The sequence below is a fragment of the Marmota marmota genome, unplaced genomic scaffold (assembly GCF_001458135.2).
Source record: "Marmota marmota marmota unplaced genomic scaffold, marMar, whole genome shotgun sequence".
Classification (NCBI taxonomy): Eukaryota; Metazoa; Chordata; class Mammalia; order Rodentia; family Sciuridae; genus Marmota; species Marmota marmota.
The window spans coordinates 32687547-32757945 of NW_026000108.1; the positions used below are offsets into that span (position 1 = coordinate 32687547).

A 70399-nucleotide genomic window follows, 5' to 3' on the forward strand; every position below is an offset into this window, starting at 1 on the left:
ACCGAGAAGCAGTTTCCGCGGGCTCCTAGCCCCGGTCCAGGGAAGTTCCGGGAGCCGGAACTCGGCCGCTCCGTGCTCGGTGTAAGCTCCTATAAGTGTAAGCTCCAAGAAGCAGTCCCCGCGGGCTCAGTTCCGGGAGCCGGAATTCGGCTGCTTAGTGCTTGTTGTATGCTCTGATAGGAGCAGGGTCCAAGAAGCAGCCTCCGCAGGCTCCGCAGGACGGTTCCGGGAGCCGGAACTCGGCCGCCCCGCGCTCGGTGTTCGCTCCGATAAGCTCAGGTTCTAAGAAGCACCCAGGCGCTGAACCCTAGCAATCTGTCTGCAAGCCGCAGGCGAATTGCAGCCTGAAATTACCTGATCTATGGCTGAATCAGGCTTTATTTTCTTTTCCTGGAAGGCACTTGCAAATGAAGTTGTTGCTTTTTGGGTGAGAATGTTACTCTACATTTAACTTACATAACAAATTTATCCTAGGAGAGGAATCACACTCTGGCATATACTGAAAAAAAAAAAAAGTGCCTTAATCTTATTTTTCCTTTCAGTTTATACTCAAAGTGTTGGAGCACAGGTTGTTTGACCAGTCTCCTTTATCATCATCATAATGCTATCAACTTTAGGTGAGTTCCCCACTGTCAATCGTACCCAGAGACTCTCTCTTTATATACCTATGTATCTAGGGCACTTTGTCCAGTGAAGGTCATATTGACCATACAGAGATTGTTAGGGACCTCTCTCTGCAGAAATCAGCAAAGCCAAGACACAAGCACTTGCATTCATGGAGACTTGGGGAGGCCCTTCTATTTTAGCTCTTGGGCAACCGGCAGGGCTGCACCCAGAAGGGTCCTTTGGCTAAATAGGGCATCTTATCAGATCTTCAAAAGGGGAGACCATTTTGTTCCCAGGTTATTATTTAATAGTGCTGGAGCCTATTGCCACATTCCTTGTGACTGGCAGCTTTCATTTTCCACCGCCATTAAGATGGCTAGTTAATCATCAGACAATGAGTATAATGGACACCAGATAGGTTTTTTGAATGTAAAGGCAACCTGTGAGGTTATGCATTTCAGCCCACTTCTTTGTCCTAGAGTGGTGAGAAAAATGGAAATGGGAGTGGACCCAACCAGAGGTTGCAAAAAATTCAGACTTAAGGACTAAAAGCCAAATATGAAGTCATGGGCCAAGCCAACAGCCTTGGTACCTTCCCAACATCTGTACAGCATAGATTCCAACAATTAGCCCAATGCTTTTAATGTCTGTGCAGCCTGGACTCTGACCCTGTCTTTACCCAGAAGCCGAAGTCCCCAGACTAGTATACTCTCAAAAAGTTTTCCGCCAGTTTCCCCCCCTCACATCATGGGGAGTTCCATCTTTTTTTCTCATTCAAAACTAATTTTATTTCTTTTATTTTTGTCCTCTGCCACCATCCATGGATTTCATTTTTTTGAACCCAGAAAGAAAATCAGTGAGGCCTACAGCCTACATAGATTTCATTTGTCTGCAGAAGCAACAAATGGAAAACTTATTCTCAAACTCTAATTTTATTGCCATGGGCAAAGAGTGGCTGGAAAGCAGAGTAGAGGCCCGGCCCTCCTTGCCCATTTCTCTATAGACCAGGTAGCTTTCCTGAGTTTTTCTTTTTTCTTTTTCTTCATTCCAGGACTGGAGTGCCTGACTCACTGCAGGATGATTTGCAGCTGCCTGGGGCTAAACTGCAAAGCAGTGCTGGTGACGTGGGGGTGGGGGGGGCTTTAATAATTACTTGGAGGTGGATTGTCTTTGAATGCAAGCATATATATTTGGTTACACCAAGCATCAGATACAGTTAACTCAATTCACATTAATTAATTAAACACAGCAAATACATCATACAATCCCAGGACACCATGAGCCCCAAAGTACCTCTGATGCCACGTGACTTCTCTTATAAGTGGACATTGATGTTGTCTGATGGTTTACTCCAGTAGATGGGTGGATGTCAGAGAATGGTGGAGAGGATCCAGGGATGGACAGCAAGGAAGTCAGTCTCATTGATGTCTTCAGAGTGAAGATCTCTGATGTGGCAGGACAAGCAGTTTAAATATAGTTCCAAGTTTATGCTCATTGGCATCACCCTCAAGCATTGCTCTGTCTTTAGATGATGGTCCTTATCAATTGCGACCAGACATTGCTAAGCATTCCTGTGGCTGATGTTCTTACAGGTGCTCAGACTGTCAGCACTGGGTTAAAGGGATTAAAAAAAATTAAATCCTCTTTTGGTGTCCTGCTATACTCGCACATTAGAGGCAGCAGCTCTTTGTATTCAACTTAGTTTTTGACTGTTTAGACTCCTTATTATGTACTCACAGAATCTTTCACTTATTCTGCCTCTGACAGGCCAACTCACAACCACAAAATTGTACAATAATTCAGAAAACCATTCCAAAGTCCAGATTGTTACAAGTAAAACATCATCTTTTTTATAGACAGGTTTATATCTTTAGGTGGCCCATTTGGCCAAGATCTTTCCCAAGAAACAATCTATAGGATCAACCCAGTATTGCCCAAATCTTAAAGGGTCAGAAACAGATACAAACAAAAAACAGAGACATACAAACAGAGAGGATTCCCAAACCATGGCTGACAGAAACCTTTAAAATAGAACAGATAGGGGGAAATCCCCCCAAGTTCCCAACTCCTACTGAACCATGACTTTTACATCAGCAATGCTACAGACAGATGTTCCTATGAAGAGGGACCAGATGTTCCCTCAAAGGGGAACCAGACATGTGGAATCATGGGTCTCCTTGCGCACACCAGGGGAGCTTACCAGATGGCCAATGTGTCGCAACTTCACTGGGCTCAGTCTCCTTTTTCTCAAAGTAGACCAAGATGGAGCAATTTGTAAAGTTCAGGGAAGGAAAGTGGGAGTTCCCCCAAAGCAAAAAGGGCAGCTGCTGGGAGTTTCTAAGTCCCTCCCTTTACTCCCAGGGATATAGCTCTTCTAGTTCCACCTGAGGCACACTCGCCCATCTCCTGACTTTCCAGCAGTGAGCTCTCAAAAAGTTCACTGTTCATCCTCAGCATAGAAGTGCAGTTGCTTGGAGTGCCAGGTCTGCCCAAGAAAGCGAGAGCAAGGACTGTTCTCTGGTCCCACTTGGGGTGCCAAATTTAAAATCAAAATCTCAGTCCTTGTCCCCAATGCCAGTTCATGTCAATTTAATAATGAGGACATGGTTTAGAGAAAAAGGAAAAAGAAGTTTTATTTCTTTGCTAGCAAAGGAGAAATACAGGGGACTCCTGTCCCTGAGGCTGTGATTCTGCCCATCAGTAGGAACAGGGGGCTTTTAAAGAAACTCTACCAGGTGTGCTCTGGTAGGGGGACCCAGGGTACCTTGATGGTGTGTTAGGATTCACTTGTTAATTTGGGAGATACTTACTTCCTAGATTCTTTGGCAGACATCTCCTTCCTGTGGAGCACAGATAACACAAGGTAATCTTGTTCCCTGCTCTAAGTTAGGGAAGAGGACAGGGAGAAGAGGAAAAGAAAAACATGTCTCTTTTAAAATAAGCAGCAAGGGCTATATTTAAAAGGTAAAGTGGACCATTGTTACATTACTACATCTTATTATCTATGTTCTTGAGATTATTTGTGCCCATGATAGCTGTATGATGGAAATATGTATTGGTGTATTATGCCCATACCTTCCTACTTCCAACATTCAGAAACATTATGTTGGTAGTTTGAAGAAGATCTTGGTAGTATTTATACCAAGAAAATATCAGCCAACACTACAAATCAGAGCTTGATTAGTTGTTTTGTTGGTTGTCTACACTTTAAATAAAAAGTGATGCAGAAAATGTTAATAGTATGGATTAAATTTATAAGTGTGTTATGTCGGTAGCTGTTACATTGTGAGTAGCACAAAAAATGAGTTAATGTTCATCTGATATTAAAAAGTTAAGAGTTCAATCTAGCAAATATGTTAATCACATTATTATCAAAGGAATAAAGTTTTAATAAATGTGTTAGTTGTTTCACTTTCATCTTATTCGTTAAAAATATCAAGCAACATTCATGGAATTATACTCATTCATTATAATCTTTTATTGCTATCTATGCAAAAGCTCAGCAAAAATTTTAAAAGGATTCTATGACAATCTCCTTGCTATATGGAATTTATAATAAGGAACATTTAATATGTTAATATTTTAATAATAGGATTTTAAAAATCAGTAACAGTCACTCTGGCAGGAGACAATTATAAGTAGTATTAGGAAGTAACAAGTACTATAAAACATGTAATATTTATCTGGGGAGTACAGAGGAAGTAACATTTTAGCTCAGCGGGAGGACAGGTAATCCAGGCTGCAGATCCTAAGGGCTGAACTTGGGCAATGGCCTTAGAAAAAGAGAAGTTTACTTGATTTTGAGAGACACCATTTGATTTCTGGGTTGCAACTGAGTAGCACCAGGACTGCCCCATGGGTCCTGAGGATAAGTATACATCTGAGGGAGCAGGAGCATGACAGGTCCAGGGGCAGGAATATATCACCTGTCCTATAGTCTCTGGTCAGTTCCTTCTCTTCACTCCTTTAATGCTTGATTCTCAATCCACTGCTCATCTACTGCATTCTTCCCTACACTTCTTCTCTAGATCTTAGCAGATGACCTTCCCTCTCCCGCACACCTATACCCAGTCAGTCACCAAGTCTTGGAAGCAGCCTCCAAGTCATCTTTCCTCTTCTCTTCCCCCACTACAGTGCCTCAATCTAGAATCTCATCTCTTCTTCCCTATGTGTAATGGGCCTCCCAACTAATCTCCTAGCTTCCCCTTATTGTCCTTCACACTACTGCCAGAGTGATGGCTTAACCCCAGAGCTGTAAAGGCCCCAGTATAATATATTCCAATCCCTCCAAAAAGAACTTGGAGGACTCAGCAGAGAATGTTTGGCCATTTTACTATTCAGGTAAACCTTGGTGCCACAGTTTGGAATAAACTGGGGGCTACACCATGCCTACAGGCAAAGGGGAACAAGACACAGGACAGATTGCACATCAACTACACATAAAGGTTTCTTCAAATGTTTGATGAGCACATGACTTTACTTCACAACTGAGTTTGTTCTGCTTTGATACCTACACAAATACTGGAGATAAGGGAAGTGGATAGTTTCCTTCTTCCTTATGTTCCCTAGCACATTTTTTGGAGTCCTTTTTAGTTCACCTTCAAAAATAACAAGACTTCTAAGCACTGACTTGTTTACCCCAGCAATGATCTTTCTAAATCTTAAGCTGTCACACTTCTGCTTAAAATAATACCATGGGTCTCTGGTTTTCAGGATCAAGTTTAGATCCTCTCATGAGCACATCCCTGCCTGCCTCTCTAGCCCAAATGTTTCACAATCCCCTTCATTCTGCTCAGTTTGAACTTGTCCTCTGACTCTCCTGTAATTTCATGCACTTTCTGTTCCTCTGTTTGTAATCTCCTTTGACCCAACTTCTTCTTCTTCTCCTGGCCCCCTTCAAGATTTAGGATCAGAATTACCATTTGCAGGAAACCTCCCAGTCCCCTTCTGATTTAGGCACCCTTCTCCGTGCTCTTTGAGATTAACTCAGTTTCTGCCCATATTATACAAGTTTATGCCGTGATTTCGACTTATTTGTCTGGGTCTCCTGTAGACCGTGGCATAATCATCTGTTTATCATTCAAGCCAAGCATGGAACCTGTCATACAGCAGGCCTCTTTGAGAATTACTAAAATAATTTTAGAAGTTGAACCATAGAGTGAGCTCCTTGAGGGAGAGATCAAAGATGTATCTAACATCTCTATATTAAGGAGGAGAGAGATACTGTGGTTTGGACATGATCAGAGCAGGGAGAATGAGGCAAAATTTGATACCTCTGTCTCGCCCTACTTGAGTGAAAGATAGGTGGAGTCGAAGAGAAAAAACTACACTTCCCGTCATGCTCCGGGCCACCTCCGGGGAGCTTTCGTCTTCACGCCTCGACCTTGCGGAAATGAAAAGAGTACTTCCGGGTCCGGAGTTAACCGGGCGCCGGCAGCGTTGGTTCGGCCCTTTAGGGCCTTGCTCCGAAGCTCCGCCTTCGTTTCGGTCTTTCTGGAAAACCCGCTTTGATCTCGGCGGTGCGGGACAGGTATTTCCCCGTGGCTGTGGGTGCTTCTGGGACCGTCTACAGCAACCGGGCGGGCAAGGCTCTTTTCCTCGGGAGGCTGGAAAGCTTGGAGCGGAGCAGGGCACGGCGGGCCTCTGGAGGGAAGCAGGTTACCTGGGTCGTGGTCCCGACATTGACATTTTGTTTCTTGTTTCTTCTCTCCGCGATTGCAGCGTCCCGGGTGCCTGTGTGTCTCCCATGGCTGATACGACCCCAAACGGCCCCCAAGGGGCGGGCGCTGTGGTAAGTGAGCCGGCAGGGTCGCGTTGGTTGATTTGCCAGAGGTAGGAAGGAGCAGGAAGTACTGCGAGGACCCGGAGCGTTCCAGAAGCGCAGAGATTTCTGGACTAGGATGAGTGAGTGGGTGGGGGTGCGGAGAGGGGAGAACCGAAGGGAAGCTACAGAGGGAGCTACAAGTTTGCTTCTGAAACCACAACTGGCTGTCTTGGAGCAGGTGGCCGTCACCTGCGTGTCCTGGAAATTGGTCCTTCTTGCCTTTCCCCACACCTCAGTCTCTAATTGTCCTAGGCCCCAAGGTTGAAGATGCAGTGTAAGGGTATGCCGTGACACTAGCCTCATGGCGCACTTGCGTGGGGACTGGAAACCTATGTGTCAACTTTATGCCATTGTATAGAAATGACGCACAGAACCATCTGTTGTTTTCCTTCTTCACATTGTTCTTACTTCTTTACAAAGCGAAGTACCAAGCTTTTGTAATTTTTTTTTTTAAGATGCCAGTCAGCAACTTCCTAGTTACTTGCATCCGAAGCATTATTATCCTCTAATTTTTCCACCCTAAGTGTGTGAATTGGGCGAATTACTTTTTGAAAACATTTTGCAAGTATTTCTACATAAACTCTTTAAAATTTTGCTGGCTCATTTAAAAGTCTTTGTTAACCCACAAATATTTCGGTATTCTTTCACATGACCACGTTAAGTTATCACATGTGGGAAATTTAACATTGATAGGTGGTATAAACTGATATGCCATTCATGTTCAAGTTTCCTTAATTGTCTTTTAAAGCTGCTTCCTTTTCCTCAGGGGTTCTGCCAGAAAGCATGCATTATGTTTACTGGTCATATATCTGCTTCCCTCCCGTTTTTGTCTTTCAAGATTGGTAATTTTTTTTTTTTTTTGTGGCCAGGGAGATTGAACCTAGGGGCCTTGTGCTTTGTGCATGCTAGGCAAGTACTCTACCAACCGAACTACATCCCCAGCCCTAAGATTGTTAATTTTCTAGAGCCCAGACCTGTTCTGTAGAATGCTTCTCAAACTGGAATCACATGAATGATTATTTTGTTCTTCTCTGTGCATTATAAAAAAGCATTTCTTTTATTAATTAATGATGGACCTTTATTTACTTATTTGCTTATATGTGGTGCTAAGAATCCAACCTAGTGCCTCACACATGCTAGGCAAGTGCTCTACCACGGAGCCACAACCCCAACCCCATATCAGGAAGCATTTCATGTTCATTTATTATAAAGATTATAATATACATTATAAAGATGCCTTTTTTCCCTTTAATTAAGAAGAAGTTTTTGAGGCTCTGTATCTTGTTCCTCAGTCGGTTTTTTACCTGAAGATTCATTAATATTTTTTGTCTGTACTATTTACTGCTAGTTGGTGGTTGGCCAGGTCACTCTTTTTTGTTTTGTTTTGAAATGTGGTCTCACTTGTTGCCTAGGCTGGTCTTGAACTCTTGATGGGCCCAAGTGATCCTTCCTGCCTCAGTCTCCCAAGCAGCTAAGACTATAGATGTGTGCTACCAATGCTAGTCACTCTCAAAAATCTAAACCAAAATATGCCCTTTTGACTTTTCTTTTATTGTATGATAAAATGAAATGCATAGCTCAGCAATTTATGGTAAAATGAACACCCTGCACAAATGGATTTTAAAGAAAATATCCCTAAATTAAATTTCAGATTGTGATGTAGAGCTTGGACATTTGTAGAGGAACTGAGCACAGAAAGCTAGATTTAGCCTTCTGTTTGACCATTCCTGATCATTTAAATTTAGGGGAGAAATAGTATGGTAGGTAGGATATAATCAACAAGAGGCATATTTCATATTTCTGACAGTACCTACATATTGATTTAAGAAGGAATGCAGTAGAATGTATTTGAATTTTTAAATGTTCGTGCATTTTTACTTAAAAAGTTTTTTTTTTTTTTTTTACACTTTTCCCCCCAAAGATAATGAAGTTAAATTGCTTAAAAACATTGTTCTGAAACTTCAAATACACCCATTAGTGAGTTTCAAAATTAGCTCTGTGGAAGCCTTTTTTTTTTTTTTTTAAATACATTAAGAATAAGTATTATTTGTGAAACTTTGTTATCCTTCATATACCCATGTATGTTTGTATTAGATCTCAGTGTTAACAGTATTTGTGGTACTGTAGTTGAAAAATGTAAAATTCTCTTTAGAATATGAATATAAAATACATCTTAATGATAAAGCATATTTTTACGTTTTTTAGTGCTAATGAACACGTACTGGAGAAAGAAAAGTAGCAAAGGAAAAGAATAAGAAAAAATGAAGAAATATGCATGTAGAAGTTTAATATAGTGTCACTGAAACTTACAGGAACAAATAAAGCACAAATCCCATCTTAAAACTTGTAGGGGAGCCTAAAGGGGATGCAGAAAGTCATAATCAGAGAAGCAGGCGATATTTAATAGTTGATAGTTGTATGTTGAGCACCTCCACTGTGTTAGGCAGATCATCCACTGAGTAATGAGTTCAACTGTAACTGACTGATGACTGTGGTTTTTACTTTGTCCTTTCAAAAGTTTATTTAATTCAAACTGGGTTTGTGTGTTGCCTTTTTATTCAGTTCTGAGACCTGCCTATTTGGGTTTGAGATTTTGCTAAGAATAGGCATTTGGTTCTCTTGAGAGCAATTAGTTCTTATTTAATGTTCTTTTTAAATAGATGAAGCCAATATTACAAGTGTTGAAAGAACACAGACAATTGTAGTTAAATTTCTGTCCAGGTTCCTGTGCTTTCCAAATCAACACTATAGAATTTTTTAACTTGTCATTGAGCATTTATGTGAAACAGTTAATTGCCTTGAGAGTTTTCACTTAATGATTTAAAAACAAATGTTATAAGGTTGTTGAAATATTTTGAATATGAATAAAACTATATATTCTTAACATAATTTGCAGGCTTAATTTACTACCATATTTTTCTTTTTAAATACAGCAATTCATGATGACCAATAAACTGGACACGGCAATGTGGCTTTCTCGATTGTTCACAGTGTACTGCTCTGCTTTGTTTGTTCTGCCTCTTCTTGGGTATGTACTATACATAATTCTGGCTTTGATAATTGTTCTGTTTTTTTATGAAATACTTTTTTAGGTGTAAGAATTGTTAAATTGTAAAAGGTTCAGGGACAGATAAAAATACAAGTCCTTAGTAATATAATCAGTTGGAAGGATTTATGATTTGTGAAACTAAGCATGGTGAAAATCTGAGCGAAAATGTAGGTGCAGGGTTAAGACAAGTTCATGATTTTTGCATTTTTGACCTTTTTATCTTGATGCGAAGAATCACTGCTTTATAAAATTTAGTTGGACATATGTATATGAAATGATGCTTCTAAGAAGGTAGAACAAGTTCAAGTAATTTTTTTCTATTGATAGTTAAATGAGTTAGGTGTTGTGCAATTATGATGCAATTCACAAGGGAGGAAGAGACATGGTAGTTGTTTGTCTCATGATAACTTCTTCTCTGGTAATTTACAGGTTGCATGAAGCAGCAAGCTTTTACCAACGTGCTTTGCTGGCAAATGCTCTTACCAGTGCTCTGAGGCTACATCAAAGATTGCCGCACTTTCAATTAAGCAGAGCATTTCTGGCCCAAGCTTTATTAGAGGACAGCTGCCACTACCTGTTGTATTCACTCATCTTTGTCAATTCCTACCCTGTTACAAGTATCCTTTTCTACTTTTTTGATAGTGAAATGACCAACTAAATATGTAGGGGATCTGTTGATTATTTTTTGCTATAGGAAAGATTAGTAACAAGGGCATTCAATAAAAGTTGAAGTTTTTGCTTTTTGGCACTTCATTTATATGAAAAAGGTATGCTTATTTTAAAAATTTCAGACACTAAAGCTTGAAATGTAAACTTTGAAGAGCTGATTTGGGATTTTTAAACTTTGTCTATTAATGTTCTTCTCTTTTATAAATTTCTTGATTAACAATGGGTATTTTAAAGTTCAGATTCAAAGCATAAGCTTATATAGGATTTGTGAATACTTAAAATTTTCTTTCATTTAACTGGGCATATGTGGTGGTACAGTCCTTTAATCCAAATAACGCAAGAGGCTGAGGCAGGAAGATCCCAAATTCGAGGTCAGTCTTACAAACTTAGAGAGGCCCTGAGTAACTTAGTGAGACACTGTCTCTGAGTAAATTAATATATAAATAAATAGGGCTGGAGATGTAGCTCAGGTGTAAAGAAGCCCTGAGATCAAGCCCTCATACCTCCCCCCCAAATATTTTTCTTTCATTTAATTTATAGCTTCTTTGAGAAAGTATCTAGATGTCTTCCTTTTAAAAAGGTAGATCATCACCTATTTCCTTTTTTTTTTTTTTTTTTTGTAGTTGTAGTTGGACACAATAACTTTATTTATTTATTTTATGTGGTGCTGAGGATTGAACCCAGGGCCTTGCACACATGTGAGGTGAGTGCTCTATACCACTGAGCCACAATCCCAGCCCACCTATTTCCTTTTTTAACTTTCAGTGACCTAGGAACAAATGAAAATTTATCAAGAAATGATTAGTAAATTTAAAATAATATTTACTGTATGTAATGTAGAAACATGGATAACATATATGGAAACAACATATAGATACATATGGATAATCCATGTAGCTATTGAGAATTAATAACTCATTTGGAATATGTATGCTTTCACAATTTCAAAAGTATTGCCGGATGATAATGGGTATTATTCCAAAAAGGAGAGAAGTTCTACAATTCATTGTGTTTGGGAAGCACCAAGTTAAAGATTTTGAAATAGGATTCTTTGTTATAGGACCTTTGTGCATTGTGAGATTAATGTTTCTTAGTTTTTTTTGTATAGATCACCCATTAGGAAGTTACTTAGTGTTTTAAGAAGTGCTGATGTAAGAGTTTGAGGGTTTTTGTTTCTTTGTTTTGTTTTTTGGTGCCAGGGATTGAACCCAGGTGTGTGTAGCCACTGAGCCACATTACCAGCCCTTTTTTATATTTTGAGATAGGGTCTCACTAAATTGCTTAGGGCCTGGCTGAGTTGTTGAAGCTGAATTTGAATTTGTAATCCTCCTGCCTCAGCCTCCCAAGCTGCTGGGATTACATGTGTGCACCACTAATCCAGCTTAAGGGCTTTTGAATATTTCTGATACAACTATATATAGTGGAAAACATAAAAAAAATATTTCTCTAAGACTAAATGTCCACTTAGATGATACCTATATTGTGAATTATCATTTTTAAATAGTTTTTGTTTTTGTCATTCTGGGGATTGAACCCAGGACCTTGTATATGCCAGGCACACACTCTACCTATAGGTCATGACCTTTGTGATGTTTACTCAGTTTCCCCAAGCTAGGGGGATGAGTCAGATTAGAAATATTAAAAGTATGAGAAATTTAAGAAATAATACACAAAAATAAGTGAAAACCAGGATCCGATGGAGACCAGCTCTGATGGAGATTGGGTCTATCTCTCCTAAATGGAGTCCCCAGGCTTTATTTAAATGAGTAGGAACACCAGTGGGATTCAGTGTAAAGAACTTCCTGAGGAAACAGGAAGAAGGTGGCAGAAACAACTTGGTTGAAGCTTAGCAGGTCGTACCCACCTTCGTCTGCATTTGTACCTAGGTCTTTGAGCTAAGGCAGGATGTCAGCATAATCTGGGCATTATTGAAGTTCTCAGAAAAGTAACCTCCCTTCCTTGTGATGGCTCATACAAACCCATAATCATACGTGGCCTACACAGCCTCCAACACGTAAATACTGGCAAAATAAATTTCCATTTCCTCACTATTTATAAAGGGATGGAAGTGAAGTATAGCTCAGTGTCTGGCACAGATCAGGTGCTTACTTAACTTTTGTTGAGTGAGTCATGAGGTCATGCCAAATGAGACCCATGACTGGGAAGACAACCCGTCTTGTATATGCAGTTGGTTATTCACTAACCCATTTCTCATGGGAATGTTGAAGTTTAGGATTTCTTCTTCCTTAAATTTCTATGGGAGGGGAAAGGGAGCAGTGAGAATAACATAAACTAGTAATTGTCAAGGAATACTAATCTAATTCCTAAGGAAGTTAGGCATTATGGTAATAAAGGTGGCCAAAATATTATCATAAACATTCTGATCTTTTTTTTTTTTTAATATCTTTATTTGTGTTTATTTTATTTTATTTTTTTATGTGGTGCTGAGGACTGAACCCAGGGCCTCACACATGAAGGGCAAGCACTCTACCACTGAGCCACAGCTCCAGCCCCGATCTTTGTTCTTACAAAGGTGATACATTGCCCTTGCTCTATCAATGACAAGTACTTAAGAGTTAAAATTGTAAACTTTTCACCCCTTATCTTTTCTAAATAATTTAAAAGTGACATTGAGAGCTAAGATTATGAATATGTTATTAACAGTTTGTTCCCAAGCTTTGTGCTACATGTCTATTATCCCAGCTAGTTGGGAGGATAAGACAGAGAATTAAAAGTTAGAGGTCAGCCTGGGCAATTTAGTGAGACCCTGTCTATAAGTAAAAAGTTAAGGTAGTGTACACCTCGGTTCAATCCCCAGTACTAGGAAAAAATGATTTATGAACTCTAGAATATTAGCGATAAAAGAATCATTAGAAATCTCTGGCTTTGATTTCTTGTTGTTTGACAGAGGATAAGGAAAATGAGGTTTGTGATAGAGCCAGGACTGGAAGGCTGGTGTCTTGATCCCAATTCAGGGTTCTGTTTTCATTATCTGATACTACTACTTATTGAATCGATCTTCAAGTCTGGATACATGTCAGAGTTTAAATTGTATTATTTAAGCCAAAACAGTTTCACAGAGGGCCTTAAAGAAGAGAGGATTATACCTTTCATCAGTTTCAGAGGATTTATGATTCATTAAAAAGTTTAAAATTGTGTGTGCATGTGTGTGTGTGTGTGTGTGTGTGTGTGTTTGTGAGTGAGAGAGAGAGATCTCTGGGTAATTGACATTTTAATTCTTGTGAGTGGCAAGAAAGAATTGGTCAGGGTATTAATTTGGAGAACTACTGTATTAACACGATTTGGTTCTTTTAATACTATATGAAGGTGCTTACCAATTGGAAATTGGAACCTTTGGGTCCTAACAGAGAATGTAATAAATTTGAGTCTTAGATTGTTAGAGCATTACCACTTCCCATTCATGTCAGGCCTTCAGCAAGTATAGAAAAGCAATGATTCATTTCTTAGAAACTGCTTATATTTTTAGGGCCAGTATTTTTACCAGTCACGATTGACTAATAGTCTCTATCATTTCATGGAAATTACAATTTTTTTTTTGTTTGTTTGTTTTTATTATAAGGCTGGCAAAAATTTGGGGTGGAGAATGGAATTTTCTGAGAAATTTCTGTTTTACAAAATGTTGCATGAAAATTGTATATTTACCCTGGGGCATTAAGCCAAATCAATGATTTTAAATACAGAGATTTTCTGTTTATGTCTGAAATTAAACTGATGAGACTTTCAGTAGATTATATACCACCCCAGATATATACTATCTTTTTTATTTTTACTAATTGAGAGGATAATTATATCAGCTTTATAGGTATGTTATCTTAAAATATAATGGGATCTTTGTAGGAAAGAAATAATAAAACATCTTCAACTGAGAAAAATTTGGGAATTATTCCTTAAACCATTGCCTCAAATTCTTTTCATTCTCTTAATGAGACCCTGTCTATAAGTAAAAAGTTAAATGTGCTGGGGTTGTAGTTCCGTGGTAGTTTATACCTGGGGTGAGATCTGTGAAAGCACTGTAAAAGACTCTCTCTGTGTTTGAAGATTAACTTAAGTGGCCAGGATGGCCATTGTGGGGTTAAAAACCGCATGCATAGAAAAAAACTAAGTAGCCTAGATTTTAATTTAATTTAGCAAATATTTGCAATGTTTTATTACCTCAAAAACTTTGAGGTAGCCTAGATTTTAATATAATTTAGCAAATATTTGCAGTGTTTTATTAACCAACCAATAAAAAATAAATGAAAAAAAACTTCACTATTAGTTTTCTTCATAAAAATAATGGTGTTTTAGAAAGTGAAATAGTTTACTTTCTTTTTTATAAAAAACAAAAACTTCATTTAATTCAAAATATATTAGTAAACCAATAGCCATTTCACTGAACTCACTTTGCAGGTGGTGTTTCAGATTTGTATATTTGAACTTAATACATGGCTTGTTTTGCAAAGTACTTGATAATTTTGTGTTTTCCTTAATTGTTTTCTTCAGTGAGTATTTTCCCAGTCTTGTTATTCTCTTTGCTTCACGCTGCCACATACACGAAAAAGGTCCTTGATGTAAGTAAAATAATGCTGTTTCTTTGATTCCTGGGAGTTTAAGATCTAAGACACTCTGGCATTTGTCACAAGGAAGTTCCTCTGTTCTCTTACACACTTGTTATGAATTATTTAGTGATATAGTAGTTTTGAGTTTAGAAGTTTTTATTGAGGTGTCATAAATAGTACATTTTGGGGCTGGGGATATAGCTCAGTTGGTAGAGTGCCTGCCTTGCATGCACAAGGCCCTGAGTTCGATCCCCAGCACCACAAAAACAAAACAAATATAATACATTTTGTAGATAAAGGATTGCACTTAAAATTATTCCTTGGTTCTCAGAGGAATTTCCATTTTTTAATTTTTTTTTAAAAACCTTTTTAAGTTTGATAGTTGCTAGGTGCAGTGGCACATGCCTGTTATTCCAGTGGCTCAGGAAGCTGAGGCAGGAATAATACAAGTTCAAAGGCAGCCTCAGCAACTTAGTCAGGCGCTGTCTTAAAATAAAAAAAGGACTAGGGATGTAGCTCAGTGGTAAAGCACCCCTGGGTTTAATCCTCAGTACAAAAAAAAAAAAAAAGATTTGATGAGTTGTCAGAGGTTTCTTATTTAGTCACTGTATAATTCCAACATACCAGATAGACTATAACAAATCTCTCTTACACTAATATTAAGGACTGCTGTCTTCCTGAAATTATTTCATTGCTGGATTGGAACATTAAGCCTAACATAAGTGTGCCAGGTGGATTTACTGCATATACACTGAAATTTTAATTAAAATATCCAAATTTGTGCCTTGAATCAGACTTCATTGGATTTTATAATTTCTTTCTTTTTTTCTTTCTTTTTTTTTTTTTTAGTCGTAGATGGACACAATACCTTTATTTTATTCATTTATTTATTATATGTGGTGTTGAGGATCGAACCCAGTACTTCACGTGTGCTAGGCAAGCACTCTACCACTGAACTACAATCACAGCCCAGGACTTCATAATTTTTATCATTTATTGGCTAAGGAATCACAGATATTTTAACTGTATTACTGAATAGGCAGATTTTGTTAAGATTGGAGAGAAATAATAACATTTTTTGGTAAAATAATCTTTTTTTAAAGAAACAAAAGCATCTAAGAATGAAAAATATTTTCATTAATGTTTTCGACTTCAAATACACAAAATAAAGCAAGAAAATACATTGTTCATTTTTAAATAGTTTGTAAACTTTCAGTCATTTTTGTATCACTAACTTCTGGTTCTCTTGCCTGTTGGATGTGCTATTTATCTATAAAGAAAGAAAATTTAGTCAGCTCTTAGTTATCCCTTGGTTCTGCATCTGTGGATTTAACTGATTGCAGGTAAGAAATATTTGCAAAAATAAGTTTGTGTCTATAGTAAACAGGTATAGACTTTTTTCCCCTAAATGATACAATATTAACAATTATATATATAGCGTTTACATGGTATTAGGAATTATAAGCAATCTAGAGAAGATTTAAGGTATAAGAGGATGTTTTTAGGTTATATGCAAATACTGTACTATTTTAAATAAGCATCTTGAGTATCTGCAGATTTTGGAATCTTAGTGGTATCCTGAAACCAATCCTCCATGTTTCCTGAAGGGTGGCTGTAATTCAGTTATCAAAAATACTTCATTATCACTAATGTATATTTTCTTTTGTTTTAGGCAAAGGGTTCAAATAGTTTACCTTTGTTGAGATCTGTCTTGGATAAATTAAGTGGTAATCAACAGAATATTCTGAAATTCATTGCTTGTAATGAAATTTTCTTGATGCCTGCTACAGTTTTTATGCTTTTTAGGTAAGAATAAAAATACATTTGTTTTGGAAAGCTAATGACTAAATGAATAAATAAAAATATTAAGTTTCATGTTGCTTGGAATTATGGTCTTGTAGTAATAGTTGTCTATGATTGCCTCCTTATTTTGTTTGTACCCTTGGTATGGAAAGTAATTCATGAATAAAGAAAGCTTTCCTTTTGAAAGTTAGAACATTAAAATATCATTGATCTCTCTGTTGATATCTTGCATTTAAGTTTTAAAACAGGGCATATGTCTATCTGGATGATTCTTTTTTCAATTTTTAGTTTTCCAAGGAACAAGATATTATAGATAAAAGTTAAAATATTATTTGATTATAGGTCTTAGTTACAGTTTTTTTAATCTTTTAGTTGTCGATGGACCTTTATTTTATTTATTTATATGAAGTGCTGAGAATCAAACCCAGTGCTTCACACATGCGAGGCGAGTGCTCTACCAGTGAGCCACAACCCCAACCCTTAGTTGCAGTTTTGTTTTGATATGTACATATAAAAGAATCCTTTAATAATATACAAGTGTGTAGTAAATACATAAGTATCATAATTTATTGTCTCTCCCATGCTTTTTCCTACTTGAATGTTTTCATAACCTGTTTATACTAATATACAGTCATGGTTTGTTTCATTTAATGGTTGTATAGTGTTATATCAGATGAGTGTGCTGTTTTATTACCCATTTCTTTATTGGTGGACATTTTGTTTCCATGTTTTTTTTTTGTTTCCAAATACTGATGTAGTATACATCTTTTTCTGCTTACACTTAGGTGTCAGTGTTTTCTTTAACATATCAGACTTCATTTTGCCGTATTATAAGCTAAATTCATTTTGTGTTTAATAGAAATACCAAAATGTCCTGTAAAATGTCTACATATCTTGTTTTTCCTAATCTTGTTGATTTGTAATAAACTATTATTGATTATAAATTTATATTTTATAATTTCATATTCATTGCCTTGAAAAACTAATGATGTTTGTGTATACCTGATAATTACATCTTTCTTTAGCAGTCTCTCTAAACATTTTGTAGATTTCCTTAAATGTAAATGCATCTTTTCCTATCTTTTAAGTAATGCTTTCCTCTGAAAACTCTATGGTCACCACATATTGCTTAAGTTATGGGTCCAACTAGATAATATACTTTAAATAAAGTTCTAGATTGATGCAAATGAAAGATTTTTATTTATTTATTTTATTGTAGTTGTAGATGGACACAATATTTCATTTTATTTATTATTTTTATGTGGTGCTGAGAGTCAAACCCAGTGCCTCACACGTGCTGGGCAAGTGCATATTACCTAGCATGTGTGAGATTCTGGCACTGCATAAAAAAAAAAAGTTAATTGAAATAGATAATGTTGAAAATTCTTCCATCTGCAAGGAAGCTGAATATAGAATTTGATGCATCTTTAAAACTTTCATCCCAAATTTTAGTTAAGTTTTATCCTAAAAACTGAAGTTACATAAAGGGTTAATGTAATCTAAGTCAAAGGAAAAAAAAGAGGGATAAAATAAAAATTTCAGTATTTTCCCCTTGATGTATAGGTCTAATTTTCATCTCTTTCTTGTGTGATCTTGATCATTTAAACACTTTAATTATTAAAAGGAACTTTTTGCCTCCTTACTTTCTTACTCATTTTTCTTGGGTTATCTAATCCTGGTCTTGAGGAATACCAGGTTCTGCCATTTGTTTCCTGTAAGTAGCTAAAAGTAAAAATAGTAGGTAACTTTTTTTTATTATATATATGGATATGGATGTAATTGATGTCTACACTTCGAAACCTCCAAATTCTGTTTAATAAGCAAAATTATTTTGTTCCTCTTCAATTAGCTTAAGGATCTGGGGTTGCAACTCAGTGGTAGTGTGTTTGTCTAGCGTTTGTGAGGCCCTGGTTCCAATCCTTAGCAACACACACACACACACACACACACAAAATGACTAAAATAATTTTAATGAAATGCAATGCAATTTAGAGAAATACCTCATTTTTCTTGGTAGATTAATTAAATTGTGCTCCTTAAAGATTTCATTTAAACACTTACTATGTACGCATACATCTTAGTTTTCACATTATTGTAAAGGAGATATGAATTTACTAGAAATATTTAAAGAGGAAATAGCTTTATTGTTTTCTTTACTCTTAACTTACTCTTGTAGTGAAACTGTATTTTGGTGTCTGTTGTCCAACTTCCCTGTATTCCCCTTCCCTTTTCCCTTCCTAATCTCTAGTAATTACTATTTTACTGTCTTCTCTGATATCAATTTTTTAAGCTTATACATATGAGTGAGAACATAAAATTTTTGCCTTTCTGTGCTGGGCTTATTACTTTATAATGTCCTCCAGTTCCTTCCATTTTTGCCATGAATGACAATATATTTTTGTGTGTGTGGCTAAATAATTATTATGTGTATGTACTTGGATATGTATGTCACATTTTCTCTATTCATTCTTCTGCTGATGGATTCCTTAGTTGATTTTCATATCTTGGCTATTGTGAATAGTGATGCAACAAACACAGGAGTGTAGGCATCCCTTTGATATGTTGATTTCATTTACTTTAGCTATATACTCAAAAGTGGGATATAGCTGTATCATACTGTAGTTCTGTTTTTTTTTTTTTTTAAATTTTATTTAGTTTTGTGAGGAAACTCCATACTTTTCTCCGTAATGGCTGTACTAATTTACATTCTCACCCGCTGAATTTAATAGTTGCTTTTTCTCTGCATCTTCACCAAGCATGTTATTTTTTTATTTTTTTCATTGTAGCCATTCTGATGAGTAAGATGATATCTCATTGTGGTTTTTGATTTGCATTTCCCGGATGGCTAGTAGTGTTGAGCACTTTTTCTTGTTGTTCATTTGTATATTTTCTTTTGAAAAACACCTATTCAGATTATATGTCCATTTGTTTAAGTTTTTTTAACTCCTTATGTGTATCATGTATATTAATCTCTTCTCAGTTGAATAGTTTGCAATTATTTTCTCCCAGGTTGCCTTTTCATTGTTGATGTTTTCTTTGCTGTGCAAAAACTTCTTAGTTTTATATATCCCATTTGTCCATTTTTGCTTTTATTGATTGCCTTTAGGGTCTTATGTAGAAAAGTAATTTGCTTATTCCAGTGTTTTGAAGTGTTCCTCTTATGATTTATTCTAGTACTTTGATAGTTTCAAGTCTTTCATTTAGGTCTTTGACCATTTCGAGTTGACTTTAGTATATGGTAAGAGAGACAGGGATGTAATTCCATTTTGCCTGTAGATATCCAGTTTTTTTTAGCACCATCATAAAGGCTATCCTTTTTCTAGTGTGTGTTTTTGTTTTCCTGTATATGTTTTTGACACTTTGTTGAAAATTAGTTGGCTATATTTATTTGTAGGATCTCTTCTGTTCTCTTGGTCTGTGTTGGTTTTTATGCAAGTATCATGTTGTCTTGGTTACTGTGTTCCTTTATGTGTAAGAACAGGTAGTGTGATGCTTCCAGTTTTGTTCTTTTTGCTCATAATTTTTTTGATTTTTCTAGTCTTGTTCCATATGAATTTTAGGTTTTTTTTCCTATTTCTGTGAAGTTGGTGTTTTGATACTGTTTACATTGAATCTGTGTATCATTTTGGGTATGGACATTTTAACAATATAAATATTCTTTAGCTATAGCTGAACCCAGGGGTGCTCCACCACTGGCTTATGTCACTGCCCTCTTTATTTTCTATTTTTGAGTCAGTCTTACTAAATTACCCAGGCTGGCCTCAAACTTGCAATCCTCCTGCCTTGGTCTCCTGAGTTGCTGGGATTACAGGCATGCACTGCCACACCCAGCAACAATAGTCTTTTAGTTCATGAACAAGGAAGGTCTTTCTGAGTTTTGTTCTTTTTTCAGTGTTTTGTGTTTTTTTATTACTTTATTTTAAAGAATTAAAATTTGTTTATGAAGTTATATTCCATTTCTTTTGTTTGTTTTGTTTTGCAGTGCCTGGGGATCGAATCCAAGGTATTGCATATACTAGACAAGGGCTGACCCACTGAGTTACATCCCCAGGCCTCCATTTCTAAAAGGAAAAGCTACTTATGCTTTTAAATATGTAACTTGAATGTACCCAAGCTAACATTTAAAGCAATCATAAATAATGACTATTCTTTGTGTGCTACCTTTCATGGTAGACACACAGTCTAATATTAGAAAACTATATTTAAAAATGAACTAACTTATAATTTGAATTGTCTTACACATACATGTACATGCATGCAAAGATGGGTAAACGGATGATCATTATAATTTTATTCCTAATTGTGAACTGGAGCTATCCTAAATATTCATTACTAGGGAGCTTATTACATAATGGTACAAGTAAGTATAAGAAGGAGTATTTGAACCTATAAAAAGAACAAGGTAATTTCTGTATTGTCATATGGGATGCTTTCCAAGGTATAATATGTTAGTTAACAGTAGTATGGGGTGTTACCATGTGTGCACTGTTAGTATTAGCCATTTTGTATACTTGTGTACATAAATAGAAGTATATTTGAGATTGTGCTAAAACTTTGAGAAAGGGCTAATTTGGATGAGGGGAAACTTGTTTTTCAGTGAGTATTTTCTATGTACATTTTCTGTATTGTTTGCATTACTTCTTCAATTTATGTATTTATTTTTAAAAAATATTTTTTGGTTATAGATGGACAGAATATCTTTATTTCATTTATTTTATGTGGTGTTGAGGATCAAACCCAGTGCCTCACCCATATGAGGCAAGTGTTCTGCCATTGAGTCACAACCCCAGCCCCTGTCTGTTTTAATATTTTTTAGTTGTTGATGGACCTTTATTTATTTGTATGTTGTGCTGAGAATTGAACCCAGTGTCTCATACATGCTAGGCAAGCACACTACCACTGAGCCACGACTCCAGCCCCTGTTTGTTTTTTTGATTTTTAATTTTTTAATTTTAGTTGTCAGTGAATCTTTATTTTATTTATTTTTTATATGCGATGCTGTGAATTGAACCCGGTGCCTCACACATGCTAGGCAAGTGCTCTACCACTGATCTACAACCCTAGTCCTACTTTTTCAATTTAGAAAGTTAATTTGTCAAATTGTTGGAGAAAATGGATGTAACATTTAATTTAGTGATGTTTGTAAGTTTGTACTTTTTCTATAAAAGTAATATCATGCATTGGGTGCAGTGGCACATGCCTGTAATCCCAGCAGCTTGGGAGGCTGAGGCAGGAGGATCACGAGTTCAAAGCCAGCTTCAGCAACAGCAAGGTGCTAAGCAACTCAGTGAGACCCTGTCTCTAAATAAAATACAGAATAGGACTGGAGATGTGTCTCAGTGGTCAAGTACTCCTGAGTTTGATTCAACATCCCCTCCCCCCCGAAAATAATATGATGCAACTTGAAAGACTAAAAAATTAGCATAAGAAACTACGTTTAGCATCTTAATGTATTTTCTCCAAATTAAGTTTCAAGATACAGTTGTAATAGTACGTATAGATTTATGTTTTGCTCTTTTCAAAGTTGTTATATAGTTTTTATAACAACGATTATAAGTAGTTGCATACTAAATCCATTACATAAACATAATGGTGTTATATAAATTTATGTCACCCTACTACTTTTCTGTCCACTGTAGGTTTGTGTTGTGTTTTTTCTTTCTTTTTGGTGATAGTAGGGATTGAACCCAGGGTCTCTTATATGCTTAGGGAAGTACTCTAACACTGAGCTACATCTCTGGCCCTTTTTAATTTTATTTTGAGACAGAGTCTTGTCTAGGATGACCTAACTTGTGATCCTCCTGTTTCAGGATTAGCTGGAATAATAGGCTTGTCCCACCATACCCAACTTATTTTTTCTTTATTTATTTTTGCAGTACTAGGCATTGAACCCAGGATCTTGCACATGCCAGGCAAGTACTGTATCAGTGAGCCACATCCTCAGCCCCATTGCTATGTTTTATTAGTTATTTTCATGAAAGTTTTAATCCAGATGGAGTTTTCTAGGAAGAATTCCAGACTTGGAGTTTCAAAAACATATCTATAGATAGATAGACATAACATATATTTATATATACGTATCTTTCTTGAGGTATTTAATTATGCTTTTTAACCAAGAATACTAATTAGTATAGGCTGTGTAAATTTGCTAGTGAGCCAGTATAATTTTTTTTTAATATTTTGTTTTTAGTTGTAGATGGACACAGTACCTTTATTTATTTATTTATGTGGTACTGAGGATTAAACCCAGTGCCTCACACTTATCAGGCAAGCGCTCTACCACTGAGCCACAACTCCAGCACTGCCAGTATAGTTTTGAGTCTTTGTTTGTTTATATAAAATAAAGTACTTTTTATTTGAGTATGTGTTAAGTCTTAAAATTTAATTTCATCAATGATAATTATGGAAACGCTTTTATGTAACTTACTGATTTATTTAGTATAATTTCAGCTGAGCACAGTGTCCCACACTTGAAATCCCAGCTACTTAGGAGGCTGAAACAGTAGGATTTGAGGCCAACCTCCGCAATTTAGTAAGACCATATCTCAAAATAAAGTAAAAAGGGCTGGGGGTATTGCTCAGTGATAGAGTAACCCTGGGTTCAATCCCCAGCATTGAAAAATAAATAAAAAATTCAAAAGTAATACATGGCCAGGTGTGATGGTGCACGCCTTTAAGCCTAGCATTTTTGGGAAGCTGAGACAGGAGGATCATAAGTTTGAAGTTAGCCTGAGCAACTTAGCAAGACCCTGTCTGAAAATGAAAAGCACTGGGGCTGTAGTTCAGTAACAGAGCACCTCTGGGTTCAATCCCTATTACTACCAAAACAAAATAGGTAATATTTATAGATTATGTTTATAAAAGTTTAAGCAATAACATTTTACTCTTTACCATCATCTATATTCTTTTATTTCCTTTTTAAAAATAACTTGGGTTTAGATATATTTCATTTAAATGAAGACATACATTCTCCATTTGAATTGACTATTGCCTTTTGAAAGTATATGTATGAATTGGTAATGTATGTTATTACTCTGTATTTGTTTATTTCAGTGGTCAAGGAAGTTTGCTCCAGCCTTTTATCTACTATAGATTTCTGACTCTTCGATATTCCTCCAGAAGAAATCCATATTGTCGGTAAGCTGATGATAAGTTTAAGTATGTTCTGTTTTTTAGAGAATTGTCGAAATGTAGTATTTTTAACTTGTAAAAGTAATTTGACTAACAGTTTAGAACTTGGAAGAGACGTTTTTGCAGCTCTGTTTGTTTTTTATTTAGAGACAGCATTTCACTGAGTTGCTTAGTGCCTAGCTTTTGCTGAGGCTGGCTTTGAATTTATGATCCTCCTATCTCAGCATCCCAAGCTGCTGGGATTACAGGCATGCATCACCATGCTGCTGGTGGTATAAATTTAAGTTCTATGTGTTAGAACTAGCTAGGGTTATTGAGGTAGTTGTACAGATGCTATTTGACTTATGATAGCGTTATATCGTTATAAATTCATTGTAAGTTGAAAATATTGTGAAGTCAAGAATGCATTTAATACACCTGCCCTATCAAACATCACAGCAATCAGTACACTATGTCAGTTGTTCACTGTCATGATTAAATGGCTAACTGGGCTTGCAGCTTTCTGCTGTTGCACACTCTCACAATTAAGAGTATTCAGCATATTTCTAGTTGTGGAAAATATGGTTTCTGTTGAATGTGTCACTATTCCACCATCATAAAATTGAAAAACTGGAATTTCTTAGTCTGGAAACATCTGTATTTCTTTTTAGAAATTACAACTGGGGTTATCTTGACCACCTTGAAAACACTACTATGGTTAGGTAATTTAAAGATGTGTAATACAAAAAATCCCATTCTCTAGGAGCTTTCCTAGTTGAAACAAAAACATGTCCTGAATACTAATAAGCAATAGTTTAGGATAAAATATTCACAAATCAATATATAGTCCCCTTCATCCACAGCTTTACTATTTCTTATTTCAGTTACATATCATCCAAAAGTGGAGAATTCCATAAATAAATAATTCACAAGTTTTAAATTGTGCATAGGTCTGAATAGAATAATGAAATCTTGTGCTGTCCTGTTCCTTCCCACCTGGGATGTGAACATCCCTTTGCCTAGCATATCTATGATATATAATGCCTAATTTATAAATAAAGGTTTATCATAGGTATATGTGTATGGAAAAAAAAAAACAAAACAGCCCCAATGGAGGCTCCTGGAACATGTCTCCCTTGGGTAAGGCAGGGATCACATATGGTTGCTTTTTTTTATCCGTATTATCTATAGTTCACAGAAGCGGGAGTGGTCATTGGGCCAGAAGATAGACAAGCCTAGGAAAATTTCCCAAATTAGAGATTTAAATTTGATCTGGAAGGATTAAAACATTAAAGCATTTTAGGTAGGCAGGCAGATATTAGGGACATGAGTTCAGAGGAAAAAAAGTGCAGGCCATGTTTGAAGGGGCATTGAGTAAAGGAGTTTGACTCCAGTGCAAATTCAGAATGATAAATTGCTAAAGCAGGTTAAGAAGGTATATTGGAGTCATGTCAAAAACTTCTTGAGTTTCAATATCAAAAATTTAAAATCTGTTAGATGTGTGGGAATGATCATTTTAACATGCTCAGAATATTCTGATATTCTTGTACAGAATGGGTTGGATGAGAATAATGAGGAAGCAGAGAAGTATTTTAGGAAATTAGTAGTTTTCAGGAATGGAAGTTTAGTATACACTGAATTATATATTCTGTTCTTAAAGTGAAGTAGAAATAAAATGAATAACTGCATTTAGTAGATTTTAAAATGTAATTTGGGAATGTTAACACAGCTTTTATTTTCATGTTTAAAATAATGTAGTAGAATTCAGCCGGAAATTCAATCAGTATGTTATGATTAACTCTATAATACCATCACAAGTACACTTAAAAGAGCTGAATTTGAATGCTGACCCATCATTTACCAGGTGTGTGACTGTAGGCAAGTTATTTAAATTTAAATTTCTTCATTGGTAGAGGTGGAAACCTCCTCCTGAGGGTGAAATGAACCATATTTTAAAAGTACTTAGACTATTCAGACATGTGCCTCTAGTCTCTGCTATTATGTAGGCTGGTGAGGTAATAGGATTCCATGATTCCAAGAATTCAGGCCAGCATGGGTAACCTATTGAGACTTTTTCTTTAAAAAGTAAGTACTTAGACTCTTGTTATTTTTTAGGTTCTAAATAAATATCTTCCTTATTCTATGAGCTGATTTTTCTTTCTGGGGGCTTTTTATGCTTTTTTTTAGACAATGTCTTTTTAGGATATTTTCTGAAGTAGAGCTTATTTGTTTTAGACATACAATCCTAATGAGTTCCTTAATAAAATGTCTTCATTTTTATTGATTCCATGAGTCTTTTCCTTTTCTTTCTGGTCCATGCATTCATTTCAGGTATTATCTTCTAGTTCCCTGACCTGACCTTCATTTTTCATTAGCAGATTATACCCTGTTTTTTTCATATACCCTTAAGTCACATTAGTACATCTAGAAATTTAGAATGTTTCAGTAAATAAAAATGAAAAGATAGCAGTGGGTCAAGCTACCACAAATATGTGCTAATAAATGTCTTCAAAGATTGCTTATAAGTATACATTTTAATCATAACAGTGGAAAGGTAATGGAAAATATCAATAAAAAATGCAATAAAACTACATCTTCTGAACTACACTATTTTTTGTTAAGGGTTTTGAGGCTGTCTGTACTGACAGTTAATACCATTTTTACCTGTCATGATATTTATTGTTTTAAAATTTTAAACTCAGCTCCTGAGTCACAATAAACTCATTTAGGTACTTAAAAACCATATGTCACTGATGGCCACTGTATTAGACAGCCCAGATACCTGGTATTTTCATCATCACTGAAGATTCTGCTGAACACCATGACTCTTTTCTTTCTTTTTTATGACCACAGTATTTTTTAGGGTACTTTCTAGCTTTATTCATTTGACTGAATTATTCAGAAAACATTGATAATGTATGATTATAACAGGTGCATGTAGAATTAAATATCTGCTTTGTGGGACTTACTGACAAGTTAATTAGACTCCTAAGTCAGTATGATGATAAGGTGCTGTGAAATCATAGAGAATAGGAGATAAGTGAGAATTCACTGAGGAAGTGGGATAATAAACCAAGTCTTTTTTTTTTTTAATATTTATTGTTTTTTTAGTTCTCGGCAGACATAGCATCTTTGTTTGTATGTGGTGCTGAGGATCGAACCCAGGCCGCATGCATGCCAGGCGAGCGCGCTACCGCTTGAGCCACATCCCCAGCCCTAAACCAAGTCTTTTAAAGAATGAACCTGAGTCCCGGCACAAGGGTGCCTGAAAGTACTTGTCATACCAACATTTGATGTCTGAGCTCAGGAGATACATAGGGAAGTGGTAAAGGTCTTTGCCCAGAACGACAGATGGTAGAAAGGACTAGATCATGAAAAGGTGTGGATTTTATTTCGAGGTGGGGGAGCCTTTGAGGTTTGTACATGGAAGGATTGGGAACACCTGTTTGATCTGATTTTTACAATATATATCTACATATATGTATATGTAGTTGTAGTTTAATTAGATGGACAGCATGCCTTTCTTTTACTTGCTTATTTTTTGTGGTGCTAATGATTGAACCAAGTGCCTCACATATGCTAGGCAAGCACTCTGCCACTGAGCCACAGTCCCAGCCCCCAATTTAGAGTTATTTCAGAAGATGTATTACAAGCTTATCAAGAAGAGAAGATGACCTGTGCAAACCCATTAGAGTAGTACAGAGCCTGCACTAGTGGAAAAGCTAAAATGTTAGAAAGATACTTAGGATGTAGCATTTTAGGGTGTGGGAAGAAGAATGAGATAGAATGCCTCCATCTCCAGGTTTTGGGTCTGGTAGCTAAAGAGACTGTGAATAATAGTGCTGTAACAAGGAAAATACTGGCCTTTGGTTGTATGTGCATTTTTGCAAATTGTATTCCTGTCTTTGTGTGAGAGCATATTAAATACTTAAAAAAAAAAAGTTCAAACTATAGATGTCACAAAACGGATACAGAAAAGTAAAACAAGAGTTGCATCTTCATGCAGGATGAGTCAGCATATAAGGTCAAACTCACGAATAGGAAAATACTCTTGCTCTTTCAAATCACTTACAAATTTTACAGTACAATATATGTGATTTTGGATATACCTGCCAAATAGTATACATGTAACATGTACCATGGGTAATAAAGGGTACTTTGTAGGCAGTGAGTACAGTTGGGGCAAAGGCAAAGTCCACACTGTGTTTGAGGCATATCTATGCAACATAACTCAATTAGAAGTTGTGGCAAGAGATGAGCCATAGTTAGATTGAGATAAGATCATATAGTATATTGTATGGGCTTTAGTCTGAATATAAAGAGCCAGTTCTATCAATAGAAAGAAGCTCTGGGAAGTAACTTCTATTGACCATCTTTGTTGTCTCATTTAAACTTCATTACAACTCTGTTAAGTACATGCTTTTAATTTACAGAAGAGGAAAACTCTGAGAGAATATGTTCTTTAGTAGTGTGTGAATTACCCATAATTTTTTTTTTTTTTTTGCTCTTTTTAAGAACAAGTTGAGGGCTGGGGATGTGGCTCAAGCGGTAGCGCGCTTGCCTGGCATGCGTGCGGCCCAGGTTTAATCCTCAGCACCATATACAAACAAAGATGTTGTGTCCGCCAAAAACTAAAAAATAAATATTAAAATTCCCCCCCCTTTAAAAAAAAAAAGAAAAAAGAACAAGTTGAATTTGCCCAAGTTAAATGTGAATATTACCTGACTCTACCAAAGAAAAGAATGAAAGTCTTTCCTAATCTCAGTCCTCAGAGATAGTTTTTATTTTGGTGGTGCTGGGGATTGAATCCAGGGCCTTGTGCGTGCAGGGGAAGCACTATACCAACTGAGCTATATCCCCAGCCCAAGATAACTATTTTTTAGAATGCTTTTGTTATTTGAACTTTTTCACTGAAAAAAGATATGGGTGCAGATTTTGAGAATTTCATTGTGGAGATATATATATATATATTTTTTTTTTTTGGGGGGGGGGATGTGTTTGTTTTTTTTGAGATGGGTCTCACTATGTTACCATCACTGGTCTTGAATTCCTTGGTTCCAGCAGTCCCCCTTGAGTGCTGGGACAACAGTTACATGCCACCCTGGAGATGTATATATTTGTGTGTTCCCTATGGTTCATTCTATGTTAATCATTCCTCAAATTCTTTGTTGACTGGGTAACATCTTCATCAGCATTTTGTAACACTATACTGCTTTTTTCTTGTGTTTTTTGAAAAAAAACTATTTTATCTTGCAGGAACTTGTTTAACGAACTGAGAATTGTTGTTGAACACATAATAATGAAGCCTGCTTGTCCACTGTTCGTGAGAAGACTTTGTCTCCAAAGCATTGCCTTTATAAGCAGACTGGCACCAACAGTTGCGTAGTTTAACATCTAGTTAAGCTATGTATATAATATAAGCATTATTAGCAGCTGGTACTTCTACTAGGGTATACTAAACTCCAGGTGTTAACACTGACCTCAATTCAATTTACATAGTAAATGCATCTCAATGGAAAAATAGTCATTTTCCTGGCATGTTAAATCAAGCCTTTTCAAAAGTTGATGAGAAAAATTTTACTGTGCTCTGTTGCTAATGGTTAAGGAAGTTTGTATCTAGTGATAAATGTATCAATTTTTTTAGATGCTGCTGTGCCTGTATCATGAAGTACATTTATTTTTTGAAAAAATAGTTCTGAAATTTGTTTCTACCTAATTTGTAACCTAATCTGGCATGAATTCATTATGGTAATAACATGTGAATTTAGTATATTTTAAGACAGTATTCTTTTGCCATTCAGTAATTTTGGTTGATGATTTAACAGAAGCACTGTAATTCTATTTCAAATTGTTATTGATTTTGTGCTACTTTGCTAGGACAGATTTATTTTGGATGTATCATTATAAGAGGCAGTTTATGTCTTATGCTAGGAGCTTCTGAATTTTTATTTCCATAAGAATTCTGTGGCTTTGATTTTTTTTTTTTTTTAAACTCAACTGTAAGCCTGTTAGTCAATTGGATAAATATTTGGGGTCACATAACCACTTTATATCAGAAAGTAGTAGTGACACAACTTTGCTTTCAAAGACCCATTGAGAAATATTTCTTAAATAGGAAATCCTTTTACAAATGTGGACAGATAGGTTTATTAGTATTATAGTTTGTAAAATTAACCTAGTTCAGGTTCTTGACTTCAGTTTTCTTGGTTTCTTAGGCTTGAATTTTCCTAGAAAATTGCAGCAGTCAGATGTCTTTTGAAAGGAATGTAACTGAAGATTGAGCATATGGCTATACTCATGTCTGAAATAATAATGAAGAATATCCTGTAGATTACATATTTATCCATCAAATCTAATTTGAAAGGTTAAGTGGAAAGTTTTTTAGGTAAGGTAATATGTAATGGGCCTGGGAGAGGAATCGGGAATAGTATGCATTTCAGTCTTGTAATGCATAGATATATTTGAAGAAATTGGCTGTATTATGCAACTGTGATTTGAGTTGTATAATGTGTTAAATCCTGTTCATTGAACTCCCATCAACTACTTTATAAAATTCATTCTGATCCTTATTATTGTTGCATGATTGGGAATGTTCAAAAACGTAGCACAATTTTAGTATAGAATAATATAATTGTTTTTGTATCCTGTTTTCTTCTGTCTGCATGTAATATGGATTTCTCAAATACATTCATTAGTGATTTATCAGTAATATCAATTTTCCTTTTGTTCAACTTTCTAATCTATAGAAAGATGAAATTCTTAGGCTAGATTGCCAGAAAAATTCTACTTTGATAGCTTAACTGTAACCAGCTATTTTTGTATTTTTGTAATATTTATCCACTATGTTGGAGAAGCAACCTCATAATATACAGTTGATTTTGTGTGTGTGCAACTAGCCTCATCACTGTATGTGTAATCTGATGGTTTTGAAAACTAACTTTCTAGAGCAATAAAGTGACTATAATGTTAAGTGAACACACTTATTTCTAATGTGTTTTAAAATATTATCTAATTATATCAAGAAATTTTGGCAGCTGAAGGCATAATTTATTTGAAAAAAATTTTCCTTGTTTTTTTTTTTAATTGTTAGAAGAATTTGAGAAGTAGTGCTGTGAGAGTTCATTTATACCTATTACTTAGCTTCCTCTTATGTCAGCATCTTATATAACTAGTAGAATATTTATCCAGAGTAAGAAATTAATCCTGGACCATTGTTAACTAAAGTTTAAAACTTATTTGGATGGCACCGGTTTTTCCATTTGTTGTGTGCTTGCATTCTATTTTTACCTTAATTGCCTTTTACTTTTAAATGTCTATAAGTATTAATTTTGAATTTTTCTTCTTTATTTTAAAAATCAACAATGGTCAAAAAGATGTCCCTAAAGGAAGTAATCCACAGTGGTTTTAAAAAATTTTTAAACCTAAAACTTCTGTAATTTCAGATACTTGTGCTTTAAATCAAGGCTTTTAAATCACATAGTAGGATTATAATATTTCTGATATGCTCATGTTTGAATGGAAAGAATAGATTTATTTCTTAAAGGAAGACTTAATATATAAATAATAGTCAAATTTATGAGAAACTTAATTTTACAGTTTGAGCATTACCAGATATTTGATTTGCTTGAAATTATTTGTACAAGTATAGCTTATTTGGTATCTGAAATTATAGTGTTACGTGTACACCTCTGAAATTAAGAAAATCTAAAAACAGTATATAGAATGAATGCAGTAGGAAAATTAACTCTTACTGCGTAACTGAACTAATTTTTTCTTACAGGTGTAAAAGAAGTTGATTTAACATCCAGAATATCTCATTGTTTAGGAAATTGTATAGTGCCATTATTTATTAGAACCTCTTGGACAGGTGGACACCTCATACAAAATACATTATTCTAGCAAGCATTCTATATTACATTTGTTTTGTATACTTGGTTTCTCATTAATTTAAAAAGTCTCAGGTATAGTTTATATTTAAATTTTCTTGGAATAAAATTCACCAAGATTAGTGCTTCTGGGAGGAAGCAAGAAAGCAAGCTATCATCATCATCATCATCATCATCATCATCATCATTATTATTAAGTTTGCATATTTAAGAATGTCCCTTACAGAGAACATGAGGCCAAGCTTATAATAAACCAGAAGTTATGAAAGATTAATACATTCTGTCATCTAAGTAGGAATTGAAAAACTATTAGTACTTTACTTTGTAAGAATCAGGATCAAAAATTCAGATTAGGGTTTGTAAATTTAGGGCATGGATATTATTTATTCTGGAAACGAAAATGAATATGTAATGAGACAAATGGAACTGAGAGATTCCGTTTTTAAAGCATTCAGATGACAGTAAATTAATTTTAAGGGATTGTGATAAACACCCTCAACAGCTATTAATACAGCTATTCTAAAGCCTCAGAGCTGTCACTTAGTTTTGATAGAATGAAAACCTCAAGGGAGAAAGTAGCCACAGACAGTTATGTTTATAACAGTAGGTGTCACTCTTTCCTAAAGTTGCTTCCCATTTTCACATGTTATATTGGAAGGTTAAATGCCACTGGAACAGTGCTGAGTCAGCCATAAAACTAAGGATCTGAATTCCATGACCCTTTTTAATGTGTATTAATTCAATATTGAACAAATACTTAGTGAGCATTTACCATGAGTACTTTAAGTGCTGGTTCTTAAACCCGGAGCCTCATGTTCTATCATTGAGCCTATGTGAACATTTTAAAAATCCCGAAATGTCAGAAATACCCTGTCAAACGTGCTTTTTAGGAAAATAGGCCACAATTGAAGTCGCATACAAATCATTGTCTCTCTCTTTTTTCTTTTCCATTCAAAGTGCCTAAATCACCTAAATACATCAGTTATAAAATTGTTCTTCATTTTCAGATGTGTAGAAATATGCAACTTAAAATTTTTCATCACCATTTTGTAGGTACACTTAGATACAGCCAGTTTAACCTCTTAAAATTTAGACTTTTCATTGTAATATAAAAACATTGAACTTCTGGGATGTTATATCAGGAGCGGTACCTATATTTGAAAATTAAGTGTGAGTTGTAGAGACACTACTAGTTTTTTGTAGCACTTCACTGAAATTCTAATCCTAGAGAATTTTAGTGAGACTATATGATAGTATAGTTCAACAGATAGCATACCAAAGGCATTCCTTTAAAAATCCAGGAGTTATTACTAGAGATTGTTTTAGTGAGCACTCCTCTTTTATATTCTAGTGGGAAGTTATTAGATCTGGTTTTAAAGATAAAAAAAGGAGCTGCTTAGTTTGGGAGGCTTTTTGGTAGAAATTAATCTACAAAATTTTTATAATAGGAGGAACATGTTCCCATGTGAGGTATTTTATCTATAGTCGTTTCCCTCTTGTGAAGTTCATATAAGAAATTGATCTGCACTGAGTTTGAGTTGATATGACGAGAAAGAAAAGTACAGTATTTTTTAATATAAAGCTGATTGTTTTTCTTTGAAAACAATAAGAAAACTTACAGATGGACGTTTTTGCTGGAATTATCTCATGTCTTAGGAAAAAGAAGGGCCCATGAATCATTTTACTTATTTTATAGCCATTTACAGACACTTTTTGATATGTTCTTCACTTTGGAACTAACCTTTTTTTTTTCTTTTTCTTTCTTTTTTTTTTTTTTTTGTTTATGATAGCTTAATTCTAAATTGTTACTATTTTTCCGTTGTAACTTTAAGATAGAACAATTCCTTTTGACATTAATTTTTACCTACATGTGTTTATAAGTTGGAGACCAAATGAGCAAAGTCTTGGACAGGTAACATTTATGGTGTGTTTATATTGGAACAAATGTGAAAGGGTCACGAAAAGTTAGAAACAGAGTCATAATAAACTGCTTGATTTATAAATGCATTACTTTTGGTGCTCTATATAATGGGATATATTGAATTAAAATTTTGTATATATGTCAGCATTTCTGAGTAACTTCTTGAATCTATTTTTAATATCTAATATTGTACAGGTTGGGGAGTTAAGCTCTTCAGGCCAATACTATCCACACTGTAGAAATTTATAAAATAAATTGAAAAATTCATCATTCCCCTGTATTCAGGACCAAAACACATAATGCTAATGTAGGGCTCAGAGGGGAAATATAGGTCTCCTGCATATTTGAGAAAATGTGAAGTTCTTTCAAGAAAATCTAATAAACATAATAATCATAGCCTGCTGACACTAAGGAAAAAGGACCTCATTCACTCTTTCTTTTATGCAGCGATTTACTGGTCCCTACTGATTTCCAAATTGGATCACTGTAGTAAATTATCCATGCAGGTACCTGTGAAAGTAAGCCCTGGGATCCATATTTGTTTTGTGTTCTGCTTAAATCAGCAAGAATGATAAATTTGATGGTGTGAAATTGGAAGTATCAAGGGCTTTCTTTGGTGATTGAGCAAAGTAATGTCTCCACTTGTAATTTATTGTGACCCTTTTTCACTGTGTGTGCTTTGTATGTCCAATATTTATTTCAGTACAAATTAAATTGTTTCTTCACCTATATTGTTATATCTAAGATTTTATTGATGTAAAAATCAAATTGTATAATAAAAATCTCTCTGGATTTAAGCAGATTTTAAAATGTTATGTTGCAAAAATACATTTACAGTTAGAATTCAGCTTTCCTTTGAGCCTAATTGCCTTATTGTTAGAGCCCTTTTATTCTCAGTCCATTACAAATAATATAAACGCTGTGATTGTGAGGTCTAACAGGAAACTGGAAAAATAAGGTGTGAAACAAAACTGGAGGGAAAAAAATTCATTCTCATCCCCATTCACTTTCCCTTCTTCTGGTTTAAAGCATGTCACATTTTACATTGCTTATCAGTAAAATTCTCTTCTGTGTCTCTAAAAGAGAAGGATCCTTTTTAAGATCAGTATAAAAAATTAATAAACAATCAACATGCCTTTTAGATTTTAGGTTAATGACTAGAAGTGATTAAGAGTAATATCCTTATAGAAGGCTTATGTGACTTTATAACAATAAGTATATTAGGATGGAAAGAGAAAATAATAATTAGGAGGACTTCTTCACCTATATTGCTAGCCTCAGAGGAGGACACAGACCAATAGTTGTACCCTCTTGGGAAAGTGGTAGGGAAATTCTGTTTTTCCATTTTAATACCTTTTATTTTGATACCAGAGATTGAACCTGTGGGTACTTTACACTGAGCCACACCCCTAGCCCTTTTTATTTTGAGACAGGGTGCTGTCAAGTTGCTTAGAGCCTTGTTAAATTGCTGAGTCTAGCTTTGAACTTGGGATACTCCTGCCTCAGTCTCCTGAGTTGCTGTGATTATAGGCGTGCACCACTGAGCCAGACCCATTTTGATTCTAAAGGAGATAGGATATCCATTTATTTTTCTTTGAAAACGTGAATGTGGAACTTTGATTGGCAGTCTCACTAAAAATAGAATAAGGAGCAGGTCAGTTCTGCAAAAGGAAGGGAGTGCCGCTAACCAAACAAAGGGTTAATTTGGGGCTCTGCCACTGAATTAAGAATTTAGTATTAGAAGCATTATTCTTACTAAATTAAATTGCCTTTAAAACAAATATTTTCAAATTATTAGATTGTAGAATTTAGGGAAATTTATTACCAATTTTACTTTTTTTTTTTAACCAATTTTACTTTTTAAATGTATTTCCTTTTTTTAAAAACTAATTTGTAGAATTTTAGTTTTTCTTTAAATTCTTTGAAGCTCTATAATTGTTACTATTCTAGAAGTGATACCAAGGTGTCTCAGGACAAATAAAACTGGCAGTGATCTAGAATAAAATAGGTCTGTCTTTTATCATTAACTGATGAAAGACACAATCATGTAATAGGGATTCTGTGATCCGAAATAATGGTTCTTGATATTTTGAAGTATCAGGTTCATATTTAGCAGTTAAGTATAGTAATAAACATTTTTTACTGTCGTTCATCTTCTGAAATATTTAGAAATTACTGTTTTACTACTTTACCTAGAAGACTAAACTTTTTCAAGCTATTTTACTCATTTTGAATTAATGGTTTTTGTATGAACATTGTATGTTCATTTCCTGATGGTAGTCCTCAATTTCAAAATAAAAGCAAAAAAAAAAAAAAAAAACTTCTTAAAATTTGGAACATTTTTTAGGAAACATTTCAATTTGGCTCTTATATTTTTTAGTTATATGGCTAGAAATAAAAATATTTTCTTCAAAGCAATTAGACATTTCTCCTATAATTTGCCAGAGGGGTTCTTTTCCTTTGCTTATTAATATTGCATCAAAGTCAGTTTCTCTTAGGAGACTTATTAGGACTCTTGAGTTTTTGTTTATGTTTATTATACTTTAAAATTGTTTTGTGGCAGCTACACTTGTATATTTATTTACAACTGATATGATTTCAGTAACAAAATCTCTTCACCCTTTATATTAAAGTGCAGAAATGAGCTCGAAGCGGGTTTATAAAATCATTATTTTCTGTATCTCATTCTCAAACTTAAAGTATAATCTTATTTTAATTGTAAGCAAACTTCATTCTGGTGGTAAGTTTTCTGAAAAGCAATTCTAGTAACTCATTTTGTTTGTAATAAAAAACAGGAACAGCGGGAAGACATATAGCTCAACTTCATAGTATTTCTAGGTTTTGGTTTTTTTGTTTTTGTTTTTTACACTAAATCACTTAATCAGTGTTAAGAAGGGCTTCTTGGGCTTGGGGTTGTGGCTCAGTGGTAGAGTGGTTGACTAGCACATGTGAGGTACTGGGTTCAATTCTCAGCACTATGTAATAGATAGATAGGTAGATAGCTCAGTTCATCTACAACAAAATATGAAAAAGGTGAGGGGTTTCTTTCTCAGGAGGCTAAGGCAGGAGGATCACAAGTTCAAAAAGCCAGCCCTGGTAACTTAGCAAGGCCCTAGGCAACTAGCAAGACCTTGTATCAAAAAAGGCTGGGAATGTGGCTCAGCGATTAAGCACCCCTGGGTTCAATCCCTGGTACCCCCCCCTCCAAAATATATATATATATATATACATATGTGTATTGTATATGTATGTATGTACATACACACACATGCATAAACAAGGGCCAGGTGCAACGGCACACACCTGTAATCCCAGCAACTCATGAATCTGAGGCAGGAGGATGCAAGTTCAAGGCAAGTCCCAACAACTTAGCAAAACCCTGTTTCAAAATAAAATAGGGCTGGTGATGTGGCAGGGTTCAATACCTAGTTAGCCACCCCCCCAAAAAAATCCATTTAAAGGGTGCAAAACAAGTTTGGGTTACCATAATCAACTACTTAATAAATCTTGTAAGTCAAGGTATAAAGTCACAGAATCTTTTGAAGATTTTTAAAAATTGCTATTGAATGTTGATGAAGGCTATTGAACAGTTGACCAAGTTTTCAACTAGATACTTACTGTTACACAGGGAAAGTAAACCTAAAAGATAATGTCACACAGATGAATTTAGGAGCCCTAACAAAAATAAGTAAATTAGCCAGTGAAAGCACTTAAAAATATTGGAAAGACTGAACTGGAAAGTACTTGATTAATTTAAAGGCATTTCAGTTTAAAAAATTTAGGAGCTGAGGTAGAGAGAGTGCTTAGCATGCACAAGGTCCTGGGTTAAATCCCCATCAACCCCTCCTCCCCAGTTTTGTTTTTTAAACACTGCCAATTACACACTGTGGACCTAATTAATGACCCAAACGTTAATATTATCAAGGAGTTAAAAATATATATAGCATCAAGAGTAACACCAGAAACAGTAGTTCCAGTATTTGGACATTCGTCTATGGGCCTCAGTTTCCTTATTTGTAGAATGTAGCCAGTAGAAAATTATATTAGAGGTTTATTTGAGGTAGTGTATGTGAAAGTGTACACTAAAGATTTATACAAACAGCTAAATTTACATTCTTTTTTTAAAAGATTTTATTAGTTGTTGATGAACTTTCATTTAGTTATATGTGGTGTTGAGAATTGAACCCAGTGCCTCACACATGCTACACAAGCACTCTGAGCCACATCCCCACTCCCAATTTACATTCTTTTATGGTCTCATTTTTACCTTAGGAAATTCTGGGACTCTTGAAGTTTAAAGAACTGCCCCCAAAGTCATACTTAATGAGTCAGTGTCAGTTAAATTTTGTGACACTATGTTGTAAGTCACTACCTTTCTGAGAAAGAATGAAAACATTGAAGCCTGGGAATGTAGCTTAGTGGTAAAGTGTATATTTAGTGTGTAGGAGGCCCTGGGTTCAGTCCTCAACACCAAAGGAAAAAAAAAATTAGCCTGGCCTGGTGGTGCTTGCCTGTAATCTCAGAGGCTAGGGAGGCTCAGGCAGGCGGATCACCAAGTTTAAAGCTATCCTCAGCAATTTAGGCCCTAAGTAACTTAGCAAGACCCTGTCTAAAAGATAAAAAGGACTGGGGATGGGTCTTAGTGGTTAAGCACCCCTAGGTTTAATCCCTGGTACAGAAACAAAGAAATGAAACTTTGGACCTGTCAAGACCAAAAAAAGACAAAGCCTTATGTCAACATTTGGATTTTCTTTATCATCAAAGTTCCAGAGCTTATGCAGGAGACAAGTAAAAGTGCTATTACTTATCAAAATCAGATCCACCTCTATAATTTTAGAAGTTTTCTCCAGAAGTACATCTTCAAGATCAGCAAATGATTTAGAAGTCCTCTCCAAAGTATACTCTTTTTAAACTATCCCAAATTAATACATAAGGAGGCAAAAAATAGTCTATGAAATACTCAAAGCTCAATTTATCTGTAATGTGTAGAGAATGTGGCCCAGAATTACAATTCTGTCTTCTTTAGAGAATATGCCAGAAATTGAGAGTTCCCTGATTCTTGTCCTAAATGAAGCTTCTAGGAAGCACAGATAAAACCTTATCATCTCAAAGCAGTAAAACCTGGCCTGTCTCTAGGGCTCTGAAGTCTGACAGGCCTGGCTTCAGTTTTTTAGTTGTGTGGCCTGTTTCTCTTCTGTAAAATGACAAAATACCAGCACCCTGTATAAAATGACCTAAAGTACATATTATCATAGTGCTTTGCATATGAAGACTCAGTATATTCTGGCAGTCATCATCATCATTAATAATTTAAAACTATAATGATTCTCCAAATGACATATAGTATAGTAACAATTGATACTTTTAATGATGACTGCCCATCATTTTACCCTATACCGGAGTTTTAAATTTTTGAATTGTCAGAGAAAGTTTAAAATTTTAGAGGTTACATACAAGATATTGTGATTTAATGGTAAGAGCTTTAAATAGGGATTAGCACTCAGACTTAAGTAGTAACTATGTAGGGTAACTATGTAGGGTTGCGTAACATTTTTTAACCACTATGAACATCTGCTTTCACTTGGAAAATAGGGAGATACAGGACCCAAATCATTAATTGCATGGATGATGGGATGGTGTTTTCTTCCTTGCCACGCCTATTTTCTAAAATGTTGAGTCTCTGAAGACTACCTTAATAGAAGAATGGTTTTAAAATGTTATGTAAGGTATCAGTGTAATGAGAAATCTAACTGCATTAAATATTTTAAAAAATTTTTTTCAGTTGTTGATAGACCTTTATTTTATTCATTTATCTGTATGTGGTGCTGAGAATCAAACCTAGTGCATCACACATGTGAGGCAAGCGCTCTACCACTGAGCCACAACCCCAGCCCTGCATTAGATGTTTTACCAAGTAGTCAGGTCCCATGAGGACTTTCCCCCTCTGCCTCATGGCACATTTGGCAAGTTTTGAAACCTCCCCACTGTCAACCAGATAGAGCACAAAAAGATAGAAAGCATCCTTTGGAGGCAAGATCCAAGGGGAGTTGGACTGGCATTTTAAGGAAAGAGTATATTAAAAGGACCAAGAGACTGTATAGCAGCACTGTCCAGTGGGAATACAATGCAAGGCCCAAATAACAACCACCTATGAGGTTTAAAATTTTCTAGTAGCCAGATTAAAAACAGTAAAAAAGGGACTCGAGATGTAAATCAGTAATAAAGCATGTGCCTAGCATGCACAAGGACCTGAGTTCAGTTCCTTTTGACAAAACAAGAAGCCAAAACATAGAACAAAGAAACAGATGAAATTATTTTTGTGAGGTATTTAATTCAACATATCCAAAATATTATTTCAACAGTATATAAGTTATTAATGAATTTATTTTTTTAGTACAGTGTTTGAAATCTGGCACGGATTTTATTTTGTGGCACATCTCATATGAAAGAAACCATCAGTGATTATCTGGTGAGCATGGTATAACCACCACTTGTTTTCCACAGAGCCTAGAGCTAAGTTCCATTCATGGCTCTAAATAACACTTAGAACAAGTTGAATAGATTAAAAAGTGATTTAATCTCACTGGCTGGTGGACACTGTGTGATTTGAATGATATGACCTGAAAATGAAATTTTTAAACATTTTTGGGATATTCTGTGTGTATTTAATTGGCCAAATTAAGACTGTTTCGCTATAGATTAAACTACCTTTCTCTTCCATTTGTGGTGCCATAACAAAGTCTAACAGCCTGGGTGACTTGAACAACAGAAATTCATTCTCCCTCAGTCTGGAACCTGGGAAGTACAAGATCAGGGTGGTGGTGAGAGACGTTTCATTTTGAGGCCTCTTAGTTTGCAGGCAGCTACCATCTCATTATACGGTCATGTGGCCTTTATTTTTTTTAATGAATATGCATGGAGAGAGAGAGATTGTTTTCTTCTAAGGCCACCAGTCCTGTTGGTTTAAGATACCATTATAATCTGACTTAACCTTAATTACCTCCTAAAGACTCCATCTTGTATACAGTCATATTCATTAGGGTTTCAACATATACTTTGGGGGTGTGTCCATAATTCAGTTTATAGTGTGAGCTTTAGTGTTCATATGTAGACATGTGTAGAAAATATAACTAGGAAAAAAAAGAGAAATTTTAGGAGATAATGGAATGCCACTTCTGAGTGTATCTGTGATAAATGGTCCTTTGATCTGTGAGTTAAAGGATCCAGTGGTGTTCAAACCTGGCGCTTGTACTCACTAGTACTAGTAGGTGACTTGAGGCAAGTTACCTACTTCTGTGGCTCTCAGTCTCCTTTTCTATAAAAAGCTATACTTAACCTCAGGGTTGTTGTGAGTTAAGTAATGAATATTAAAGTGCTTTTTAAACTTGCTATTTAAAATGTTTGGTGTTGCCACATTACTGTGACTTGCACATAGTAGGCACTGAAAATATTTTTTAAATGATTTCAACACAGTGATAATATATTTTATTACATGCATCAGATAGTGTGAGCTTTTAAGAGGGTTTCTGTCATTGAGGGAGAATACATATGCTAATCCAGTTGTCAGAAGCATTAAGTCATCAGAATGTCTCAAAATCAGTCTGTTTACAAATTGTGTCAGTTATACCTTCAAAATATATTCAGTATTAGACTGTTTTTGCCTGCTTCAGTTCTCACCATGGAGTAAACTATCTTCATTTCTCACCTAGATCATTGCAACAGCTTCCTTATTTTACCCTTTCTTCTGCTTTTGTCTCCCTTCTTCCTAGTTTTTATTTTTGTTGTAGCAACCACAATGATTCTGTGAAATCATCCATCAGAATCTGTCTCCTGAAGGAAAACAACAACAACTTCCTTCCAGTGGCTTCTAGTCTCAGAGTCCTTGCAGTGCATATGTGCCCCCAGTGTTCAAATCCAGAGTCACACACATGCTAGGAAAGCACTTTTAACACTGAATTCCATCCCCAGATCTTCAAGCACCTCTTGATCATCTCCTATGTTCCCCCTCATTCAGTTCATTCTAGCCGCACTGGTTTCTTGCTCTGCTCTGAATAAGCCAAGTAGACTCCTGCTTTGAGCACACAATTGCTCCAACCTAGAATGTTGTAGTTGATATCCATTTCACTCATTACTTGCTTCAGATCTTTATTCAAATGTCACCTGGTGAGACTTTTCTGGACTGATCTATCTAAATATATTGTTCTTACCTCTACAGTAGTCTTTCTTGTTTTATTTTTTTCTCTAGTACTTGTCATAGTCTTACAGCACTTACAGATAACAATTATCATACACGTTTTTTTTAATCATGTCTTCCTCACCAGAGTGTAAGCTTCATTAAAATAAGAATCATTTTGTTTTCCTCATTGTAAAAACCACTTGCTAGAACACAGTAGGCACTAAATACAAGCTCAATTGTAAGGGTCCAGCGAACGTCGGAGGAAGAGACTACCAAGAGACCGGCTCATGCAACAGCAAAAGGGGATTTATTGAGGATCCAATCCAACGCGCTGGGGCTCCAGGCTCACTCAACAAGGGAGAGCGGCCCAGAGCCCCGAGCAGGGGTTGAGCAGTGCTTAAGTACACTTTTTGGGGAGGGCGGGGGCTCTGCATACATGCAAATCATCATGAGGCACGGGAAAATCAAACAACAACTCTCAAAAACATGATTAGTTCATTCATTGGTGGGAACAGGTCGGGCGGGAGTGATAGGTGAGTTCTAAAGCGGGGTACACATTCGAACTGATTGGTTTAGGCCCTGAGATGCCTACGTGCCAAGCTGCACAGGGTCCTAGGTTATTAAACAACTAGATGGTCAGGGGGAATATTTACTGGGCAGTCCCGGGAATTGTCCTAACAGCTACAGGAATTTCAGGTTTTGGGTGTAGCATAGGAACTTAACAATACTTGGTCCTTTACATTTTAACTCAGGCTTTGCAGCTTAGAAACTTTACAATACCCGGTCTTTTACACTTTAACTTCAATTTCTTTTACTCTTACATAATGTTTGAAACCCTCCCTGTCAGTTAAATAAGAGGAATTCTGAGAAAGATATTGGTGGTTAAAAGTTGGAAGGAGTGTAGAATCAGGATTGGAAACTGTATAACTGAGAATGATACAGTTTCCATTGGGAACAGTCATTGCTATTGCTGGGGCACTCCCCTAGACTTCTGTCCTTACCATCCCTGAGACCTGAGTATAATTTATTTCATAACCCTTCACCAGAGTATACTCCACGAGATGCCTTGCTTTTTTTCATTACTTTCAAACTGAAACCTCTCAAAGATGTTCTGATAGTTAGTTGGAGCCTCTGTCACAATGCATGGGCCCTAGCTGCAAAGGAGCCCAGAAAGCAAGATCCAGCATTCTACCTTGAGGAGGAAGATAGAAAATTTCCCAGATATTGAAAGTTATGTTCAAAATATACCATCAGGCATGAAATCAGATAAATGCCCTCCATGGGACCAAGTTCTGTCATTAAAAATAAAACTTGCAGCTCAAGGACTAAACGTAATTCAGAATTTGTTTCCAACAGCAACAACAGTTTAAAAATAGCTTTAAAAAAAATGACAGTGTCTCCTGATGTTGCCCAGGGTGGCCTCCAACTTCTGGGCTCAAGTGATCTTCCTGCCTCAGCCTCCCCTGATCCTACTAAGCAGCTATAAGTTACTGTGCCCAATTCCTTCTTTCAATTTTGTTTTTTCATTTTTTAGTTGGCAGTTTGGGCAGTACTGGGGATTGAACTCAGGCAGGGCCTCACATACGCTAGGCAAGCACTCAACCATTGGAGCTATATCCCTAGCCCCTTTTATTTTCTTTATTCTTGACCTTGCTTTTATTCTCTACTAGTTTCATATATTCATTTGACCTCTTACTAATAAGACCAAGCCTACTGCCTAGAGTATAGTTTCCATTGTGACTGGTAGGCCTTGGCTAGGGTGGGATGAACAAAAAACTGCATCTTTTATTCATGAAAAAGGGAATCAGGTTGTGAGCCCATTGTCAGAAAATGTGTTAAAGCATGTAAAATATCAGACTGCTCAACTTTTAAGGGCATATTTTCTGCTTTTCACAAACCATGCTTTGACGAGGTCAAATGCTAGATTGAATTCTATGAATAGAATTGATATTAGTTTATCATTTTTTTCTGTAACCATCTTCTTTTGTTTTTCTTTTTCAAGTAGGGATTGGGAGTTACTCTTAAATTATTAGATATTCAAGTTTAGAATCCAGTGTCATTATTATACAATTCAGTTGCAGATGCTACAGTGCAAGTTAATAAATGGTTCTTTTTTGCACTCTAGCCTCAGATTGCAATTCCTTTGTCACAGATGTGGGTTTAGTAATTATTCTTTTGACACTTTATAGAAAGTTGGCTTTTTAAAGGCATTTTGCTTCTATTATTTGCTTTTATTTTTTATTTTCTACTTCTTAAATTCTTACATTTATCTTAACTCTTTATAAAGCCTCAGGACTTTTTAGTTCACTTCTGCTGTGCAGAGGAATGTGAATACTTCCAATAATTTGTTCCTTATTGTAACCAAGCCAAAGCTTGTTTTCCATTTTACTGGCACAGTTGAGGCCTCAACTTTTAAGGTCATATTTTCTGCCTGTTACAAACCATGCTTTGACTTCCCTTTTCCAAGCTTGTCTTCTTCCTAATCAGAAAACAAGGAAGGGCCAAGGTTTTCTTCCCATTCAAATTTTTGTATAGTTGCTTGTATCCAAAGGTAGACACAACATAGCTAAAATTAATACCAGAATTGACTCAATTCAACTTTTTTTTTTTTTTTTTTTTTTTTTTTGTCGTGCTGGGAATTGAACCCAGGGCCTTGTGCATTCAAGGCAAGCACTCTACCAAGCGAGCTATATTCAACTTTTTTGAAAAGAAGACCAAAAAAGGTAAAGATCTAGATATTTTTAGAGCAAATGGTGCAAAATTTCACAGAAATCTCTTTATATTTGGATTGATGTCAGATAAAAGTATTTTCAGCAAGCTACCAAAAGATAAGAAATGTTGGAAGTATTGGGATAAAAATGTAGTAAAATTGATGTGAACCAAGAAGCTGTAATGATGTGTGTCCATGCTGTTGAAATATCTGGAAGATGGAATTTCCTTGAAGATGAAGGAAGAGTGTAAGAATAGAATAGACTCAAGAATCTAGCCCTGTTTATCTTTTTACCTTCATATCTCTTCTAGTATAGATAAATATTTGATGCAAAATTATGAAGAATACTGTTCCCTATTCCTTTCTCCTTGATTCCCAATAGTGATGCTGATAATGTGAAGTGGCTTTAGACATGGAGAGAGGTGGTGGGTGGGAAAAACTGTATTACTATATATACATGAAGATTCAGAAATCTAAAAATAAACACACATACAAACACACTTGGTGGAAGCTGATGATCATTGCTTTTATATAGTGCCAAACTGTTATGGTTTCTCAGTAGTGGCACTCTTTGACATTTGGGGGGATATAATTCTTTGTTGTGAGAGGTTGCCCTATGCATTGTAGGCTGTTTAGCAGTATCTCTGGGCTCTACCCTTTAGATGCCAGTAGCATCCAGCTATGACAGTAAAAAAGGTCTCCAGACATTGCCAGAAGCTGCCCCTGGCTGAGAATCACTGCTGCAGAAGCAATTTGTGTTTGGGCATGGGGGATGTGGAGCCTTGAGCTCGGGCACGGAGGCTGGAAAGGCCGAGGGGCAGAAGTGTGAGGGTTGTAAGGATACCTGTGGAGAAATGGAAGGAGATGGTAGATGAAGGAAACTGAATGGAATGCTGGGACAGACGACATATGATAGATTCCTAAAAGAAAAAGAAAGGATCTTAGAGGCTGAGAGTCTTTCAGAAATGTAGGTCAGTAGTTGTAACATTTAAGGGGATAGACTTATTTCTCTTAGAAAGTTTTGTTTACTGAGAGGGAAGAAGAGTTGATCAGAAAAAGAAGTGGAGGGGCTGGGATTGTGGCTCAGCCGTTAGAGTGCTCACCTAGCATGGGACCCGGATTCGATTCTCAGCACCACATAAAAAAAAAAACATAAAGGCATTGTATTGTGTCCATCTACATCTAAAAAATAAATATTTTAAAAAGATAAGTGGAAGTGCCTTGAAAGCTGTCTTTCTACTTAAAGTTGGATTGATGTCACAAAAGTAAACTGAATCCCTTGTCCTTCTCAGTGAAGGAGAATGCAGTTATGTAGTTCTTAGAATTTTTATTCCTCCCATCATTTGCATATTTGAAGCTAGTTTTACTGAAAATCTCAACTCCAAAAGCATAAGCACGAGCTGGGCACGGTGTAATCCCAGCAGCTTGGGAGACTGAGGTAGGAGGATGGTGAGTTCAAAGCCAGCCTCAGCAACAGCAAGGCGCTAAGCAACTCAAGTGAGACTTTGTCTCTAAATAAAATGTAAAATAGGGCTGGGGATGTGGCTCAGTGGTTGAGTGCCCCTGTGTTCAATCCCGGTACTTGCCTCCACTCAAAAAAAAACATAATCTGTATTATATAGTTGGCACTTTTTACAATTTCAGTGTCTCTATATATTAGCCTCCTTAAGTTACTATAACTTTCATTTTAGGTATTGAAATTTAAAACAATCTCATATTTAGTTAAAAAAAATTCAACTACCCTCTGGAGAAAACTAGATCTGTGTTCCAGCTTTCTTTGCACACACCTCTCTTCCGCATGCCTGCTTTTTTAGTGGTGAGGTCAGGAGGCTCAGGAAGGAAAACAGGCAATATCTTAAGGACTGGACTGTAATAAGGTGGTTGTGTAGGTCATAGTAGCTTATTTAGTTTACTCTAGTGAAGAGACATGGTTATCCCAGCAGGCCTCATGAGAAACTCAAACCCAAAGCAGCCCCCTTACAAGACTTATATCTGTCAGCTGACTCCGTACTGGCAGTAGTGAATTCTTCTGATACATACTTCTGGCCCTGTGCTTTGTTCTATAGCAAGACTCTAGGCCTCAGTCTTATTTATTCTCTGATCCCAATTTTGAAGTCTGTTGGATCAGATAGTGCCGGGTTTCTGTTCTCGCGACTAAAAGGCTTAGGGGTCACTCCAGTTAAACTGGGCTAACTGGGCTGTGCAAAATAACCACACAAGAGACACAAATACCTTTTTCTTTGGGGTCACTGTGACGGCTCCTCTGACTTTAAGGGTCCACAGAAAGGAGAGAGCGAGAGCACGCGCTGACCCCTTTTACTGAGGAGAAGCTATTCAAATGAGGCAAGGGGTCAGGTTTCAGGGTTTTGAGTCTATCTTCATGATGTCCACTGTCAGCAGGTTGACTGACACCTGGGTAGGCCACACCCAAGGGCACAGTAGGAGAAGGGGACACACACAAGGCACTTCCGTGGAAGATTCTATCCTAAACAGGGCAAGGGATATTACAAAGGAACAGGTGAGCATTGTTTCACCCATGGGGCTGTAGCAAGATACACCCATGAACGAGACACCGACCCTCACACCCAAGAAGGGTGGGGAAAGCTCTGCCACATTTCTGTGACTGAGCGCCTCAGTACCCAGCTGGGGAGTGTAACTCAGTCACGTGTAAGGTTGGTCTCCCACAAGATAGGATCCATAGTTGTTATACCATAGAACTTCTCTTTAGTCTTATTTCTCCCCAGTGCTCAAAAAAATCCCTCCAGGTTCATAGCATAGGGGCAGGCAACTTTGATGGCTAAGCAAACATCCAAATGGGGAATGGAGATACCAGTCTTCTTTCCTGTTTTGTTTGTTTTGGTATCAGGGATTGAACCTAAGGTACATTCCCTGTCCATCACTGCCGCAGTCCGGCTGCAGCAGAATAATCAGGGGGGGTGACAAACAACTTGTGTACGTTGATACAGCAGGAGTAGGAGCCGTTTATTGCAGGACAGGAGCAGTATTTATACATTCCACACAGCTTATCTAATTAGCATAAACTAGATACATCAGTCAACCAATCAGGAATCTCTACACCTAATGGCTCGGTTTTGTTACTTCTCAAACCACTCCCTCTGACATTTTGCCAGGCACCATCCAGACTTGTTTACGAACTTTAACATTCCCCTGGCAAAATGCCAGGTGTTATTTTGACTTGTTTACAGACTCTAACACATCACCCCAACTTTAAAAAAAAAATCAAATTTTTTATTTGTTGAGACAGGATATCACTGAGTTGCTAAGGCTGGCTCTGAATTTGGGATCCTCCTGCCTCTACCTCCTGAGTTGCTGGGATTACAGGCAGGAGCTCACACACCTGACACTAGTCTTTTTGTCTTGAAGATATAAAAAGTCTACTAGTACCATGTGATATTCACAAATGTCGTAAACAAAACAGAAAAAGTATTAACCATTAATGAAACAAACAAATAATTTAACACCAAGTACTTCTTTTTTTAAGACTTCAGAGGGTTGGGGTGTAGCACGGTGGTAAAGCACTAGCTTAGCTTGCATGAGGCCTTGGGTTCCATTCTCAGTTCTGCAAACAAACAAAAACCATCATCCAGATGTTGTGATACATATATCCAAGAAAATCTTGCTTTTAGAAAACATATAGAGCTTTTAATAAGGATGAACAACACACTAAAAAGAAATATGGGCAAGAGTCTTGAATAGAATATGAAGAGGAGATCCAAAAAGACAATATTTATTTTTTAAAAGGTGTCCAACTTCATTTATCATCAAGGAAATTCAAATTAAAATTACAATGCCATGCCATTACAAATTCACCACAGTGATTAAAATAAAAAAGAATAACAAATGTTGATGCAGTTGTGAGCAAACAGAACTTTCAAAAATTGCCGATGGGAGTATGTACAGATAAAAGCACTATGGAAAACTGTTAGTAACTGCTAAAGCTGGAAGTGTGCATTTCTCTGTAATCCAGTAATTTTGGTTCTAGGAATGTATCCACTAGAAATGTACACATGTGTCCAACATAATTTGTTAACGGCCCTAAATTGGATATCACCAAAATGCTCATCAGTGGTAGAATGGATAAATTGTGGGATACAATAGAATCCTATCTAGCAAAAATAAAAAACACAATATAGATGAATCCCACAAACACAATGTTGAGATAAAGAAGCCAAACCCAAAGTGTATGTAGCATACAATTCGTGCATACAAAGTCCACAAATAGGCAAAATTACTCTGTTAGAAGCAGGATTAATGGTACACTTTCAGGGTAGGAGATTGCCAGAGAGGCTTCTGGGAAGCTGGCACTGCTGGGTACTGGTTTTATAGTTTGTTCACTAGTGAAAATGTGTACCCTTAAGAATTGCATCTTCTGAATATACCTCAACAAAAAATACCACTGGATTTATTTTCACTTTACCAATGAACTACATCTCCAGCCCTTTTTATTTTTTTATTTTGAGACAGGGTGTTGCTAAGTTGCTTAGGGCCTTGCTAAATTAAATTGTAAAAAAGAAAAAAAAATTGAATGAGAATTTCTCTTGGTGTGTCTAACTGTGGTTTCAGGGAAAAAAAATGACTCCACAAATATTGTCTTCTCAAGAAGTACCAAATCTCCATGTTCCGTCCCCAGCTTTTTTCTCACAACAAATAGTACCCAAATGTTCAGTTTCTTTTGCCCCCAAGCATATTTAGTATCTCTTTCCCCAACTGTAATCCCAATCTTACTAACTTCTGAACAAAGTGTGTGTGTATTTATAAAAAATTGTGACCAAAAAAAAAAAAAAAAAAAACCCACAAGCAACTTAGAATGTCAGAGGTGGAGGATCTGTGAGAACAACCTACCCTTTTCCCCCACCCCCTTACTCAGCACATATAGAGATTTGGAGTCAAAGGAACAGAGTCTGATTCCATGTTCTATCACATTCTTCTTCTTTTTTTTCCTATCACATTCTTGCTTAATGAAATGGGAGGAAAAAATCTCAACTTCTGGAAAATGAAAGGGAGGATTAGCAACCTGGTCTGAAATCATATCAACTCCAAGTTGCCCTTCCTTTATTTATGCAGGAGAAGTTTGCCTATATGTACAAAATGTGTCTATGCAAATCCACTTTACTTTTGACCACGGCAGAGTGTGACACTCTTGGTAGCCATGATTGTCATTTTTATCTGCATTTTATGATAAAGGTGTTCTCATGGGACAGCTCCTTCTTTCGCCTGAGGGAAAAAAAACATGATGGCAACTAATATATCTGTGTTAAATTTGTGTTTCTGATGTGCCTTAGGATAGCCACTGGATTTATTTTCTAATGGATTATCTAAGTCAGTTTTCCAGGTAACCAGCCAAGTTTGTCTCATGATCTGAATCATCATTTCCCCAAAGCTATCAACAGGATGAAACCAAGGAATAGTCGATTCAGTTTTAGAAGCAAGTTTCTGAAAGGTGTTGGGACTTCAGAGTTAATAGAGAACCTTATAGGAGTTATAGTGTATGGAAATCAATATGACACTTGACCTCTTTCCTGCATCTATTTCCTTCTATCTGACATAACAGTTGTCTATATTTAGGCATCTTTTTATATCAGGAATCTTCATGAAACTCATACAAACTAAAATTACATTGATCACGCATAAAATGATATTTAAGAGTTTCTGGGAAAATTCTCACTCTTCATCTACATTCCAGAAAAAAATGAGATCACATTGTCATTCAAATCTTTGAAAGAATAGTACCCACTGACTCTACAAGAGTGGTGTTTAAGAGAAAGGTCTTTGTGCCTTAGTTTCTTCATCTAGAATTTGATAAGGTGTTAGGAAGGGTGTAATGGACCTAAAGGTTCAGTAAATAATCAATGTTGCTACTACTATCATTATTTAAAATTATGTGTTTAAATTTTCTGTATCAGCTGGGTTCGCACATGCCTGTAATTCCAGTGGCTTGGGAGGCTGAGGCAGGAAGATTGCAAGTTCAAAGCCAACCTCAGGAACTTAGCAAGCCCTAAGGATTTAGTGAGACCTTGTCTCAAAAAAATAAAGGGCTGGGTATGTAGCTCAGTGGTTATACACTCCTGAGTTCAATCTCTGTTATACCCCTCCCCGCAAAAAAATGTGTTTCCTCCTTCAACAGAAAATAAACTCTATGATGCTGGAATCTTACCTGTTTAATACATACAGGCAAATGCTGAATGTGTGTCAAGGAGCATAAAAATAAAATTTCTTAGTAAGGATGGGATTTCTCAAAGAATTAAAAGGAAAATTTCCTAAGGAACTCTCAAACTGACATTAATTTTTCAAGACTTGGGAAAATTTTGAAGACTATCTAGCAGGACAAGTATATGATGTGGGTGTAAAGAGCAATACAGAAGTATTTCAAGCCTTGTGCAGGGTTAAATAAAATAATAGCATGATCCATTATTTTTCAAACTTATTTGGCAAATCAAGGCTACTGGAGGTTTGTAAAAATTGTCTACATCAAGCTACACCTGCCTATACCAAGAAAAAGGAGGGTAGAGCCAGGCATGGTGGCACATGCCTAAAATCCTAGCAGGTCAGGAAGTAGAGGTAGGAGGATTCTAAGTTTAAAGCCAGCCTTAGCAGAGTGGCCAGGCACTAAGCAACTCACTGAGACCCTGTCTCTAAATAAAATACAAAGTAGGGCTGGGAATGCAGCTCAGTGGTTGAGTGTTCCTAGGTTCAATCCCTGGTACCCCCCCCCCCCCAAAAAAAAGGAGGGCAGGGAAAAACACATAGTGAAAATTTACTATATATTAGTATTAAGTTCTTCACATCACATGGCTATTATTAAAATTATTTTAACACCTACACAAAATATATCTTAAAAGTTTCTTATCAGAAAAGTAAGTATATTCCTCTAAGACTGAGAACTAGATTAAAAAGAATAAAATTCCATTGCACAAAACAAAACAAAACTTAAGTACTTACTTTGGTCATTAAAATGACAGTGGAAACCAGGACCACTTTAACAATGCAAAACGTTAGGTTAATTTTGTTCAGAAAGAATTATTCATAAATGTTAATGAATATTTTACATACATTTACTATAAAGTTAGAAGCCTTTGTGTATTTTTTATCATAAAGTTGAAAAAAAAATTGTATGGAGGATTTATCCCAGGGGCACTTTACCAATGAACTACATCCCCAGCCCTTTTTATTTCTTTATTTTGAGACAGGGTCTTGCTAAGTTGCTTAGGGCCTCGCTAAATTGCAGAGGCTGACCTTTAACTTGTGATAAACCTGTCTCAGCTTCCCAAGTTGTTAGGGTTACAGGTGTGGGCCACACAGAGAAAGATGAATTTCTGTTAAATTTACTTTCCATTCTTGTAACGATTTACTTATTCACCTGATTATACTTAATTGGTATAAAAGACTATGTTGAATCTCTTTAAATTAGGAACATACTAATTAATTTCCTCTCTAAATAGTTATCTTGTAGTAATACAGTTGAGCCACTCAGACTAAAACAAACCATCAATGCAGTCCATTCAGTTTGTGCCAGGCACTGTTTTAGCCCCTTGGAAACAGCAATGTAGAAACGGAGAATTCCAATATCATGGTGTTTATTTTCTACTCTAGGAGGCAGAAAACAAAATAATAAATAATTTCAAATAGCGTTTTGAAGAAAAGTACACTTGGCAACGAGGTACAGAATGACGACACCAGTTACAGGTTGGGTCATCAAAGACCTCTCTCGAATTTGAGCTAAAGCCCTAAACAAGCATATCAGAAATAAACAGGCTTGTATTGAACGTTGTTCAGGTTTCTTTCTCCTTGGGACCAGATTGTTTCCAAATTTCTACACCTTCGTTTATCCCAAATTATCACAAACACATAAAATCTCTAATTTTATTATATTACAGACGAAAATCTCAGGTTCACAAATTAGGCAAGTAATTCCCAAGTGCGTACTTCTTGCTTTCTTGATATTGATTACACAATGGTGTTACAAGGAGAACGAAGTACCATGAGTTCGAGGACTTCTGAGGACAGTACTGAGGAAGACTCCTTCTCACCTTTCCTCCCATTTCCAACACCATGGCTCAGGCTACAAAGCCCAGTTAAAAGAAAGTCAAAGAAAGAAGAAGGCATCGTTCCCAAAGGCCGTAGCTTCTCTCACGGTTTTCGTGGCGCTAAAACGCAAACAAGGGGAAGGATGATTTCCAGCCCAGCGCAAGCAAAAGCACTGGTACGAACAGAATACAGGGCGACGCCCACTTCCACCGATCGCCACGCCCTCCCGAGCGGGCGGTTTACATCGGGAAGGCTCGCAATTCGCGCTTAGCGCGTTACGTCATTTCCTCTGTCTCCAAAGCGGGCGTCACTAAATATCATTGCGATTTCCGGGTCGTTGAGGCCGCCTTCGGCGGCGCAGGCATCCGTGTTTGCTGGTGTCCAGTCTATGGAGGCAGTTGGTGCTGGCGGCGGCGCCGAGGCAGGAGGCGGTGTCCGAGTAGGGGCCTCTGCCCCGCCAGGATGTTACCGGGCTTGGCCGCCGCCGCTGCGGCCTGCAGATGTAGCTGGTCCTCTTTCTGCCGGCTTCATCTGCGCTGCCCGGCAGCGGCCCGTGGCTCCAGCGACCGCCACGGTGAGTGTCCCGCGCTGGCCGCTGGTTCCGCGGGCCGGGCCGGGCCGGACTTAGGCTCGGCGCGCCACTTCGGGCAGTGATCACCTTGCCCTTTCCCATCCCCAGAACCTTTCTTTCCGGACTCCGCCTTTAGGGGTCAGCCTGCCCATCCCTCAACCGACATGACAGATACTCCTGATTCTGGTGCCGCCTGCAGCCCCAGCCCCGGCCGGCCTGGTCCCTGAAGCTGACCACTTTGTAATAAACAAAAGCTTAACGTGCGCTTCGTGGTGTCGGGTGATGAGCCCCTAGTCAGTGGGAAATGGCGGATCCGCACAGTTCCTGAGCTTTTTGATCTCACGGACTCACCTTCACTTAGCACTTTTGACTGAGAGATTCTTTCGCTGCTCTCAACTTGTTTTCTTAAATTTCCTAAAAGAAAAGTGGGGGATGTCACACAAAATTACGGATTAAGAAGTATGAGGGCATCCCACAGGCATTGAATGAATCCCATTTTGGACCGCAAAACAAAAGAACTCAGTTCATCTAACAGTCCCACTGGTGAAATGTTTCCTGGACCAGTAGTAACCTAGGAGAGGGAAAAGGTGGTTCAGATTTTTTTTTTTTTTTCTTACTTAAATTTGTTAGAGAGGTTTCAAATGAACATTGAGCTTGTAATCAATCAGTCATACCCTGTTTTTGCAGTAGCTTGACATCAGGAACAGATGGGAACCCTGAGGGAGAAGATAGAACTAAATTTTTCCCTAATAGAATCCTCCAGATACTTGGGAATGCAAGGATTATTTACAAAAACATTTTCAAAAAATTAGTGTTTGAAAATGTGTAGCATGTTGCGACCTTCTAATAGAAGATGGAAGTCGCAGTAATTGGGTTTGTAAATTGGCTTAAGTTGTATGCTGTGAAAATAAATTAGAATATATTTGTCTTACAAATGTAATAAATGTAAAACCTAGTTCTTAAAATATTAAACGGATTTATTTTAACAGTATAGTTCTTGGTGCATTTTGTTAGTGATAGAAAAGTGTAACTATTGAGTTTTTTTTATAGTGACAATATACCTGACTCGCTAATGAACATAATGAATCATCTGGTTATATACTATACTCCAAAAATCCTCAAGTAATTGTTTCTATTAATCAAACAGTTTGGCATTTTACAATGAAATTACATTTATTGGTTGTTAAATTTAATCTAAACTTAGTGTTGGTAAAATATTGAAATGGTGTAATTTGAAATCCCTGTTCTGTTTAGCTGGAAATTATGTACACTCTTTGTCTCATCCATCTGTGAAACATAGATAATAATTACCACTCTAACTAGTCAGGATGACTTTGCAAAGTTCTTTGAAATGTTTAGTACTACAACAATTAAAGTGGGTTGAAAACACTGGGTTTTAAATATAACCATGTTTGTGGGAATTTAGTTTAATACTGAAACACTTTTTAAAAGGGAACCATAATTATAATAAAATTTAAAAACCATAGGCTGTGATTGTGGCACCGAGGCAGAGTGATTGCCTCACATATGTGTGGCACTGGGTTCAATCCTCAGCACCATATAAAAATAAATAAATAAGTAAAAGTATTAAAAAAAAGACCATTGGGAAAAAATACTATTTGAACTGGATGCCTGTGAGAAGAAAAGACTATTTGAAGAACCTTTTTTTTTTGGTTGGGAGGAAGGGATCCAAAAACAGATGTTTTACAAAGTCAATTTTTGCTTCGAAAGTGCCTATGTGCCTATGTTGCTGAGGCAGAGAGTAAAGAGAGGAGGAAACCTTGAGGAAAACAGTTGCTTGATTTGAAAAAAAAAAAGATGAGGCATTCCTTTAAAGGAAAAATAGTATTCAAGAGCTTTCCTATACAAAAACAATGAGAACCCCATTCTGAATTGTCTGGTAGCCACATTTAAAAATGTAAATATAAATTAAATTAATAAAATTTCCCAGTATGTTCAAAACATTTCAACCATACAATCATTTTAAAAATTGAGTTATAGGGGACAGTTCTCATTTCAGGCATGGGAGATTGCAGGAAATCAAAGGGCAATTGAAGCCTTTATAAACTTAAAAGTATCTGAATCATGAGTTACAGAGAATGGAAACTCCAGTTTTCTTCAATAACTTGATGTCACTACTCTGAGTTTGAAAATTAAGTCAGCTGTTTAAAGGGTTCTGGGTATACTTTACACATTCAGAAGCATTTTTAGCCCCTTCCTCTCTCAATTATTAAGCTGTTTTACATTTTCTTTTTATATTAAGTCTTCAGAATCCAGTATTTTACACTTCCGACAATTCTCAGTTTTGATTAACCCACACTTCAAATGCTCAATACACAGAGACTATTGGATAGTGTATTCTTGAGTCAGTATCCCTAATTTATAAGAATTTTTACAGCCAAGCATGGTGGTGCATACTTTTAATCCCATCTGCGTGGGAGGCTGATGCTGGAGGATCATAAGCTCAAAGCGATCCTCAGCAACACAGCAAGACCCTGTCTCAAAATTAGGAATAAGCACCCCTGAGTTTAATCCCTGGTACCAAAAAAAGAAAAAAAAATAAGAAAGAATAAAAGAAACTTGTGAACATTCCAGTAGAAAAATGGTCAAAGAAAATAATAAATCAGTAAAGAAATTTTATCGGCCGATAGGAATGTACAAATGCTCCAAACACTGAAAAATGTAGACATATACCTTTGAAGAATTTACTACTTATTGGCTAGTATGTACCTCATAGGGTATTTGTTGAGTGGGGATTATTCTGCAGAGAGATGATAGGCATTGTTTTTGTAGGTAGTATTAGTCCTGAGCAAGACAGTTTCCATCTTTATTGGTCAGATACCCAAAATATGAAATCTAAACTGCTGTAAAAGAAAAAAAGCAGAATGATGGACTAGAAAGTAACCAAGAGGGGCCATTTTGTTAGTGCTGGCCTTGGACTTTTCATTTCGTGAAAGATGAAAATAAGCAAGCCAGGTTAAAATCTAGGGGAGTGAGCAGACCAGAAAGCAACGTGGAACCATGAGTACTATTCTGGAGCAAAAAGAAATCTGCTGTGCCTGGGGTATAAGGTAGGTGGAATGAAATGAAGTTTGAGAGTTGTTAGACCCTTTTAGGCCACTAGTTTAAAAACAAAAGGTAGTGTTATAAAAATACACTGTGACTACTGGGTGAAGAATGGATTGGAAAGGGTGGAGTATGGATAGAGGAGATAGGGGACTATGAAGTTATTGAGGCAAGCAGGGTTGTGTTAGGACGATGCTGGTTAGCAATGGAGATGAGAGAAATAGATTTGAGATATGTTTTGGAGAATTAAGTTGATAGTATGTTAAAAGCCTTTAGCAGGATGTATAGTACTTGGTAAATCCTCAATGGTAGATGTTTTTTATTGTTTTTAGTTTTTCTAAATGTCAAGAAGAATTAAGATAATAGCGATGCATGCCAAGATGCAGTACGGGAATTTGTTAGCATCACATGTTGTTTCCTTACTCAAAAAAAAAAAAAAAAAAATGACCTGTTCCTTACTGTGTCCTAGAGAAGTCACATCATAGACGGTATTATAAGTTATGATGATGATGTTAAGACCTTGAAGAATTTCTAGATAATTTAGCAATAGATATATTTTTAGTTTATTACTATAGATATTTTTTAGTACAGAATAGTAGAAGGTATAAAGTAAAAATTATACATAATCACGATATTTAACTAGTCACATTTTTAGTAGTCAAAATCATAGTGTATTAGTCTCTTGCTTTTTTCCTTCTTATTAGAAGTTTTTAATGAAAATATAGGGACCTGCCTTATGTGATCATTTTTCTGCTAGGGAACATTTAAGTTGTTTCTGTTTCTTCTATAATAAATAATATCATGAAGAATAGTCTTTGCATTCTGTGTGTATTTCAAATTCACACTTAGTAACCTCTTTAATAAGAATTATAACAATTATTTAATTTTTATATGTCAGTGATTTCATTGGGGTAAAAAAACTACTGAACCAGTTTTCTTCAGTAAGGAGACTGACATCTGGAAAACGGGCTACAAGCCTGATTCATGTCTTGAAATTAGCCAGAAATAAGCTCAAACTCCAAGCAGTAGCTTGATTCTTGTCTTGCAATTAGCCAGAAATAAGCTCAAACTTCAAGCAATCTTTTTGTTTTTAGCTAGTGTTTCTGTAGAATCAACATATACCATAGATTGTCACTTTGGGAAAAAAGGAATTTCTTTTTGTTGTTTGCAGTCTAAACACAAAGGCCAAATTTTTTTCCCCTGAAACCTGGAGTAAGTGATGGGTGACAAACCAGACTGGAAAGAGAGGACAACTAGTGATCAGTAGCAGTGGTCATCAGAAGCTATGGAGGAAATAACAGTAAAATAAAAGCAGAGAATTGTTGTGATGTTTGTGACTGGACTGATATTCCACAATCTTGATGAAAAATAGCCCTTACATATCCAGCAATAAGAAAGGCCTTGTCCAGTTTGGTAGACTACTGAGTGCCAAATTAAGGACTGATATTCCATGCATAGCTTATTTTAGATGTCACCTACAAGAAAGGGCAATGATAGTGGTAGTATTTTTTACTACATTATTGCGTACTAGAATTAATTAGTTCATAATTCTTACAACAAATGGTTGGTTCTGCTGCTGCTGCTGCTACTGCTTAGTTAGTAACTACATTTGTTTGATAGTTTGACTCATATACGGTCCTGTATAGTTTTTAAAATATAATCAGTTTTGTGTCTTGATGCCAAATATATACTTTTAAAGTTGCAGATACCTGAATTTCTACTGAGGGTAAAAATTAAGAACTTTCAGAATAGTTCATTAGGAAGTTAAGATTACTAGAATAGTGTCAAAAGATTTGAAGAGACCCCTTACTGGCTAGGAATGGGACAATTTTAGCATTACTCTGGATAATGATTGAAATGGATTAAAATATATCAAATAGGTTAAACACCACTTTACGAATTCAGTCCTTAGGATCTGAATTCTAAGAAACTACCAGGACAAAAATTCAAGACAACTGGTTCAACATAAATATGTTCAGTTAAAAAAAAAAAAAAAGACATTCTGTTGGGTGCCATGGTGCACGCCTGTAATCCCATTACCTCAGAAGGATGAGACAGGAGGATTGCAAGTTCAAAGCCAGCCTCAGCAAAAGTGAGAAGACAAGCAACTCAGTGAGACACTGTCTCTAAATAAATGCAAAATAGGTCTGGGGATGTGGCTCAGTGGTCAGGTGCCCCTGAGTTCAATCCCTGGTACCTCCCCATCCACACCCATAAAAAAGACATTCTGCAACTGTAAAGAGAATTAAAAAACATCTTAATATGCCTCTTAGATATATATACTAAAGTATTTATGAATGAAATTATTTGCTGTTTGAGATTTGCTTCAGTTTAATATGGTAGTGTGTAGATATTGGTACAATTAGACATGTGGCAAAATTTCCCATGAGTTTATAATTGTTGAAAGTTGGTAACAAATATGTGAAAGTTTATTGTACTGTTTTTATTATCTTTGTGTATGTTTGGACTTTAACAAAATATTTTAAAAATGAATTTTGAAAAACTCTAGCATCAGGTCATAAGAAAAAAGTCATCTTCTGAGGAAGGATTTTTTAGGCTGTGGAGTAATCCCTTTTTAAATACTTTAGCACAAACTCTATAAAAGTATTTCATTAATGGATGAGAAAAAGTGTTGGTGCCATATAGTCCTTGTTGAGGAACAGTTATAAAAGTTATTTTGAATAGGACTGAAAAGTCAGAATGCCAGCGTCCCCAATGAAGAAGAAGCTTTTCTAGAGCATGGGTTTCTTAGGGGGACTTCTTTAGTTCTTGTGTCACTAGTTAATTTTGCTAGCTGGTTACATTGTGCAGGAATCTTCCATAGTTATGTTTTGTCTGCTCAGCATTTAGGAAATAGATGCAAATGGCTAAAAATATACTGGACCTCCAGCAATTTGCCAAATAAGTGAAAGTGCCATTGTGGAATATATTTTCCAAGAAAATAAATTCCAAGCCCAAAACTTGAGTGAATAATGTTGCCTATGTCCTTTGTGCTCTTTAAATTATCTTCAGCATTCACAATAAACTGTATTTCTGATGTATTCTCTGTGCCTTTAAGAAAAGGTTTTTCTTTATTTCAGAAGGTAAATATTTGCATACACACATACATGAATTAAGATTTTTGCATGGTTATTATTAAGTTAAAAATTTCAGTTCTGAACTGTTCAACCCTTCATTTTGAAAAACTAGATTATCTATAATATGACTTCATCTAAAACTTCAAAGAATATGAATTGTGTCTAGACAGAATTTTTGAGTTCTTTCTAAAAGGGGAATTCTAAGTACTCATAGTAAAAAAGAGAGTCGCCAGAATGTAAAGACATTGCTTTTCTATCACTTTAGTGCAAAGTGGACTATATTTCTCCTTTAGTCCTGCAAAGCCCACGGTCAACCCAGATGCAACAACTGAAGTACTTCATAATTAGTTTTCTTATTCTTTCCTCAATTAAAATATCCATATACAGAGACAGCTCACCAAATGTTGATCTAATTATCTGATTAGAAATAAGTGACAATATGAATTAATTAATGTTTATAATTAATTAATGTAATTATAATTACATTAATGAATCTCCAGCAAGTGAAAAGAGGGCAGGGAATAATTTTGAGTAGAAAGCTCTCCTGACACCCTACCACCTCCCTGGAGTCTTCTATTTTGAAAAATATGCCAACTTTAAAAAAAATTTATTCATATATGACAGCAGAATGCATAACAATTCCTATTACATATATAGAGCACAATTTTTCATATCTCTGGTTGTGTACAAAATGTATTCACACCAATTCATGTCTTCATACATGATAATAATATCCATCACATTCCACCATCATTTCTAACCCCATGCCCCCTCCCTCCCTCTCCCACCCTTCTACCCTATCTGGAGTTCGTCTATTTCTCCCATGCTTCCTTTCCTTACCCAGCTATGAATCAGCCTCCTTATATCAGAGAAAACATTCGGCATTTGGTTTTTGGGGATTGGCTAACTTCACTTAGCATTATCTTCTCCAACTCCATCCATTTACCTGCAAATGCCATGATTTTATTCTCTTTTATTGCTGAGTAATATTCCATTGTGTATGCCACATATTTTTTTTTATCCATTCATCTATTGAAGGGCGTCTAGGTTGGTTCCACAGTTTAGCTATTGTGAGTTGTGCAGCTATGAACATTGATGTGGCTGTGTCCCTGTAGTAGTATGCTATTTTTAAGTCCTTTGGGTATAGTCTGAGGAGAGGGATAGCTGGGTCAAATGGTAGTTCCATTCCCAATTTTCCAAGAAATCTCCATACTGTTTTCCGTATTGGCTGCACCAAGTTTCAGTCCCACCAGCAATGTATGAGTGTACCTTTTTCCCCATATCCTTGCCAACACTTATTGTTGTTTGTATTCATAATAGCTCTCATTCTGACTGGAGTGAGATGAAATCTTAGAGTAGTTTTGATTTGCTCTTCTCTGATTGCTAGTGATGATGAACATTTTTTCATATATTTGTTGATTGATTGTATATCATCTTCTGAGAAGTATCTATTCGGGTCCTTGACCCATTTATTGATTGGGTTATTTGTTTTTTTGGTGTTTATCATTTTGAGTTCTTTATATACCCTAGCGATGAGTGCTCTATCTGATGTGTGAGTGGTAAAGATTTTCTCCCAAGATGTAGGCTCTCTATTTAACTCACAGATTGTTTCTTTTGCTGAGAAGAAACTTTTTAGTTTGAATCTATCCCATTTATTGATTCTTGATTTTAATTCTTGCACCATCAGAGTCTTATTAAGGAAGTTGGGGCCTGATCCCACATGATGGAGATTAGGGCTACTTTTTTTCTATTAGAGGCAGGGTCTCCGGTTTTATTCCGAAGTCCTCGATCCATTTTGAGTTGAGTTTTGTGTATGGTGTGAGATAGGGGTTTAATTTCATTTTGTTGCATATGGATTTCCAGTTTTCCCAGCACCATTTGTTGAAGAAGCTATCTTCTCTTCAATGCACGTTTTTGGCACCTTTGTCTAATGTAAGATAATTGTAATTTTGTGGGTTAGTCTCTGTGTCCTCTATTCTGTACCGTTGGTCTACCAGTCTGTTTTGGTGCCAGTACCATGCTGTTTGTGTTACTATTTATGCCAACTTTTTTTTAGTATGCAACCAGCATACAAAAAAAAAAGTATCTGTCTAGATAGATAATTTTTTTCAGAATACCCAAATATGAATGTTTTGCCTTTAAGTGTTTTTTAAGTTGCCACATAAATTTACAAATTAGAGGGAAAAAATTTAAAATGTATTTTTTCTTTACAAAATGTTCCTCTATACTTAGGGAGATACCTCCAGTGAAGGCAGGTTGTTATTGTGCACCTAGGAGTTGGTTTGAAATTAAAATATATTTTTTTTCTTTTAGAATGGCGGAATTTAGTGACAACTGGAAGTTTTGCATACATGGTTCCCTATAGTCACCCACATATTTGTGTACTGAGTCAAGTAAAATTGTACTCTACAAATGTTCAGAAAGAAGGACAGGGATCACAAACTCTCAGAGTGGAAAAAGTACCATCATTAGATGAATCAGGTATGTATAAACTTTTAGATCTTTTTTTTCCTGTATGCTTGAATGGTTTGTGTAAAATTATATGCTCCTGGGGGCTGGGGATGTGGCTCAAGCAGTAGCGCGCTTGCCTGGCATGCGCGCAGCGCTGGGTTCGATCCTCAGCACCACATACAAAGAAAGATGTTGTGTCCGCCAAAATCAAAAAAAAAAAAAAAAAAAAATTATATGCTCCTTGAATATCTGATAGAGTTTGTAAAAGTAGCTAGACTGGTATTTTCTTTGTGGGATCTATTAAACTGCTGCTTTAATTTCTTTAGTTTTTCTATTTATTTTTGATTCAGTTTTGGTAAGTTATATTTTTTTTCTAGGAATTTTTACATTTAAACTAAATTTTTAATATATTGGCATAAAGTTCATAATATTCTGTTCATCCTCAGTTGCACAGATAGTTCTTTTCTCATTCCCAATATCTATCTTATTATTTTTAAATAAATTGTGTCAAAGCTTTGTTTTTTTATTATTTTTCTTTTTTAAAAAAAATATTTAGTTTTTAGTTATAGGTGGATACAATGTCTTCATTTTACTGTATGTGGCGCTAAGGATCGAATCCAGTGCCTCACGTGTGCTAGGCGAGTGCTCTACCTCTGAGCCACAACCCCAGCCCTTTTTATTATTTTTCAAGTATTAATTTTTTTACTCTGAACCATCATATTGTATATTTTATTTCTTTTTATAATTTTTTAATTGTAGTACACAATACTTTTATTTATTCATTTATTTATTTATGTAGTACTGAGGATCAAACCCACTGCCCCATGCATATAAGGCAAGCACATCACCACTGAGCCACAACCCCAGCCCCTCATATTTATTTTTTATTTCATAATTTCTACTCTTTATAGACTCATTTTTGCTTGCTTTAGGTTTATTCTATCATTCTTTTATTAACAATAAAATACTTTGCTTATTAGTAATGAGCCTTCCTTTTCTGAAGTAGGCACATAAGCTGTACACTTTTTACAAGTTTTGACAGATATTATTTCTTACTACTTCTCTATTATCTTTCTCTGGAACTGCAATTAGAAATATGTTAGATTTTCTAGAGCAGGTGCAGTGGAACAACACACGTAATCCCAGTGATTGGGGAGGTTGAGGCAGGAGGATCACAAGTTTGAGGCCAGTCTGGGCAACTTAACAAGACCCTGTTTTAAAAAAAAAGGGACTAGGGATATGGCTCAATAGTAGTGGTACTGGGTTTAAACCCCAGTACTGCAAAAAAAAAAAAAAAAAAAGTTAGATTTTTATACTTGTTTTTTATGTCTCTAAATTCTTTCTTCATATTTTCTTTCTTTATCTTTTTGCCTGCATTCTAGATTATTTCCTCAGGTCTACTGAGTTCACTAATTTCCTCTTTTTTTTTTTTTTGGCACTGGGAATTGATCCCATGAATGCTTAACCCCTGAGCCACATCCTCAGCCCTTTTTATAATATTTTTATTGGGGACAGGGTCTCACTGAGTTGCTGAGTGCCTCGCTAAGTTGCTGAGACTGGCTTTGAACTCTTGATCCTCCTGCCTTAGTTTCCTGAGCTGCTGGGATTACGGGACGCTATTGTGCCAGGCTGATTTCCTCTTTAGTTGCCTCTAATCTACTGGTTAGTTATGTATATTAGGTTTCCAATTTCAATGACTATGTATTTCATTTCTAGAAAAAAAGTTTTTCACCTTGCTTGATCTGTCATTCCTTGTGTATATTTTCAAGTTTCTCTTTTTATTACTTTATCAAATGTGACTGAAAATTGCTATGTAAAATTCTGATTCTCACTATATTGTCATTTTCCCTCTCTATCTTGCTTTCATTTTGTATCTGTTTCTTAACTGTGATTTGCTTATTTTCCATGCAGTTATTTTATTTTGAAACAATATATGATCTTTACCTGGATAGAAGATGCTGTCTTTGACTAGAATGTTTATTTTTGCTTCTGCTTCTGTGTAGCTGCTGGGTACACAACTTGGGACAATATTAAGTTAGATTCTCTGCTTTAGATCTTTTAGACTCCATTATTGGCGCAGATTCAGACTGCACATGTGAAGGTTTAGGATTGCTTGTTCTTAGGATTTTCAGGAGAGTTTTTGTTTTTTTCCTCCCATACTACTTAACACCAAAGTACAGATAAGCCTAATTATTATTGCTTTCTGTGTATGCTATTTATTTCTGGCTCACAGTTAAATTATGTATGTAGCTTTATATCTGGGTATTTCCTGTTTGACCCCCACTTTCATGTTTTTATTTTATTTTTTTACTTTTTGGTACTAGAAATGGAACTCAGGGATACTTTACCACTGAGCTATCCCTAGCCCTTTTTAATATTTGTTTTGAGACAGGTCTCACTAAGTTGCTGAAGGCCTCATAAGTTGCTGAGACTGGCCTCAAACTTGTGATCCCCTTGCCTTACTCTACCAGAGTCCCTGGGATTACAGGTGTGTGCCACTGTACCCAGTACCCAACCCCATCTTCAGCAGAACCTAGTCTTATTCTTGGCCTTCTGCATCCCTTCTACAGCAATGACTGTGGAAGCTCAAAGAGTACAAGATTCAGTAGAAACCAGGAGAAATGGTAGTTTTGGTTACTCGTTTATTCTGTAGAGATCTTGCTTTTATTTCATTTTTCTTTTTTCTGGATTATTTTTTGCTAGATTAGTGATGCATTTTAAAAGGTTTTGTTCCAGGTATGTAGTATGCCATGCAGCATTAAAAGAAAGTACTTTGTTTATTGATTTATTCATTAATTCACTCAGGAAATATTGAGTACCTCTTATATGGCAACAAATGAAGTAACTCTGAGTTTATGTGTTCTTTATTACTAAAGCAGAAAATTGAGCAGAAAGATATTGTATGATAAGTACTGTGGTAGGGGAAAATTCCCTTTGGGTTTAATTGTACACTTTAAGCCAGTTTGTTCTTTCTTTTGCAATACAGAACTGCTGGGATAAATATTGTTTGATAGTTGGGTATTATAAGATGAAGGAGTATAGAATGTAATGAGTCTCTTAAGTTCTAGAATTAAGTAGTTATGACACAGTGAATAAAGAAGAAACAGATGATGAAATAATATAATTAGGGGTAAAATATAATGCTCTTCTCAGGTAAACAGACTCAGACAAAAATATTAAGTGTTGATTCCACTGTACAGAATCTTTAAAATTGACATCCATGACTAGTTTTCTTTTTACTCTGTTTACTGGAATAAAAAATGTTACATTATTTTCTTATATTAAAAGTAAATTGTTTATTGATGGTTATATTTGTGGTTCTATTTTTCAAGATTTGCTAAGGCAAAATTAGACCTTGTTAGCCATCACATAGGCACCAAGTAATTGCTTGATTGAAAGATAATTTGTATATTTAAGGATTTGAGATTGATTTTTGAATAATTCAAAGCACATGGTAAAGTTAGGAACAGCTCATTAAAAAGCAGAGACCTGCTAAGGCATCCTTAAATTTTTAAGGATCATTGAGATGTTTTAAATTTTAGTAAAATTAGTTTTAATTTTTCTAATGACAGCAGATGTGTGTTGAACAGCTAGGATTTGAGCTTAAAACAAATGTCTGGAGATATTTGTGGATAGACTATTTGGTTACTTATTGAAATCATACAGATTCTACTCTAGTGATACAGCATGAGTTTATTAAGATGGTGGTATGCAAAATAAGTATTCATACCTGTGTTTGAGCCATTTACTAAATAAAACATTCTTATTTGTGCTTCATAACACTAAATATTTAGTAAGATCTAGACAGTTTGCAGTGAGAAAAATATTCAGAAGTATCCATCTTAGAGCAATTCATTTTATTTTATATGATTTGGTTAATTATTGTGAAAAGGAGGACTTTTCTGAAACCTTTGATGATAGACTTCAGTTTTTCAGACACCAATGTATTGAAAACTTAACTACTCTACTCTTCCCTCTACTTGTCTCTGCCTTGCTCTCTGTTCCCAAAACAAATTTTTAAAAAATTGATAAGTAGATTCTGTAGAGAAAGATGCTTTATTTAAAGTTTTATAACTTTATAGCAATAACAGTCATAATAATTATTTAATTCTTTAATGTCAGATGTTATGGGCTTCAGTTATTAAGAAAGTAGAAGTGTTTTTAAAGTAGGCTTAAGCCTATTTTAATTAACCAAATATGCCATCATAACCCACTTAAGATTTAGTCAGTAGTTAAAACCTTTTAAGATTTTTTTGAACATGCTTTAGTAATTGAAACATATTACATACAGTCATTTCCCCTATTATTTTTACTGAAAAATAATTGCCAAGAAATATACCAAAAATTACATGTAAGAGGTTTTTGCTTTTATTTCAGTTTTGCCTTTGTTCGTGCTTAGTCTGTTAATTCTTTCATATGAGTCTTGAAAGAAGGTAAGTCAGTGGATAGGTAGAACTTCTGATGAAAATATGAGTACATGCTTTGAGGCACTCATCCTATTTCTCACTAGAGTGATAGGTAAAATATAAAAAGAAAAAAAGAAAATGGAAGCTATATTCTGTGCTAAAAAGAAACAGCAGCAAAAACCTCATGTTATATCCAAGAAATTGAACAGAAGTATCTGGGTTCTGGGTCTGTAAGCAGGTAGCTAGGAATTTGGTTTATTTAGGGTGATGGATCTACAAGTGCTGCATGAATAGCCAAGTACCGGAGTCACACTATTTGAACTTACCCATGTATCCCTATACACAAGGAGGCTATTCCATTTGCTACCACAGAGGCTGTGTCATATAAGAAGATACAGGTCTAGGGAGGAAGAAAGAAGACTGTTAACTGAAACCTGCTATTTGCTGGAATGGAGACTGAATTGAAGAATAGGACATCCCCCAGCACTGGGGATTGAACCCAAGGTCTCACACATGCTTATCAAGTGCTCTTGTACAGAGCTACCTTCCTATCCACTGCCGGCCCAGCACAGGGGTAAAACTATCTAACAGGCGATATGTGATCTGGTTCTAGAGAGAGAGATCAGATTGAGTTCTGAGTTTGACAGCATGAAGAGGGGGTGAACAGATATATACTAATTCTTAATGAAATAAAAATAATAGCAGGGGCTGGGGCTGTAGCTCAGTGGTAGAGCACTCTCGCCTAGCACTGGGTTCGATCCTCAGCACCACATAGAAATAAATAAATAAAGGTATTGTTTGTATCTACAACTAAAAAAAAAAAATAATGGCAGGCTGGGGTTGTGGCTCAGCGGCAGAGCGCTAGCCTTGCACGTGCAAGGCCCTGGGTTCGATCCTCAGCACCACATAAAAATAAATAAATAAGATAAAGGTATTGTGCCCAACTAAGAAATAAATATTTTTAAAAAATTAAAAAATAATGGCCTGAATTGCTTTAAAATAAGTTTAATATCCTCAGTATAAATGAAGGACTCATTCATTAAAAAGAATGAAAAGTTTTGATACACTAACTAGTCAAAATAAAACCAGAACAGATTAATATGAATAAGAGACAGCTATAAATCTTAGGAATGAAAATATAGTTACTGAATAAAAAATAAGTGGATTAAATAGTTATTGTCAATAGGAGAATTAGTAAATTAAAATTCACTTGAAGGTGCAGGGAAAAGCAGAAAAATTTTCAAAAAAATAAGAGTACTTAAGAAGCAGAGGGACTGGGATTGTGGCTCAGTGGTAGAGTGCTTGCCTAGCATGTGTGAGGCACTGGGTTTAGTCCTCAGTACCACATAAGAATATACAAAGTATTCTGTCCATCTACAAAAAAAAAAAAAAAAAGCATGAAACTCTAGTTTATATTTAATAGGCATTTCAGAGAAAGAATAAGAATTGGTAGGAGAAAATGGATGAAAATTTTTGTGAATTTGGGAATAACAAATCCTTAATCAAAAGTGTATGTGTGTATGCGTATATATCTATACAAACACATACATACGCGTGTTTATTTTTTTTTTTTGGTAGTGGCATTGAACCCAGAGGCAGTTTATTCTGAGCTACATCCCCAGCCCTTTTTATTTTTTCATTATATTTATTTACTTTTAAGCAGGGTCTCACTGAGTTGCTTAGGGTGTCACTAAGTTGCTGAGGCTGGCCTCAAACTTGTGATCCTCCTGGCTTAGCTTCTCAAGTCACTGAGATTACAGGCATGCACTCCCATGCCTGGCCAAAAGTATGTTTTGAATATTAAGCAGGATAAGTAAAAAGAAATGCACACTAGGCACCTTGTAGAATAATCACAACTTAAAAACCCAAACAAGAAACAAAACAAAAACTGCCAAAGAGAAAAGTTGAGAATGCTGTGTGTATAGTTGTTGCTCTTTTTTTCCTCCCAGTTGTTGCTCTTTTCAAGTAGACTTTTTATGTGCAACAGTGTGCAGCAAACAAAAGAGGGGGAATGATTTGGAGTATTATCCATGAAAGAGAGGAAAAATGAATGCTATCATAGAATTTTATAATGATCTAAATAATCATTCTAGAGTGAAGGCAAAATCAACATATTATCACACATATAAAGATGAATGTTACTGACCAACCCACACACATTAGAAAACTATTAAAGCATATATATCTTTAAGAGGTGGAATAAATCCAGGGGGAAATATAAAAGAAACAATGAAGAATAAGAAATGGATAAAATGTGTTGAAAAGGTTAAGTATTGATAATAGAAATAATAAATGTTCTTTTAATATTAAATACCAAAGTTTTAATCCAGAGTAGTAAGGCGGGGCTGGGGCACCTCATAAAAATAAATAAATAAAGGCATTCTGCCTCTATATAACTACCCCCCAAGATGAAAGAAGTGTTCAGTGGTAAAGTTTTTTTTTCTTGTTCCAGAGAAAGGTAGAGATACTGAATAAGTATGTAGTTGCTTAGAAAATATGTTCAATTAAATAGTAGAAATATAATCTTATAAATTCCAACCAGCAATTGTGGGGATAGGGTGGGTGGAAGATATTGAAAATTTGATCAATCTAACAAATGGCAAAGTCGAAGTAAAAATAAAAGCAAAGAAAAAGGGATGGTAAACTGAAAATAGTAAGATGTATCACAAGTACAGATGTATCACAATCAAGTGGTCAGACTTAATGGTGTTCCATATTTAAATACACTCATGTTATAAATATGTATATTTTTTAGTCAACTTTTAGTGTTTTAGTCAACTTTTGGTCACTGAAACCAAAATACCCAACAAGAGCAACTTAGAGGAGGAAAAGTTTATTTTGGACTCATGGTTTCAGAGGTCTCAGTCCATGTTGGTGGACATTGATGCTCTGAGCCTGAGGCCAGGAGGAAGGAGGAAAGCTGCTCATCTCATGACTGCAAGGATGCAGAAGAGAGTGAGTAGCCAGTAGGACAATACATGATCCCTAGGGATACGCCCCCAAAGACCTCTGTTGCCTTCAGCCATACCCCATCTGCCCATAGTTAACCACCCAGTATAGTGGTAATTTCAAATTATTGATATGCTGATTAGATTACAGCTATCTTAATTATTTAACCTCTGAATATTCCTACATTAACACAGGAGTTTTGGAGGACACCTCATATCCAAACCCTAACAGAGTTAATTTTTATTTCGTTACATGTTTTCAGAGACTTTGTTTATATTCTGGATCCCGTGTTAGCTCATCAGCTCAAGGATTTTGTTCATGTGATTATCGTCTTAATGTATTATATACACCAACATTTATCCCCCTGTACTTCATCACTCTCACCTGTACGTCAAATACAGTCAACCTTTTCTTGATTCCTTTTTTCCTCTCCTGTTGAAAGTCTAGATACTTCTTTTATTCCTACTCTTCCAAGGGAACTACTCTTATCAAAAAGTTCCAATGATCTTCTTGTCACTATTAACACAATTCACTTCTAACCTCTTATTTTTTTAAAATAGATTTTCTATACCTATTTATTTATTTATTTTTATGTGGTGCTGAGGATTGAGCCCAGTGCCACACATGCTTGGCGATTGCTCTATCACTGAGCTCTACCATGACCCCAGCCCCAACCTCTTCTTTTTTTCCCATGAGAAAAATAAACAAATACCTACTTATAAATCTATTTATTTATTTAGTACTGGGGAACAAACCCAGGGCCTCACACATGCTAAGTAGGCGAGCTACCACTGAGGCTACCACTGAGCTAAATCCCTTGAGGATTGCTAAATTGCTTGTGCTGGCCTCCAGCTTGAAAATCCTTCTGCTTCAGCTTCCCAAATAGCTAGTATTACAGTTATGTACCACTATGCCAGCTTAAATCAAATATTATTTTAAACATAAATATAGGAAAGTGGTTAAGAGTGTAGTCTAATCAAAATGACCTGGTTTTCAATCCTGACTGTGTCTTGTGTTTAAAGTACTACCTGTTTGGCTTTGGGGGGAAGTTATGACCTCTCTGTGCTTTGGTTTCTTCACAAGACTTATCTCTTGATTTATGACTTATGTCAAAGTGATTTTCTGCTGGTTAAATGAAATACACATAAAGCACACAGGAAAACACATGACGCATGTTACATGCTGAGTAAATGTTAGCTGTGATTAAACTCTGAAAATTTTTTTTATTATTGAATGAGAATATAATTTTAGCCATTTTATTTTACTTTGCAGTACTGGGAATCAAACCCAGGGCCTTGTACATGCTAGGCAAGTGATCTACTGTTGATCTATATTCCCATCCTCAGGATATAAATTTTAATAAAGGAAAATGTTTTAAAATTTTTTACAGGTATAATATTTGATACAGGTATACTATAATATTATTTTATTTGTAAGTCAGAAAATAAAATCATTATCTTATAATTTATCACTCAGCCTAACAACTTTCCCTTTTTTTTTTTTTTTTTTTTTTTTTTTTT

The 70399-nt window shown here is 35.9% G+C and overlaps 2 protein-coding genes across 3 annotated transcripts in view; both read left to right on the forward strand.

Moving 5' to 3' along the window:
- The first annotated feature begins 5980 nt into the window (after window positions 1–5980).
- On the forward strand, window positions 5981–30595 carry Tmem33 (transmembrane protein 33). Of its 2 annotated transcripts, XM_015482072.2 has the most exons (9): window positions 5981–6136; window positions 6328–6397; window positions 9364–9458; window positions 9909–10096; window positions 14652–14719; window positions 16380–16513; window positions 23564–23647; window positions 28877–28997; window positions 29836–30595. In XM_015482072.2, the coding sequence occupies exons 2-9, from the start codon at window positions 6353–6355 to the stop codon at window positions 29839–29841; spliced, it is 741 nt and encodes a 246-aa protein (XP_015337558.1). In that variant the 5' UTR covers window positions 5981–6136; window positions 6328–6352; the 3' UTR covers window positions 29842–30595. The 2 variants fall into 2 exon arrangements, with proteins under 2 accessions (XP_015337558.1, XP_015337557.1); XM_015482071.2 differs by having other exon boundaries at window positions 28877–30595.
- Window positions 30596–52665: 22070 nt separating this feature from the next.
- Slc30a9 (solute carrier family 30 member 9) overlaps window positions 52666–70399 on the forward strand; it is an 85240-nt gene continuing 67506 nt past the window's right edge. The window contains 2 exon segments of the mRNA XM_015481752.2: window positions 52666–52933; window positions 61387–61554. Of these exon segments, the coding sequence (XP_015337238.1) occupies window positions 52822–52933; window positions 61387–61554 (280 nt within the window). The 5' untranslated portion in view covers window positions 52666–52821.

What these genes read in the sequence shown, in the direction of transcription:
- Tmem33 (XM_015482071.2), top strand. Translation starts at nt 6,353, where the DNA reads ATGGCTGATACGACCCCAAACGGCCCCCAAGGGGCGGGCGCTGTG. An exon ending in TTTGTTCTGCCTCTTCTTGG is followed by an intron (nt 9,459 to 9,908) that starts GTATGTACTATA and finishes GGTAATTTACAG; the next exon opens with GTTGCATGAAGCAGCAAGCT. An exon ending in AGAAGAAATCCATATTGTCG is followed by an intron (nt 23,648 to 28,876) that starts GTAAGCTGATGA and finishes TTTATCTTGCAG; the next exon opens with GAACTTGTTTAACGAACTGA.